The 72,089-nt window shown below is 41.4% G+C and overlaps 2 protein-coding genes and 1 pseudogene across 2 annotated transcripts in view; 1 reads left to right on the top strand and 2 right to left on the bottom strand.

Annotated features, from left to right (window-relative positions):
- Positions 1-20,458: 20,458 nt before the first annotated feature.
- LOC125342815 (vomeronasal type-2 receptor 116-like) lies at positions 20,459-52,438 on the bottom strand. The gene is made up of 4 exons (XM_048335121.1): positions 52,304-52,438; positions 23,274-23,468; positions 22,277-22,400; positions 20,459-21,381 (listed from the first exon to the last, which is right to left on the bottom strand). The coding sequence occupies exons 1-4, from the start codon at positions 52,436-52,438 to the stop codon at positions 20,459-20,461; spliced, it is 1,377 nt and encodes a 458-aa protein (XP_048191078.1).
- Positions 52,439-56,884: 4,446 nt separating this feature from the next.
- LOC125342814 lies at positions 56,885-57,780 on the bottom strand (annotated as a pseudogene).
- Positions 57,781-67,193: 9,413 nt separating this feature from the next.
- LOC125342813 (vomeronasal type-2 receptor 116-like) overlaps positions 67,194-72,089 on the top strand; it is a gene marked incomplete at its 5' end in the record, with an annotated part of 6,139 nt that continues 1,243 nt past the window's right edge. Inside the window, 4 exons of the mRNA XM_048335119.1 lie at positions 67,194-67,463; positions 68,634-69,434; positions 70,268-70,501; positions 71,362-71,514. Coding sequence (XP_048191076.1) covers positions 67,194-67,463; positions 68,634-69,434; positions 70,268-70,501; positions 71,362-71,514 — 1,458 coding nt within the window. The remainder of the gene's footprint in view (positions 67,464-68,633; positions 69,435-70,267; positions 70,502-71,361; positions 71,515-72,089) is intronic.

Here is a 72,089-nt window from a genome sequence, read left to right as displayed (position 1 = left end):
ACAGGTCATGTGTAATGAACTTTCTAACATAGATCAAGTTATTCCCCTGATATTTTTGTCTAAAAACCTGTAGTGAATGATGAAATTCCTCTTTATCATAAGGCTTAATCCATATTGAAACCAAGTCTATGTTTTCTGCTTGTTAATATATATGAGACCCAAATTCCATGTATACTTTAGTGACCCTGGAGAAGACAGCTACCTGAGGGCAGTGAACACACTCTGCATGCCTGCAGTGTTAGGTGTGTATTATGGTACACTTGTCTATTGTCATGCAGTGCCTATCACAAAATCCTTATCACAGTATACAGGAAGGACTTGACAGTATAAGAAATTTTAAAATGAAGGAGAAAAAAAACACCTTTCTAATGAGGTTGATAGTTATTTATTATACCTGACTATTCATTACATTATAAAGCATTTTATCACTGAATTAATAGATTATTGGTATCAAATCTATATCTATATCTATCTATCTATCTATCTATCTCTCTATCTATCTATCTATCTATCTATCTATCTATCTATCTATCTATCTATCTATTTATCAATCTATCTATCTATAGAGAGAGGACTTCTTGAGATCTGAACATGTATTCATTCAATGAGCCTGAGCATCACAATGTAATAGTTGTGAATATATATGTCTTGTGGAACAGACATACAGATTTCCCTAATGTGTCCATGAAATTAAATTCCTGTGATTTCTGTGTAAGTGCTCTTTGTCTTCATTCTTGGCAGTGTTTGTTATTAGTTTTCTTGAGGATAGATACTGTCATTGAAGTGAGATAAAATTCAGTGTCATTTGGCTTTGCATTTTCTTTCTGCCAATGATGTTTAGTATATCTTTGTATACTTTTTTGAAATCTTGGTATACTTTTGTGAGCCATGTATGCTCCTGGTTTTGTTCTATTTCCAGAAGTTATTTTGATACTTATTATTTTGTATGATTAGATGTGCATAGGCATTGCACCTAGGTTTTTTTAACTAACACTCTTTTTTTTCCCAACTTTCTTCAAAGTCAGAGTGAGATCGCAGCCCCTGTCAGCTTCACAAAATGATAATTCCCTCTTCAGTGAGGGAGATTAACAATCACTACTGGTAGAAGTGATGGAAAAAATTATTACTGCCCTTGGCTTCACAGCTTGGACCACAATTTAAGAAGCACTTCTTTTCATTTGGGAAATCATGGTAGTCTGCACAGACATTTGTAGGTGTATGCTCCATGGACTAAGGATAGATCTTACATTGGTTTTATTTTTTGTTTCATTTACTTATATTTTTGTACTGGTCTAGGGCTTGAATTCAAGGCTTGGGCACGGTCCCTGAGATTTCAAAAAAAAAATTTATTGATTAAATTTTGTTGACAAGGTGTTGTACAAAAAGGGTACAGTTACATAATGGGGCAGTGTGTACATTTCTTGTGATATCTTACACCCTTTTTTTCTTTCCCTTCTCTAGTTCAGGTAGACATATATTCCATACCCAGTGTACCAAAAACATATACAGTAGCCATGTGGATTACGGCAAAGGAAATTCACCTAGAACTTTAAATATAACGTCAACAATAGAGTTTGCTTATCCTTGTCTTATATGATCATACATACATAGCTTTTGAGCTATTGTGATCCACTTAGAGTTCTATTTTAGTCCTTTTTATGTTAAGTAGTTGATTGGTTTTAGTTACATAATGTGAGTTCCCTGACCCAAACCTGTAGGAAATACCATTTGACAAGAAGTTTTCTGTGAGATTTCTTGACATATGTAGGGCCTCTTTTGTTCGGTGAGTATACATTTATCACCGTGATGTCTTTTTTTTTTTTTTTCTCAAATTTTTATTATCAAACTGACATACAGAGAGGTTACAGTATCATACGTTGGGGATTGGATACATTTCTTGTACTGTTTGTTGCCTTGTCCCTCATGCCCCCCTCCCTCCCCCCCTTTCCCTCCCCCCCCAGGTGTTCAGTTCACTTACACCAAACAGTTTTGGGAGTATTGCTTTTGTAGTTATTTCTCTTTTTTTACCCTGTGTCTCTCGAATTTGGTATTCCCTTTGAATTTCCTACTTCCAATACCAGTAAACACGGTTTCCAATATACTCAGATAAGATTACAGAGATAGTGTAGGTACAAACATAGGAAGGTGATACAAAACATTATCAATAATAGAAACTACACATACACATAGGACGTTGAAAGTAGTTACAACTGTGATATATCACTTGTTTCCATAACATGGAGTTCATTTCAATTAGCATCATCTTATGTGTTTCTAAGGGTATAGCTATTGGGCCTTGTGATGCTCTGCTATGGCTTGCCTAAACCTGTACTAATTATTCCCAATAAGGGAGGCCATAGAGTCCATGTTTCTTTGGGTCTGGCTCACTTCACTTAGTATAACTTTTTCCAAGTCCTTCTATTTCCTTACAAATGGAACAATGTCATTCTTTCTGATAGAGGCATAAAATTCCATTGTGTAAATGTACCACATTTTCCTGATCCATTCATCTATGGAGGGGCATCTGGGTTGGTTCCAGCTTCTCGCTATGACAAATTGTGCTGCGATGAACATTGATGTGGGGTATTAAGGTCACCCAATATGATTGTGTTTGCGTCTATCTTGTTCTGTAATTCTGTGAGAATTTGCTTGACATATGTAGGGCCTCTTTTGTTCGGTGAGTATACATTTATCACCGTGATGTCTTGATTCTGGATTTTTTCTGGTATTAATATGTAGTGTCCTTCTTTGTCTTTTTGAGTTGACTTTAATGAAAAGTCCAGCTTCTCTGAGATCAGGATGGCTACACCTGCTGTTTTGGTAGGTGCATTTGCTTGGTAGGTCTTGCTCCATCCTTTCATTCGGAGCCTGTTTTTGTTTTTTGCTGTAAGGTGGGTCTCTTGTAGGCAGCAGATGTCAACTTTTTGTTTGCCGATCCATCCTGCCAGTCTGCTCCTCTTTATTGGAGAGTTTAAAATATGTATATTTAAAGAGATCAAGGATAAGGGTTTTTTTTCTCCTTGCATTTTCTTATTGGGCTGTTTTTTCCTGTTTTTTTTTTTTCTTGTGTTTAGTGATCTGTTCTTTCTGTTGGACTTTGTCTATTGTAGTTACTTTCTGTTTCTGACTGTGTGTCTTGTACTATCTCAGTTGGGTGGGGCTCCCCTCTTAGAATTCGCTGTAGGGCTGGTTATTTATTCACATACTCCTTTAGCTCCTCTTTGGTGTGGAAAGATCTGGTTTTCCCTTCGAATGTGAACTCCAGTTTCACTGGATATTTGATCCGACGTTGCATATTTTTAGCCTGAAGTACTTGGATAGTTTTCTTCCACTCACTTCGTGCTTGGTAAGTTTGTGTGAATAGGTCAGCTGTTATATGAATCCTCTTCCCATTTTAGGAAATTTCCTTCTTTGCTTTGGCTGAATTCAGAATTTGCTCTTTAATCTTGAGGTCTGAAGTCTTGAATATTATGTGCCTTGGGGTGGCTTTTCTGGGGTCTGGCCTGCCAGGTGTCCTATAGGCTTCGGTTACCTGGATGGGGTCTCCTGTGAGATTGGGATGTTTTCTGCAATAACTTTATTGAGAACATGTTTAAGCCCTCTGCTCTGGTATTCGGCTCCTTCTTCTATTCCAATTATGCGTAGATCATATCTCTTGTCTTTGTCCATTAGTTCCTGGATTAGTCTGCCCTGAAGCTTCACCATTTCTTGGAGTGTGGTCATTTTCAGGTTGTTGTCGGCTGCTTCATCATCCGGGCGAGAGATTCTGGATTCCATATGGTCAACTCTTTGTGTTATGGTTTCAATTGCGGAGTTTATGGATGTCGGATCAGCTCTGATCATGGAAATTTCTTCCTTTAAAGAGTTGTATTTTAAATGTATTTTTTCATGCATTTCAATTCTCAGGATGTTAAGGTTTTCTTTAAAGGAGGCTTGCAATGTATCCATTTTTGCTTCCATTTCTTTGTTGGCTTCCTGAGTGTCCTTCAAGATTTCCGCTCTAAACTCCTGGAATTGTTTTCTGATTTCATTTCTGATGCTATCCATCATTCCTGTTAACATGGCCTTGTTTGCTTTTTTATTCTCCATCTCCTCTTCAGTCGTGCTTCTTTTTGGAGCTGGCGAGTTGGCTTGCTCTTTGATGAACTGTGTTACGTTTGTGATTTGTGCATCTGGAGATCTGTGGGTGGCTTCTCAGGTTTGGTTTATAGCTCTGCCCTCCCTCTTGTGTAGGTGCGTCTACCAGAGCAGGTGCTGCCGCTGTGACCCCACACTCCTGTGCGGGGTACGCCTACCAGAGAGGGCGCTCTCACCGGGGGTCCAGCCCACTTGTGCGCTGTGCGCCTGCTACAACAGGTGCTGGAGCTGTGGCCCCATCCACTTTAGCGGGGTACGCCTCACAGAGCGAGCCCCGGGTTGTTGGGTTGTGTTTGCGCCCTCCCGCGAGTCCGTTGTGGGGGTCCGTATGTGTGGGGCCCAGTGAGATCAACTGTCCGGGTGTGGGATAGCACCCTCAGACCTTGCCTCCTCTGCGGGGGGGGTGGGGGGTGGGCGTGATCAGGCCCAGGTGTCTCTGCTGTGCTGGTATTGCCCACCAGTGCCTGTGATTTTAGTTGTAAGAGTCCGCGACGTCCAGGTAATGGGGGACTCACTGTCCTGGATTGTGTGTGTGTCCTGCCCAGCCGTTGGTCCTTCAGGGGGTCGCGAAGTGTCGTGGTGGCGTTCCCGGTTCCCCCCTTCTGCCGCTTTCCGTCCGAACCCGGTGTGGACCCGAACTTCTCGTCACCGCCATCGCAAGTCTTGGTCCGCATCCTCCCTAGTAACCGTGGAGTCTCCCGCTGTCTGGATTCTGCGCTTCCTGTAGCCTGTCTGACGATTGCTGGGTTCTCCTTTCCCAGCTTGGCCCTGTTTGGGCCAGGGTCGGCTGGTGGGGGGAGGGTGCCCCGGAGATTCTCCGACTCCGTGTAGGGTTTTGGCTCTTCTGTTTTACTCCTTTGTGTTTTCCTGAGTATTTCCACTGCTTCTGGCTGCTGGTTGTGCTGGGTTCCTGATGGGGTGTTGGGTGTTGGAGTTCCCAGCTCTCCATTCAATTGGAGCGAGTCTGGGTGCCTCCCTACTGTGTCGGCGCCATCTTTCTCCTCCCACTCCAGATTCGTGATGGTGTGTGCACAGGGCACATGTACCCCCAAAAGTGCTCTGGATCTCCTGGAGTTTCAGAGCTACAACTGAATGCAATAGATGAATTTTCTGTATGCATATCTTGAAGAATACACTTCTGTCCGGGTTTTCTTCTTCCTTCCTTCCTTCCATCGTTGAATCCTTCTTTTTCTTTCCTTAACTTTCTTCCTTCATGCCGACTTTTATTCCTTCCTTCCTTTCGTTAGTGCTTATTCCTTTGTTTTCCTTCCTTTCTTCCCTATCTGTCTGCCATCCTTCAAGCTTGCCTTCTTTCCTTCCTTACTTCACTCCCTTCCCAGCTTCTTTATTTCCTCCCATTCTTCCTTCTTTCTTGTCTGCCTTCCTTCCTTTCTCTGTTCCCACCTTGATTTCTTCCTCTCTCCCTCCCTGCCTCTTCCCATGCTCCTTTGTCACACTCTACCTTTCTCTATTTTTTCTTTCTCTTTTCTTTATTACTTTATTCCTGTGTTCAACCCGTTCTTCCTTCTGTCCTTCCTTCCTTCTTTCCTTGCCTCCTGTCTTCATTCCTTTCTTTTCTCTGTGGGCATGAGTGAGAATGTCTTTCGTGGAGTACGCCCACTTTCTCTGTGGTTTAGGAACGTCTGTGCTCAGCTTGGGATCCAAATGTGTCTGCCGCCGCCAGGAGGATTTCTCCCTGTTCTACGCTGTGTGCTTTAGCCGTGTAGAGTGTTGGTCGCTGTGCTGGGCACTGTGCCGGCCCCAGCACTGGCGTGGCAGGTGGAAGCGGCCTGGAGCTCTAATCTGTGTTTTCAGACCAGCAAATCGATTTTTTCTTCCAGGCCAGAATCCCTGTACTGTTATAACTTACTTTGGCTGTCTTTCTAGGAATAAGAGTTTCTATGGTGTGGGAAAACTGCGATGTCAGATGGAGCTCAGCTAGGGCTCTGCTGCTCCTCCGTCGTCTTCTCAGAATCCAAGTCTAATGCTCTTCCACTTGAGCCACAAAACAAAAGGGAAAATGGTATGAGGGGAAATTCAACATCAAATAACTAATGACCTCCCATGAAATCCAAAGGAAACCTTTCTACTTCTGCAACAAACTGCACGATGAGAATTTTGAGTAATTGAAGCTGTAGTGGTTGAGTGTTGATCAAATGTGCCTTCAACATACAAACCACAGTCCATTTGTTCTTCCCTTATGGGTCTTCACTTGTGCCCACCTGGAACAACAAAAATAAAATAATAAATCTAAAACAAAAAGCAAGAAAGAAATATTCATACTGGATTCCAATATCTCACGCATGTAATTTGACTCAGGAGGCTGAGATCTGAGGACCCCATTTAGAAGCCTGCAAGCTAGGAATGTGTGTCACAGTATTATCCCCAAGAATTTCCTCACAAAAAATTCTAGTAGTCTTGAATTTGTAGGTACTGAAGAAGTCTGAGAACCGTAGGTCACAATTCAAACCAAAACTGGGCCAAAAGTCTTTGAGATATTCTTGGATTTGATCATTAGTGTAAGTGATAATGCATTCGCTTTGACAAAAAGTGGCTTATGTACAGCTCCCAGGCCCTGAGTTCAAGACCCCGTTCAGCACAAAATTAAAAGAAAGGAAGAAAGGAAAGAAGGGAGAACGCTAGTCAGGAATTTCTGGAGGGAGGCAGGGACCAAGAGATATAGAGAAAGAAGGAGACAGGAAGCAAGCAAGGAAGGAAAGAACAAAAAATGGGAGGAAAGAAGCTATGAAGGAAGGTAGGAACAAGGGAAGGAACCACGGAAGGGAGAGAGGGAGGGAGGGAAAGGAAGACACAAAGTCCACATTTCTTGGTGGAAGGTATAAATTGGGCTGTCTGCTCTCCTATTGGTCCTCTGCAGGCTCACGGTACTGGGCCATCTGTGGGAATGCCTTGAGGAATGAGGCTATAAGCTTGGGACATCTTCCGTGTTCAGTATATTATGCATTTGAAGGACAAAACAGGGCCGGGTGGTGTCCCTGAGCTTTGATACTCCGTGCTAGCCCTCTATCAACTGTACAACAACACCGTTTCTGGCTAATTGCTGGGTCATTTGAGATGAGTCTCAGGGACATTCAGGGCCAGGCTGGCTTCGAACTGGGTTCCTCAGATCTCTCCTCCTGACAAGCTGGGTGTAATAGTGTGAGCCTTGAGGGCTGGCTCACTGAGTTTTTGCTATTGCATTATTTTGATGATTGTTTTATGAGTATGAATCAGTGGTGGGGTGCATTCTTTGTGATACAAACACTTAGTTTCCCGATTTGTAGTCATGTTTTCTGCAGTTCCCTATCAGGAGAAGCCATCGTTATTGCTATCAATTGTACATACCTGATCTAGGAAGATCTGAGATTCCACCCTGATTCAGGTTCTTATTTACCAAGTACCTTGGATGAGCAGCATCTTTGTTCTATGTTTGATTGATCATCAAATATAGTTTGTGAGCATTGACTGGTTTTTCATCCTCTTATTTCCTTTACATTTTACCAGTGTTTGAAGTCTCAAACACTTGCTTAGCCTATTCTTCTCAAGGGTAGTGCTCTATCACCCTGTCTAGGTTTGCTGAGTGTGTCTCAATAATCCCAACTAAAGCTGCTCTGTAATTGGTAGACATGAACTCCTGAAGGCAGGGCTTGAGGGTATAAAGGGGGCCAGGGATCAGAGAACAGCAGCAGAGTCCCAGAGTCTGCAGTCAGTGCGTGGCCCTGCTGGGATTCAGAGAGCCCTGCACAGCGGACCCACATCTCATCCAGCAAGATGAGCAATAGGACCCCACCCCTTCTCCAGTGTCTTGCCATGCAGAGTCTGCTGAGCCACCTGGCCCTGGCCAGCTTCCGTAGATGATCTACCGGTGTTGCTGTTCCCTTCGCTGTTTATGGAGGCCTATACTGGGGGCCACCGAGAGGTGCTGAAGGCCATGGTGCAGGCTTGGCCCTTCCCCTGCCTCCCACTGGGGGACCTTGAAGAGTCCTTAGACCCCTGATATCCTGAGACATGTTATTTTGGATAGATGCCTAGGATTGCTATGGCTGGGTCATAGGGTAGGTCTATGTTGAGCTTTTTGAGGAACCTCCGTACTGTTCTCCAAAGTGGTTGTACTAATTTTCACTCCCACCAACAATGGAGAAGGGTTCCTCTTTCCCCACATTCCCTCCAGCATTTGTTGTTGCCTGAGTTCAGAGTATAGGCCATTGTAACTGGAGTGAGGTGGTATCTCAGGGTTGTTTTCATTTGCATTTCCTTTACTACCAGGGATGTTGTACATTTCCTCATATGTTTCTTTGCCATTTTTATATCTTCTCTTGTGAAGTCTCTCCTTAGGTCCTTTGCCCATTTTATAATTAGTTTACTGCGCTTTAGGGGGTTAGTTTTTGGTTTTATTTTTGAGTTCTCTGTAGATGATGGATATTAGGCCTTTGTCTGTTGCTGTGCTGGTAAAGAGCCTTTCCCATATGGTTGGCTGTCTTTCTAGTTTGGTGGCTATATCTTTAGCTGTGCAGAAACTTTTTGTTTTGTAGTAGTCCCATTTGTTGTGTCTCTCCCCTATCTGTTGTGCCCCTGCGACTCTATTCAGGAAGTTCCTTCCTGTGCGTATAAGTTCTTGCGTTTTTCCTACTCTGTCCTTCAGTAGGTTCAAGGATTCCAGTCTGATGTTGAGGTCCTTGATCCATGTTCAGTTGATCTTGGTGCATAGTAATAGGCTAGGGTCTACTTTGAGTTTTCTGCATATGGCTGCCCAGTTTTCCCAGCACCAGTAGTTGAAGAGGCTATGTTTATTCCATTGTATGTCCTTAGCTCCTTTGTCAAATATCAGCTGACTGTAAGAGTGCGGTTTTATTTCTGGTTCTTCTGTCCTATTCCATTGGTCGTCAGGTCTGTTTTTATACCAATACCAGGGTGTTTTCTTTTGATGGCTCTATAATAGAGCTTGAAATCTGGTATTGTGATACCTCCTGCACTGCTTTCTTTTTTTGCCTAGAATTGTTTTGGCTATTTTATGTCTTTTGCTGTTCCATATGAATTTATGTGTTGCTTTCTTTATTTCAGTGATGAATGTAGTTGGGATCTTGATGGGGAATGCATTGAATTTTTTTTAACAATTTGGGCAATATGGCCATTTTCACAATATTGATTCTGCCTACCCATGAGCATGGGAGGTGTTTCTATCTCCTTGTGTCCTCTTTGATTTCCCTTTTTAGATTTTTATAGTTCTCATTAAATAGGTCATTCATATCTTTAGTTTGGTTGATCCCTATGTAATTTATTCTTTTTTTAGCTCTTGTAAATGGTATTATTTCCATAATTTCCTTTTCTGCTTGTACATTGCTGGTGTACAGAAAAGCTTCTGACTTATATGGATTGATTTTGTATGCCTCTACTTTGCCAAAATGGTTTATTAGGTGTAGGAGTTTGGGGACTGAGTTTTTTGGGTCCTTCAGATATACAATCATGGCATCTGAAAATAGGGATAGTTTGATTTCTTTTTTGCCAGTGTGGATCCCTTTGATGTCCACCTCTTGCCTTATTGCTATGGCTAGGGATTCCAGCACTATGTTGAAAAGAAGTGGGGAGAGTGGGCATTCTTGTCTTGTTCCTGAGTTTAGGGGGAATGGTTTTAGTTTCTCCCCATTTAGTATGATACTATCGGTTGGTCTGTTGTATATGGGTTTAATTGATTTAAGGAATGTTCCATGTATTCCTGTTCTCTCCAGAGCTTTTATCAAGTATGGATGTTGTATTTTGTCATAGGCTTTTTGGGCATTGATTGAAATAATAATGTGATTCTTGGTTTTAGCTCTGTTTATGTGGTGAATTACATTAATTGATTTACAGATGTTGAACCATCCTTGTGTCTGTGGGATGAAGCCTACATGGTCATGATGTATAATTTTCTTGGTCAGCTTCTGGATCCTGTTAGCTAATATTTTATTGAGGAGCTTTGCGTCTTTGTTCATTAGTGATATCGGTCTCTAGTTCCCTTTTATTTTGTCTGGGTCTCTTCCTGGTTTGATGGTGAGAGTAATATTAGCTTCACAGAATGAGTTTGGGGTTTTGCCTTCCGTTTCTATTTCGCATAAGAGTTTGAGGAATATTGCTCTTAGCTCCTCACTAAAGGTTTTATAGAATTTATTGGGGAATCCATCCGGGCCTGGGCTTTTCTTTGTTGAGAGGCTCTTGATTACCCCCGGGATCTCGCTGTAAGTTATTGGCTTATTTCGTTGATTTATTTCTTCTTGATTCAGTGTGGGCAGTATATTTCTCTAAGAATTGATCCATTTCTGTAAAATTATTGTTTTTTAGTGAGTAGATGTTCTGGAAATAGTTCTTTACGATTGTTAGAATATCGTGTGTATTTGTTGTAATTTTTCCGGTGAAGTCCCTGATTTTACAGATATGAGTCTCTTGTCTTATTTTATTTTTGTAAGTCTTGCAGGAGGTCTGTCAATTTTATTTATTTTCTCAAAGAACCAGCTTTCAATTTTATTTATTTGTTGAATGGTCTTTCTATTTTCAATCAGAGTTATCTCTTCTATAATCTTTGTGAGCTCTCTCCTCCTAGTCATTTTAGATTCGATTATTTCTTGTTTCTCCAGGTGTTTTAGTTTCATGGTGAGGTTATTCACCTCCTCTGCTTCCTTTCTTTTAATGTGAGTACTGAGGGCAATGGTCTTTCCACTCAGCACCGCCTTAGCTGTATCCCATAGGTTTCCTTGTGCTGTATTTTCAGTGTCCTTGTGGCTTATGAATTCATTAATTTCATCCTTAATTTGGTCTGTGACCCAAGCGTTAGATAACAGTGAGGGGTTTAGTCTCGAAGTAATTGTATAGCCTCTGTGGTATCCTTTGTTATTGAGGGTTACCTTTATTCCACTGTGTTCAGAGGAAATACATGGGATGACATCGATACTGTGGTATTTGCTGAGGTTCTTTGTGCGGGCTATGACATGATCCATCCATTTGGAATGTGGTGTTACTTAGGTCTTCAGTTCCCTTGCTAATCCTCTGGGTGTTGGATCTGTCTCTTGGAGAGAGTGGAGTTTTAAATTCTCCCACTAGATTGTGTTTGGGTCTATCTTGTTGTGTAGTTCTGTGAGAATTGGTTTGACATATGTACGGTCTCTTTTGTTAGGTGATTATAAATTTATCACCATGATGTCTTGATTCTGGATTTTTCCTTGTATTAAAATGTAGTGTCGAAAGATGATTCCGGGAAGACAGCGGAGGAGCAGCAGAGCCCTAGCTGAGCTCCCTCCATCATTGCAGTTTTCCCACCCCAGAGACTTTTACTCCTAGAAAGACAGCCAATGTAAGTTGTAACAGTACAGGGATTCTGGCTAGGAAGGAAAAATCAACTTTTCTGGTCTGAAAACACAGATTTGAGCTCCAGACTGGATCCCACTGCCAAGCCTGTGCTGGCGCCCAGAACAGCGCCCCTCACTCTGTGCAGCTAAAGCACACAGCGGGGACGAGGGAGAAATCCTCCAGATGGCGGTGTACAGACTCGTATCGCAGGCTGAGCATGGATGTGCCAAAATCGCAGAGAAAGCATGAGTACCTCCACGAAAGACATTTTCACTCGTGCCCACAGAGCAGCTTCTGGGAGGTAGCCCTTTCCCCACTGCCAGAGCAAAGTGCCATCTTTGACACTGGCATAGGGTCAGACCAGATTGGAACTAAAGAGGGCCTGGGGAAAGCTAGGACAAAGGAGCCATCTTTGAGAAGGGCAAGAGGGACTGAACAGTGAAAGCCAGCTCCGCCCATGAGAATGACCCCTGCCCAGGAGGTAGCCCGCCCTGCCCACCAGAATTAATAAATTGAAACCAAAAGCGGTGAGCAGCTACCGGCGGCATGGAACAGCCAGAAGGGAGAACAGTTCCTGAGACAGATAAATGGTCCCATCACAGTGTAAGCCCAATTCCCAGCCAGAAACAGCTGAATTCCATACCCAGCTCTGTCCAGGGGCCACCCGCCCATGAGGGAGGAAGCTCCCCCAGGCAAGCGACTCTCAGCCGGGTAAACCAGGCCAGAGGCGCCCCGCCCTGCTGTGTCCACAGCCTATTCAGAGCCATTCGTTAAAGGCAGGGGCCCCACAGCAGACGGAGGAGCTACGGTTCCCGAGACTGCTCACGTTCCCATCTACAGAAGACAACCAAGGCCTACCTGCAAGCTGTGCAAACGACAGAGCTCCAGGATTTCACTAACAGGAGAGGAGGGTCAGAGCAGATCCACCCCCTGCAAACTAAAAGCAAGTCAAACCAGCCAATCAGGAAAATAGACTGCAGACAATCACAAGGAAACCAGAGACTGTAGAAAGCCCACCCAAATGAGGAAGACTCCATTTTTTCCTCAAACATTTTATAAGCTTTCTTTTTTTATTTTTATTTTTATGTAAGAAGCAAGGCCTGTGAGCCTCATCTTTCCAGTTCAATTGTAGCTCTAGAACCCCAAGATCTTTTGTGCCCTTTGTGAGTACAGGTGTTCCGAGATGACCCCATCACAAGTGCCCTTCCTGTGGTTGTTCGTGCACTATCTGTATCTTATCTGAGTACATTGGAAACGGTGCATACAGGTATTAGAATTAGGAAACTGAAAGGGAATACCAAAATCGAGAGACAGGAGGCAAGGAAAGAAGGAAGGAAAGACAGAATGAAGAATGGATGGAACACAGGAAGAAAGAAATAGAGAAAAGTGAAAGAAAGAAAAATAGAGAAAGGTAGAGAGAGACAAAGGAGCATGGGAAGAGGCAGGGAGGGAGGGAGGAAGAAATCAAGGTGGGAATGGAAAAAGGAAGGAAGGCAGACAAGAAAGAAGGAAGAATGGGAGGAAACAAAGAAGCTAGGAAGGGAGTGAAGTAAGGAAGGAAAGAAGGCAAGCTTGAAGGATGGCAGACAGGTAGGGAAGAAAGGAAGGAAAACAAAGGAATAAGCACTAACGAAAGGAAGGAAGGAATAAAAGTTGGCATAAAGGAAGAAAGATTAGGAAAGAAAAGGATGAAATGATGGAAGAAAGGAATGAAGAAGCAAGACGAGACAGAAGTGTGTTCTTCGAGATATGCATACTGTAAATTCAGTTATTGCATTCAATTGTAGCTCTGAAACCCCAGGAGATCCAGAGCGCTTTTGGGGGTACATGTGTCCTGTGCACACACCATCAAGAATCTGGAGTGAATTGAGCCTGGAAAGAACTGGGACATGACCTCGTTTTTCTGAATGGTTGCAACGAAACTGCTAGGTTGTGCACTAATAGATTACTAATTGTAATTACTGTATGCATCAAATGAAAATAAAAGTGGAAAAGCGAGCATGAGTAGAAGGTATCGTATCAGGGTACCATAGCGGGAGATAGTGGGAAGTGGGCTTGTGTGTAGGTTTTCAGTGTTCATTCATTCAGAGATGTTAGTGTGCAAGGATTTGACGGGTGAGCCATTGGACCCTGGCTGTGTATGAATCTGGATGAGAGGTGCGCCCAACATCATGGAAATGTCAACAAAGACACATTTTATTTATGTCTTCATATACTTTCCTTAATAGAAAAGAAATAATCACGAGTTTGTCGAAGGCTATCAGACGGTACAGAATAACTCTTTATTCTGTGCAGTCCCAGTGTAGAAAATAACTATACGATGTACTCAAACTGATAAAACGAACATTGTCTACACACCTGCAAATGAGATGTGAGGACCGGGATTCAAAGGAAGCCCAGGCAGGAAAGTCCATGAGACTCGTGTCTCTAGTGGGAGATCAGAACCTTCCTGACCTCCAGCAGCCTTTCTCCTGAGCTTAGTTCTGCAGGAAGTCCCTCCATCACTCTGGGCACTATGGCTGAGGAGCAGAAAGAGTTCTGTTGCTCTCATGGGATGTCTCTGGCACTTGATTTTGAAATTCTGCCCTCACCCCCCCCCCCTGCCCCAGCTTTTCTACAACTTTCGAGCTATCCACGTTTGGCCTTGGTTATGAGTTTTGGTTGTTTGTTTGAAGTTTTCTGAGACATCAAAATTTGATCAAAGTGGCACGAGAATGCTGAAAATTCTTCATTCGCACTTCAGATATCTTACAGATATATTGAATTCATGTCTACCTAGGTACATCAAAAGAAAGAAGTAGAAAGCAGCAATGGAATGATGGAAGGGAGGAAGGAAGGAAGGAAGGAAGGAAGGAAGGAAGGAAGGAAAGATGGAAGGAAAGATGGAAGGAAAGAGGAAAAGAGGGAAAGAGGGAGGGAATGGCGGAAGGAAGGAAGAAAAGAGAAAGAAACTCAGAAAAAGAATGAGTAGGAACAGGGCAAAGAGACAAAGGAGGATAGGAAGAGGCAGGGAGTGAGGGACGAAGAGTGCCAGGAGGGAACGGGGAAAGTAAGGAAGTCTGACAAGAAAGAAGGAAGAATGGGAGGAAAGGATGAAACAAGCAGGGAAAGGAGGGAAGTAAGGAAGGAAGCAAGGAAAACTTGGAGGCTCGCAGACAAGTCGGGAAGAAAGAAAGGAAAACAATGAAAAAAGTGTAAGAAAAGGCAGGAAAGAATTAGTGAAGTATGAAATGAAGGAAGAAACAAAAGGAAAGAAAAGAAAGGAAAAAAGATAGAAGGCAGAAATGAAGGAACAAGGCAGGAGAAAAAGAACATACTAAGACAGAATGTCCAGTAGGCTGTGTGGATGCTATAGTGATGGGCTGGGGCTGCCCCAGGGCAGTAGAGTAGCATGGGAATGTCTGGAGGGGTTAAAGAAGAAGGGTAGGAATCCAAGCCCTCCTGCTCCAGTGGACCATGAGAGGAAAGGACGAGTCCAGCTAGGGTTGAGGAAACTGCAGATTCTGTCTGACTCATTCTCTGAACTCCAGAAACTTCTGCACATGCTGAGGCTGGATTCTGTCCAGGAACTGGTGGTGTGGGAACTCTAGAGTCATGCCTGGAGGGCCTCAGGCCTGAGGCCCTCAGAGACCTGCTGGGGTTCCTGGCCCGCACCCTGGAGACCCTGGCCCTGGACCTCTGTGACCTGATTGATATCCAGCTCTCTGCCACCCTATCGCGCTCCACTTCATCAGTTTCTATGGCAACCATATCTCCTTGGCCGCCCTGCAGGAGCTCCAGAGCCTCTCAGCCAGAATGGGCCACATGAAAAGGGGGTTCTAGGTTCTATCCTGCCCCTCTGGAGAGCTACGAAATCCCAGACTATGGCGACCCAGGGGATACTGACCCTGAGAGTATCCAAGAAGTTGTGGCTGAGTTGGCACTGGCATTGAGAGAAATGACGCCAACCCACAAGGTCCATATTGCTATGGAGTATTTTGCTGAGAAGAGTAAGTACCGATTCTATTGCCTGGAGCCTGATGGATCTTGGCTGGCCATGGAGGAGAGCCTCATTGGCCTTTCTGATCAGCCTGTGCAGTCAGCCATCTCTTTCCTGGAATCCCTTCTCAGCATCAAAAATGAAAGCCGGGACAGAAGTATGTTCCTCGAGATACGCCTACTGCAAATTCAGTGTGGGTAAAAGAGGCAGGGCCTCTGATTCTGAGCTACTCCACTCGATCTGAGCTCTGGAACCCCAGGAGACTCTGAGCTTATTTGGGGGTACATGTGTCCTGTGCACACACCATCAGGAATCTCGAGTGAATTGAGCATGGAAAGAACTGGAACTTGATCTTCTTCTTTATCTGAATGGTTGTAAGAAAACCTCAAGGTTGAGACACAGTCGATTCCTGTGTGTCATTTACTGTATCCATGAAACAAATAAATAAAATGGAAAAGGAAGCATGAGTAGATGGTATCAATTCAGGGCACCATTGTGTGAGAGAGTTGGGAGTGGGGTTGTGTGAATGTTTTCAGTGTTCATTGGTTCAGAGATGTTAGGGTGCATGGGTCTTTAATTCACAAGCAGTGGGGGCCATAGCAAGGGTCCCACTCTGAGAAGGTTGTCTGTGTCTCATGGCTCTGATGTACCCCGGACTCCATCTGCTGTGCCCCTCTGTTGGGGTTCAGCTTTGGCCTTGAGGGGGAAGGGCATTGGAGAGCGCACCTGAGACACCGCCTTTCCTCCAGCCCTGGGGAATGTGGAAGCAGGCCACAATTCTCTGGGTCTGGAACCAGACGGACTGGCTTTGCGAACAGCCCCCAAACTTTCTTGCCAGCCCATGTGCCCCCCAGTCTCGCAGGTTTTCGCCCCTGGCGTGGCGGTATCCAAGTGACGTTAGCTCATGAAGGGGTCCTATGACAAGCTCGCCAGCCTATCGCCAGCTCTCTCGACGATGACCCCTTCTATCATCACCTTCTACCATATCAGCCTTAGCCCCTCCCTTATTAAATCAGAGTTGCTCTTGAAGCGTTACCGAGATACGCGTATGCCTGGCTATCTTCACGGGTAAGGAGGGGGATAAAGCGATCTCGTATGGCCCCGTGCACCTGAGGTCTTTCCTGAGCCCCCCACTCCACTCTGGCTTTACCTGCGGGTCGGGTGACCAGGGGAGAGGGTGAGAAAGGGAGCTGTTAGAGGACAGTAGAGCCTGAATCCCCGCCCCAGGGGAGGCAACCCGAGCCTGGCACGCCTCACCCTAGAAGAATAGGGACCTCCTTTCTCCTGTCCCTTTGTCAGACTTGTGTGTGTATGTGTGTGCTTATGTTCAAGTCTGGGGAAGAAACACAGAGTTTTGTCTCTGTCCCTTGTGTTTTTGTGCTCCTTATTTGAGGATTCTATCTACTTCCACCTTTGTGTTGGTGTATTGGAGAGAAGAGTCTCATGGCCTTTCCAGATCTTGCTGGGTTTGAACCACAATCCTCAGATCTCAGCCTCCTACCACCGGGCCGAATTTTGTTTTGTTGTTGTTGTTACCCAGGCTGACCTGGAGACATAGTTCTCTACATATTAGCCATTTTGTATCGGAGATGACAAGAACATACCACCCCACAAAGATGTTGTTGAGATGGGGTTTCCTCATGAGGTTTTTGCTCTGGCTAGCCTTGAACTGATCTCTTCCCAGCCTCTGCTTCCTAAGTGAAAAGTGTTACATGAGTGAGCCATTGAAACATGGTTGTGTACGACTCTGGATGACAGCTGTGTCCCAACATCATGGAAATGTCAACGAAGACACATTTTATTTATGTTTTGTTAACATAATAGTTGCGCTAATAGAAAAAAATATTCACGAGTTACTGAAGGCTATCAGAAGATAGAAAATAACTCTTTATTCTGTGCAGTCCCAGTATAAGAAATAACTATACGGTGTATTCAAAGTGACTAAACGAACATTGCCTATACCCCAGAAAATGAAATGTGAGGACTGGGATTCAAAGGCAGCCCAGGCAGGAAAGTCCATGAGACTCGTGTCTCTAGTGGGAGATCAGAGCCTGCCTGACCTCCAGCAGCCGTTCTCCTGAGTTCAGTTCTGCAAGAAGTCCCTCCATCACTCTGGGAAGTATGGCTGAGGAGCAGAAAGAGTTCTTTGTTCTCATGGGATGTCTCTGACACTTGATTTTGAAATTCTGACACCCTCCCCCACCGCCCCAGCTTTTCTTATTAGAATCCCTTTATAGATGAGGAAACAAAAGTTCAGAAAGCTTCGTCATCCACAAAATGGTATGTGAGGCTTTATACCACTTTATACCATTTCAATTCAAAAAGAAAGACCACAAACAATAAATAGCAAAATGCCTTTTTTCAGAACTGCACATCATAAGTAATGTTCCTGCCTAGAATCTTAGCTACTCAACAAATTAAAGATGTGAGAATCATGGTTCAAAATCAGCCAAGTTTTGAAAGTCTATGAGATTTTCATCTGAACTGAACCACTGCAAAACTAGTAGAGGAACTGTGGGTTAACACGCTAGAGCATTAGCCTTGAGCAAAAGAGCTTAGGGACAGCGCTCTAGCTCTGAATACAATCTGGGAACCACCAACAAAAAAAAAGAAAGAAACAAAATTGTCATTCAGACTAAGGCTGCTTCTTCTCACCTGTAATTGTAACTACTCGGGAAGCTGATATCTGAGGATCACAGTTCGAGGCCAGCCTCAGACAAACATCTGAGATTTTGATCTCCAATTAACCTGAAAACAACCCGGAAGTGGAGTTTTTAGTCACTTGGTAGAGGGCCACCCTTGAACTGAGAAAGCTGAGTAAGAGTGCTTGGGCCATGATTCCATTTCAAAGTACTCTCCCGCAAAGAAACAAAAAAAGAAAAACAGGAGAACGTGGCTTATCATTGTTGTTATTTTCTATATACCATGTGAAATTACGTGCTTTTTTGGTTTTGTCTTTATTTCCCCTGGTTTTAACCTTGTTGTCTGGTTAACTGATTTTAATACCCTGAATATTTTGTATGCATCTAACTAAACTATAGAAGGGAAAGGGAATACCAAAGTGGAGAGACAAAGGAGAAAAAGACAAACCAATGCAACAGCAATACGTACAAAACTATATGGTGAGAACCAACTGTACAATTTGTGGGCTGGGGATGGAAATGGGGTGGAGGGAGGTAAATAATTAAAAAACAATAAAGAAAAAAAGAATAAATAATCTGTCCTTCTTGGAGATGGAAATCCTTTATTGAATAAATAAAATAATTGAATTAATGAATTCCTGGATTGTGTTGTGTGAACATGATTTATAGGAGCTAAACTTATGTTGGCAGAACACACGGATAAGAAAGTGGATTGAAGCCTCACATCCCATTGAGTGGATGATAAAGTTCAAAAGAACTTTAGTTTTCTCATCTATAAAGGGATTCTAATAAGAAAAGCTGGGGCAGTGGGGGGGGGTCAAAATTTCAAAATCAGGAGGCAGAGACATCCCATGAGAGCAACCGAACTCTTTCTGCTCCTCAGCCATACTGCCCAGGATGATGGAGGGACTATCAGATTGCAGAACAAATTTCCCCACAACACCTAACACTACCTTCAGCTTCATTTTTGTCCCCAGACCAGAGATAAAGGAAAATGGAATGATCTCAGGAATGTTCCCAACACAACAACAAATGCCAGAATTTCCCAGTTGAGTCCTATTGACCTGAGAAAGGAATCTCTGCTCTTTTGCATTTTATGTCTATGTCAAGTGTAGTCCAGTCGACTTAACATATGGCTTTTCTTGGTGCCCCAAATCTGTGTTGCTGAGGAGGGATAAGATACAGAGGGGTGGGGCACAGTTAGTTCTGGTTCAGGGTTTTGCCACATGAATCAGCCTCATAAGGAAGGCAATCTCAAAACACCCAGCTGACCAAAGACAGGCAAAGGTGGTGGTCCCAGGAGGGAGCGGGATCTTGCCATACTACATGAAAAAAAATGCTGGGCACGAGTAGCGCACAGTTGTCTTCCTAGCTACTCAGGAGAGTAACATCGAAGATCAAGTTCAAAGCCATCCCAGGCAGAAACGTTCTACTCAGACAAAGCTGGAAGTGGTGCTGTTGGTCAAGTGGTAGAGACCTAGGCTTGAACAAGAGAAACTCAGGGACATCACTCAGGCCCAGAGTGCCAGCCTCAGAACTGGAACACACACACACACACATACACATACACACACACACACACACACACACACACACACACACCTAGAGAAATCCTGCAATTTACTATGTCACCTTGTGAGTGCAAGGTGTCTTGATCCATGACACCACTTCCCTCTTTCTCCCACATCTCTCCCAAACTACCCTCTCATGTGTGCTAGTTTCATTTCCACATATAGGCATCAAATAATAGGAATTCTTTTGTCCACATTCCCTCTGTCCATTCATTTACCCTGATTCCCCTTGACCTCTTTCCTCTCCCCCACAACACAAGTCCTGGTATTCTGGGTGTGTGTGTGAGAGAGAGTGTGTGTGTGAGTGTGTGTGTTTGTGTGTTTGTGTGTGTGTGCTTCTCCTGGGGCTGGAACACAAGGCCTGTGCCTTATCATTAAGCAATTATGCTTAAGAATATTGTTCTTCCACTTGAGACACAGCTCCACTTCCAGATTTTTGCTGGGGGTTTACTGGACATGGATTCTCAGAGACTTTTCCTGCTGGGGCTGGCTAAGAACCATGGTCCTCAAACTCAGTCGGCCACCTGATCATCAAGGATTTGATGAGTGACAGTGTGCCAAAGGCTGATACACTTTGTTTTTCTTCAAATATCTCTGAAACAACAGAAAACTGGAACAAAGTGCTTAGTAAAAGCAAAGAACAAAAATATATGAAATGAAACTCAAATTGACCTGTCTCTATCTACAACTGATGATTGTGCCATTACTATAAAAATGAGTAAAAGCAGCTTATTTATTGAAATGATTCCAAGTATATAAATTAATATCTAATGGCAAAAGAAACCCGCATGAAAAGATATGTAACTTTCTTCTTAGGAGGGCTTAATGTGCCCAGGGCATTTTCTGTCCCTAAAGCCATGCACAAAATTTATATCAGGCCTTATCAAGATGATGTAGCACTTGGGGACAAAGATGCAGCCCAGAAGCCCTGCACTGGAGGCCAAGATGGAGAAGACCTCCACAGCCACCATGATCTTGCCCTTGGCACTGTGGTAGACAGGCAGGAAGGTGAGCCACACACTGCAGAACACCAGCATGCTGAAGGTCAGGAACTTGGCTTCATTGAAGGTGTCAGGCAGGTTCCTGGCCAGGAAAGCCACAGTGAAGCTGGCCAGGGCCAGGGAGTCCAGGTATCCCAAGACAGAGTAGAAGGCCATGAAGGAGCCCTTGTTACACAGGATGATGATGTGGCTATGTTCAGAGTGTATGTCTGTTTCAATAAAAGGTGGGGAGGTTCCCAGCCAGATCCCACAGAGAGTCACCTGAATCAGGGTGCAGAGGGGAATGATGAAGTTAGGAGCCCCTGACACCAGCAGCCACCTGATACTTCTCCCTGGAGTAGTGACTTTGAAGGCCAGAACCACAGTTAGAGTTTTGGCCAAAACAGCAGAAACAGCGACAGTGAATACAACTCCAAATGTGGTTTGCTGTAGAATACATGTGACTGTGTTGGGACGGCCAATAAAGAGCAAGGAACAGAGGAAACAGAAGATGAGGGAGAGGAGCATGGTGTAGCTGAGAGCCTGGTTATTCGCCTTGACAATGGGGGTGTTGTGATGTTTCACAAAGACCCCAAGAACAGCTGCAGTGACTGTAGATAAACCAAGAGCCATGCAGGCCAAGGCCATCCCCAATGGCTCCCCATAAGCCAGGAAGCTTGCAGATCTTAGGAGGCACTGGTTTCTCTGTGTGTTGGCATACTGGTGATCTGGACACTTCACACACTGCTCCATGTCTGGTGAGGAAGACAAAAAGCCATAATTCCTTTCCAGTGCTTAAAATGAAATTAGGAAATCCCTATCTAGAAAAAATTCTGACATATTGATAATTACTAGCATCAAATTCATAGGACCAAGTATTACTAGGCTTATTTAGTATTATTTTTATAATTTCATTATGTTCCTACACTTAGCTCTAAATTCTAGTTGGAACTATTACTATGAAAATCATTCATTTTCTTGTCTGCCATTCCTAATGTCCTAACAATAATTTTAGACATCTCTTCATTCTTCCATACTATTTTTCAGCCATTTTGGACACAATTCAATATCCTTATTTAAAATGAAGACTAAAAGATGTTGAATTTTTACTGTCTCTGTTTCATGTAGATAGGAGCACTGTGGTCCTTCCTTGTAATTGTAATATAGCTCTTCCTACTCACCTGTAAAGCACTAGAGAACAGTGATTATAATTATTCTTTGAAGCTATACAGTCAGGCCATGCAGAAGAGTTGAACCAAACAAGAGCATTTTCTCTGCTTTAATAACAGTTCTGGACAACTAGGAAATAAAGATCTGTGTTTCCTGTATAATGTAAAAAAAATGCTAAACATGGAGTCCTCATTATTAACAGGATTTTGTATTCTATATGATAGAAAATATTCTAAAATGACTCAGTATTTAAATAAACATACAGACATTATACTAGAAAAAGTTAATCCTATATACAATTCAGAACCCATGATTTTTTTTTCTTTTCAAGAAGCAGTATCATCCATTGTTTTAATTCAACTACTAAGTGAATGATGGAAGACTTTTTCTGCAATTCCAGTACATGACATTCGTAGTCCTGTGCATTGTATGTGTGGCACCTGGAGAGAACCTGTATTTCGCCTTCTGCGGTGAACTTACCTGTCCCATTAGCCATCTCATTCTCTGTGCAAGGGGTACAATCAAAGCAACAGGCAGCCTTTCCCTCCTGCAGGGATTTCCTGAATCCAGGACCACAACTCTCACTGCAGACAGAAAGAACAGGCTGAAGAACATAAGATATGTGTCAGAAACTTTTAGGCTTTTCCTAACATTCCCAAAGTTTCCTTATTTGAAGGACTAATTCACTGACTGGATTTATGTGTTGATATACTACACTAAGGAAACAAAGTCGTTCAAATTCTTTAGAGTAGTATATCAATACACATAAATCCAGTCAGTGAATTGAATGCTGCTATGGATTCCACATTCTGTCACCACAATAGCTTTAAGTGCTACCTCATTCAATGATTCCTCTCATGAAAGAGATCTAAGTAGCAGCTCAAGTAATTATTAAATGAAATCACCAGAAAAGGGAACAAAATAAACCTTTCAAATACATAAAGCAATTCCTTGGTACTTCATTGGTGTTAGAACCTTGCTAAGAAACATGCAATTTGTATTTTATGAAAATATTCAAAAATCACATTTAGAAACAAACTGAATTTTTCTTGGAGGGTGCTGATCCTGAAGCTTGAAATCAGTGTCCAAGCAATGTCCTTGAGCTATTTTGTTTTCAAGATTAATGATCGGCTGCTTGGTCTACAGCTCTAGCTTAGTTTTGAGGTGTTTTAGTGACATAGATTCTCACATATTCTTTTGTTCTGGTGGAGCTCTAAAAAGAGTTATAATCTGAGATTTGAGGATGTCAACCTCCCAAAGAGAGAGGATTAGAAACCTCAGCCAGCACCCAGGAACACTTTTGTGGTGGTTAAATGAAAATAAGACTGTCACAGGTATTCCTGCTGGGCCTGAATTCAAACCATGACATTCAGAACTGAATAGCAACTATTACAGGAGTCAGTGCTGGCATTCAATCAAGTATACATTTGACTTACTTATATGCTCTTAAAATCATTACGATTAAATAACAACTCACCTCTGTAGTTTCTACGGCCCACTCTACCAAATCTTCAGATAAAGATAGTTGATGATCATGTAGAGCAAATGGAGAAAACTGTCCTATTTTCACCTTAAGATCAAGGCCTTGTGGAATATTCCAAGTGTTCACAATGTCATAATCGGCCTCCAATTTTCTTCTGTCATCTAAAATCACCTGGTCTCCAGCAGGATTCTGAAATTGGGTGTTCTTCAGAAAAGGGTGCAGCTACAAGAGATACATCATCTTATGTTGAAGTATATACCAGTGGTTAGACAGAAGAGCTGAATTAAGAAAAGCTCCCGAGGGGGTTGGGACTCTAGATTCAGACCTGCTGCATCAGTGATGAGCGTGAACCCAGGCTTGAGCTTGCAATAAAGACTCTCATGTGATTACAAAAAGAAAGAAAAGAAATAGAAAAACTCCGGATTGTTTTTTTATCTCTGATTCAGAACTCAAGAAAAGCCCAGACACCTGACAAAACACTGCAGAAGAAAGTCTTTGGAGAAATAAGAATAATTTTCCTGAAAGCTGGTCACACAGCAAAGTGCTAGAAGGGCTCTTTTCAAGAGGAAACTTTTTCATTTAAATAATCATAAATGCAGCAATTCTCAGGTGGCTAGAGTTTTCCACAACAACTAATTCTGTGGGTGTCAATAGTTGTACCTAGAGCTTGTTCACGTTTTAATTCCTAAAGGAGAATGAATCCATATTACTTATGAGAAATAGAGATACTTGTGCTCAGCAGTCCATCCTTAGAAACTCATTGGGAAAAGGTGATTATACTCTTTTCACAACATTACCTATGTGTATGTGGAAGTTATTAGTTACTAGAAGAAAGAATAGAATCATGGAATTTCTTTCTTTCTTGCTACTGGCCTGTTCTCCATAAGAGCACAGGAGCACAAGTCCAGAACCTCACAGACATTTATAGAAATTTAATTTCTTTAGTTTGGGGAACACAACTAAAATATTTAATTTCATGTGGTAACAAAGTCCTCTAGGAATTGAGTGTGATTATTGTGCGTGACATTCGAAATAGAAGGCCTTACCTGTGCAGGGGAAGGCACTGTCTCTTTTCTGTTTTCTATTGTCTGCACTTCTGTTTGATGGAGCAGCATCTCATGGAGAGCCTGGGCCACAGCATACACAGCATTGTATATATTGTAACTGTTTGCAGACATAGTCATGTCAAAAATGTGCCCAGGTAACCAATCCAAGGAGGCATCACGAGGACAGTTCTGCCATGTGACACAGTCAGACTCAGAATCTGTACAATTGAAAGAGAGAAACCACAGCCGAGCAAGGAAAATGTCTTCTGGGTATTTGGAAGGGTTCACTGCCTTGACAAAATCTGTGAATCCAGAAACATCTGGGTGATGGTGTGAAAAAGTGAGAGGGACATGGAATGAACCTCGTGTTAAAGATCTCCTCATTATGGGGGACTCCCACTGTGAGTTCAGGATACAAACTTTACCTTTTATTAAATACTGTTCAATAATAGCCAGGAAATCTACGGAGTCTTCCTTACCACCGTATATGATGAGGACATTTGCTGAAGATTTGTTAATATGGTTACGCAGTGATATGCTTTCAAATGATAGGCCATAGTTTGGGATTGCTAGCTCGAAGGCTACACAAACCCTGTTCTTGTCCATCTCTTCTTTCAGTAGAGGAAGAATCCACAAGCCATTCTCATCTAGAAAGGTTAACAGTCCCACCCAGTTCCATCTGAAGTAAACCAGTAAGGAGACCATGCCAGTGGCTATTGACGTGTCCTTTGAGGCCATCTGATAGAGAGCAGGGAACTTCCTGTGGTCATTCAGGGCCTGATCAAAAGGCCCAATGGTGAGCTAAAAGGCATGAAAATTGGATGCTCTATGAATGAGAAGATTTCTATTCATTACAATCTCAGACATGATGTATATTAAACAGTCTGTCGAACTACATGTCAGGATTATCTTTTACTTATTGAAATAACATTAAAAATTTTGGGGCTGGGGATTTGGCCTAGTGGCAAGAGTGCTTGCCTCGTATACATGATGCCCTGGGTTCGATTCCTCAGCACCACTTACACAGAAAATGGCCAGAAGTGGCGCTGTGGCTCAAGTAGCAGAGTGCTAGCCTTGAGCAAAAAGAAGCCAGGGACAGTGATCATGCCCTGAGTTCACGGCCTAGGACTGGCAAAAAATAAAAAAATTTAATATATGTGCAACATGCCAATTTGTTATTAAATTGTCTCTTTATCTTTGTCACTACTTCCAATAAATCCTCCTTTCTATTACACTTCCAGCCACATATTCCTAGCTCCACTTTCCCATATGTATCTTGAATAGTACTTTGTATTTTCCCACCCATTTATTTCCTATTCATTTGTTCCTTTGCACATTTCCTTAACACCCGCACCCTTCAGGCAACATATACTGTATTTGTCTGGTGTTCATTTGCATATTGTTTGTTATTTGATTAGAGAGATTGGAGCATGGAATTTCACATTTATGTTTAACCTACTTTATAGATTAATCATATATATTTATATAGATATATATAACTGATATGTGTTCTTCCCTTATCTCATATTTCATATTCATATGTTAGATTAATATTTATATATGACAAAACAATTGCCTCCTTTGTCTTCCAGAGCCTGCCTTACTCGTTTCAACATAATGTCTTTCACTTTCTGGTGGGAAGGGGTGTGTGTGTTTGTGTGATTGCACAGGATTATTTACTGCCAGAGCCCCATGCCCTTTCTTGCATTTTTTCCCCAGACTTGAACCACATGTTACTTTCTGGTTTTTGCAGGTAATTAGATATATGTTTCATAAGTAGCTGGGTTTACAAGTGTGAGACACCAACACCCAGCTCAGCATAAATTTACACTTTAAAACCATTTTCCATTTCCTGAATTTAAAAAAATTATTGATAATTTTTAAAACTCCAAATAGTCCCATTTTATGCTTTAAATTTTTAATTCTTTTCCAAATTATGGGAGCATAGATAGCCCATTTTCCTGATTCTTTGATATCACAAAATGTGATAGAATCATGAATGCAGTCACTAATTCTCATTCTCTTCTAAGCACCTGAAATGGCACCAAATTAGACATTCCTCCCATCCTCACCTGTGGAAACCTGTAGAGGTCCAGCAATGGGCCTATCTGGGCAGATGATACTCCTGATGGTCCTGTAAGTGCTCCTATAGACTTGCTGCCACGTATACACGAGTAGTTAGGAACCGTGTAGTTTCCAAAAAAGCAAATGAAGGAATTTTTAAATGCTGTTGGCAATCCATCTTCAACATTACAGATATCAAATCCCAGAGTCAAGTTATGTAAAAGAGCAGGAGTTTTGTTGATCTCTTCCATAGCAAAAGTCAAGGCCAAAACAAACTGATAGTTCTTGAAGGTGAGCCTGTGTAATTAGCATAGAAATTTCAGAGTAGTTGAAACATTATTTTGATGGACTGAATCCTTGCTTTTCTGCTAAAGAATATGTTAAAACATCACCCATAATGGAGATGGAATGTGTATATAGTGTCTAATGCTTGCATATAAGATGACATAAGGATATGCAGGTAACTTGTACTGAATGAGATTCAGAAAGTTATTTATGCCAAGAATAAGAGTTCATTTGTTCTCTGCTACTTCATGCACCACAGTGAAAACCTCTTGGACACTACAGATGGAATAGGCTATTTTGAGAAACCAAATATTCATTTTTTACTCAGCAGACAATATATTTTTATTAATTTAGTGATTTACTTTTCATTATTACTGTAGAGGTGATATAAAGAGGGATTACAGTTACATAGTTCACGTAATGAATAAAGAGTACATTCTTTTTTGAACCATGTCTCAAGTTTGGCTTTTTCTCCTGGTATTTATCCTCTGTTCCTACCCACAAGATATACACTTCATTTTCCATCTACTGTCTAGTGGGCAACACTGTTGTACTTGTTCACCTTTCTTCAACCTATTAGGCACACTGCATTATCCACTCAAATACAAACAGGACAAAAGGAAAAGAAAACAAAAACAGCAAAAATGGTAACTGAAAATGTCTAATTTCCTTGGAGTTCATTTCATAGAGTATTATTTTCTATGACCATCTGCACATAGCTAATAAGGATTTGTCAACCACTCCTATGCCTATACTCTTTTGGCCTCAGTGTGTGAATGCCTAGAGTCCTATAAAATTAGCAGAGACACCAAATACTCTGCTGTCTTTCCCTTGGAGTAACCACCTCCACCTGTGGCAGGGCCAGACCAACTAACAAATCCTCAGTTGAAGAGCATTTTTCAGAAGCAAAGTGGCATTTAAGATTCCATAGCAATCTCTGCTCACAGACCCAAAGTATTGAACAGCTTCCTGTGACATTAACCAGGACAAAAGACTTCAAATATCAGATGAGGGAATTTTATTTTCTCTTTTCTAACAAAACAAAAGGGATGCATCCAAATCTGATGACCTAATATTGGCGAGAGGAGCCTCCAACATGGGGGATGAGGAGAGAATTGTAAGCAAGCTTTATATTGAAATGCCAGTTGTAATGCCACCATTGCAAAGTGCAATGATCACTACTCTCTTCGTAATATAGTTAGATTGAGAAACTGGAAAGCAAAAATACAGGGGAGTAAAAATGACCAAATAACTTTCTATCTGAGATGTCTGTGAGTATAAACGTGTGTGTGGGTAAGCACATACATTCTTATGAAATTAAAAAAATGTTGTTTTCTGAAGGAAACAATAGAGGAAGGATGGAAATCCAAAAGATAGGATAAAGTGATTAGAAGGAAGTGTTTGTATATGTGAAATTTCATAATGGAACCCTATCATGTTAGTTATGTCATCTCAGGGTGAGAAAATAGAGACCTTGAAGAAAATCTAATTGAACATACACATATGGAGGATATGTTGATAAAGTTTTGTGAAAAGTTGACAACAGTATTACAAAAAGCAATTAATACGGTTTGGGGGGTTCAGTTGTGCTGATAGGTATAAGAGGCCAGAGGAGAGGAAAAAGAAAGCATTAATCTAGTGTGCATCTAGAGTTCCCTTAGTGGTTTAAAATCGAGAGAACAAAAGAGTGCATGGAAATAATATGAGGTGTTACTTACGGCTTGTCTTCATACTTGTGAGCACCACTGTTACTGAGGTCTGATCCCAAAGTGTAGAGAGGAAAAAACGCAACAATCATCACATCTCCATCCATGTGTGCTCGCTGCTTCATGGTGGAAAAGCAGCTAGTGCCAGCCAAGGAATTTACAGGGAGGGGAAACTGGAGAAAAAAGTGTATAAAAATCATAGGGCACATCCCTGAAGCATCTGCCTAGCTGAAATTCTGGCTGGAAGCGAGACCCACAGTGTCCGGTATGTATAGTCATATATCTTTGTACAGGTGCACATGTTTCTTTTTATTGATTGAGAGATACACTGTTGTCCATCTTTCCTTGTAGCCTCTTGTGAATCCCCAGGGACAATGTGGAAAACCCTTCTCTGAGGCTCTGCATCTGAGGCCTTGCATCCAGGAGAAAAATATTATTTGGAAAATGTGTTTGCCATTCTCCTTCTTTATCGCAGGTGCTGTGATTTCTCTCAGATCACAGATAGTGAGGCCCCAGGGATGAAGTTATTTTTGATGTATATGGTTTTACATCTGTGTCCAGAAACTTTTTGCATGAAAGCAATTTGGGTTGAAGCAACTGGATTGCATCAGAGTCTGCATGGTAATGCCCAGAAAACAAACTATGTCAGTGAACTATCAAACAAATTCTTATTTCATTGTATCCACAGGGTCAGTTCACACACGCAACGTCCATTACAGCCACCAGATATTACTAGTGGATTCAAGCTGGTTTCAATAAGAATTCCATGTGCACAGTCTGCCACAAATGCACCCATTTACTAATAATGCCCAAGGAAGCAGCAAAGCCGCTAAAACCTACAATTTCACTTCAAAAATTCAAGGTCCATGCCAAAATTGAGTTTCACATTTCCATTCTGCAGTTTTATCTTCGAAAAGGTCATGTGTACTGAACTTTCTAACATAGATCAAGTTATTCCCTGATTTACTTGTCTAAAAACATGTAGTGCATGATGAAATTCCTCTTTATCATAGGCTTAATCCATATTGAAACCAAGCCTATGTTTTCTGCTTGTTAAAATCTATTTAACCAAAATTCCATGCAGACGTTAGTGACCCTGGAGAAGACAGCTACCTCAGGGCAGTGAACACATTCTGCATGCCTGCAGTGTTAGGTGTGTATTATGGTACACTTGTCTGTTGACATGCAGTGCCTATCACAAAATACTTATCACAGTATACAGGAAGGACTTGGCATTATAAGAAATTTAAAAATGAAGGTGGAGGGGATGGCTATGCCTTTAAGACCTGGGACTGCAGGATGCTTGCCAACTCCCATCTCCTTAAGTGTTCTATCGGAAGACATGCCAAAGCAGCCCCACCCTCTCATCTGTGAGCACATTTCTCCTAATGGCGCTGGAGACCCTAGAGTCCTGGTCCTTAGGGGGGCTGTGGTCTTCGCCCATAGAGGAAGTGTCGTGACATCACCGTGAGGGACTGTTCATTAGCCAATCGTTAATACCCAGTTAGTGCCTCATCTTCCTGCAGCCATTACTGTTATATAAACCCCTCCCCTGAATAAAACCCTTTAGAAGCTGGCAGACCATTGGGCGGCTCCCCCAGAATCTCCATGTTAAGTGTCTTCCCTTAAATGTAATGGGGGCTGGGGACACGTGGCGATTTCAGCAGCCCTATCCCAGCTCAGCTTAGCCCGACTGGGACACTCCCTGCTCTCCCGCTGGCCAGAGCAGTGCGCAGAGCAGAGTGTCCCCCACAATTACAGGCTTGCATCTCCCCATGGGGGATGTGGAGGCATAGCCCGACAGAAGAAGAAGAAGAAAAAACCTTTCTAATGAGGTTGATAGTGGTCTATTATACCTGACTATTCATTACATTATATGGCATTTTGTCACTGAATTTATAGATTCTTGGAAGCATATAGAGAGGTGTCCTTGAAATGTGAACATGTATGCATGCAATGAGCCTCAGCCTCACAATGTAATAGTTGTGAATAATACCACAAATATATGTCTTGTGGAACAGACATACAGATTTCCCTAATGTGTCCATGAAATTAAATTCCTGTGATTTCTGTGTAAGTGCTCTTTTTCTTTATTCTTGGCAGTGTTTATTAGTCTTCTTGATGATAGATACTGTCACTGAAGTGAGATAAAATTCAGTGTCATTTGGTTTTGCATTTTCATTCTGCCAAAGATGTTTACAATATTTTTGTATACTTTTTTGAAATCTTTTTATACTTTTGTGACCCATGTATACTAATGGTTTTTGTTCTATTTCCAGAAGTTATTTTGATAATTATTATTTTGTATTAGATGCACATAGGCATTGAACCTAGCTTTTTTTTTTTTAACCAAAACGCTTTATTTCCAACTTTCTTCAAAGTCGGAGTGAGATCACAGCCCCTGTCAGCTTCACAAAATGATCATTCCCTCTTCAGTGAGGGAGATAGACAATCACTATTGGTAGAAGTGATGGCAAAAATTATTTCCCTTGGCTTCACAGCTTAGACCACAATATGAGAAGCATTTCTTTTCCTTTTGAAAAGTATGATATTCTTCACAGATATTTGTAGGTGAATGCTCCATGGACTAAGGATAGATCTTACATAGATTTTATTTTTTGTTTCATTTACTTATATTTTTGCACTGGTCTAGGGCTTGAATTCAGGGCTTGGGCATGGTCCCTGAGGTTTTTTAAAAAAATTATTGATTGATTAAATTTTGTTGACAAGGTGTTGTGCAAAAGGGGTACAGTTACATAATAGGGCAGTGTGTACATTTATTCTGATATCTTACACCCTTTTTTTCTTTCCATTCTCTACATCAGGTAGACATATATACAATACCCAGTGTACCAAAAACATATACAGTAGCCACGTGGAATATGCCAAAGGAAATTCACCTAGAAGTTTAAATATAACGTCAACAATAGAGATTGCTTAACCTTGTCTTATATAATCATACTTACATAGCTTTTGAGCTATTGTGATCCACTGAGAGATCTATTTTAGACCTTTTTATGTTTAGTAGTTGATTGGTTTTAGTTACATAATGTGAGTGCGCTGACCCAAACCTGTAGGAAATACCATTTCAAAGAAGTTTTCTGTTTCGCAGACCTGGTCTCTACTGTCTCCCCCTCCACCTACCTAAACAGTCATATATCAAGGAGATCATGCCCCTTTGTTTTCTATGTTCTAGGTTTGTCTCGATCAACATTATTTGTTCAAGTTCTGACCATTTCCCAGAGAATACCAATATTTCATCATTTCTAATTGCTATGTAGTATTCCATTGTATATAGATACCACATTATTTGGATCAATTCATCTGTAGAGGGTCATTTGGGTTGTTTCCATATTTTGGCTATTATGAATTGTGCAGTGATAAACATGGACGTGCAAATGTCTTTTTGATATCCTGAGACCTGTTGTTCAGGATAGATGCCTAGGAGTGGTATGGCTGGGTCATAAGGAAGGTCTATGTTGAGCTTTTTGGTGAACTCCAAAGTGGTTGTACTAATTTTCACTCCCACCAACAATGGAGAAGGGTTCCTCTTTCCCCGCATTCCCTCCAGCATTTGTTGTTGCCTGAGTTCAGAGAATAGGCCATTCTTCTCCAGCACAACAATGTTCATTACAGCGCAATTTGTCATAGGGAGAATCTGGAACCGACCCAGATGCCCCTCCATAGACAAATGGATCAGGAAAATGTGGTACATATACACAATGTAATTTTATGCCTCTATCAGAAAGAATGACATTGCCCCATTTGTAAGGAAATGGAAGGACTTGGAAAAAATTATACTCAGTGAAGTGAGCCAGACCCAAAGAAACATGGACTCTATGGTCTCCCTTATTGGGAATAATTAGCACAGGTTTAGGCAAGTCACAGCAGAGGATCACAAGAGCCCAATAGCTATAACCTTATGATCACATAAGATGATGCTAAGTGAAATGAACTCCATTTAATGGAAATGATTGTTGTGTCACAGTTGTAACTACTTTCAACATCCCATGTGTATCTGTAGTTTCTACTATTGATGATATTCTTGTATCACCTTCTTGTGATTGTATCTACACTATCTCTATAATCTTATCTGAGTGCATTGGAAACTGTGTATACTGGTATTAGAATTGGGAAATTGAAAGGGAATACCAAAATTGAGAGACAAAGGGTAAAATAAGAGAAACAATAACACAAGCAATACTTGCAAAACTGTTTGGTGTAAGTGAACTGAACACCTGGGGGGGGGAAGAGGGAGGGGGAGGGGGGTATGAGGGACAAGGTAACAAACAGTACAAGAAATGTATCCAATGCCTTACGTATGAAACTGTAACCTCTCTGTATATAAGTTTGATAATAAAAACAAAAAAATAAAAAACAAAAAAAGAAGAGTATAGGCCATTCTAAATGTAGTGAGGTGGTAACTCAGGGTGGTTTTTATTTGCATTTCCTTTATTGCCGGAGATGTTGAACATTTCCTCATCTGTTTCTTTGCGAATTTTATTTCTTCTCTTGTGAAGTAGGGATAGCTTGATTTCTTCTTTGCCAGTGTGGATCCATTTGATGCCCTCCTGTTGCCTTATTGCTATGGCTAGTGATTCCAGCACTATTTTGAAAAGAAGTGGGGAGAGTGGACATCCTACCTGGCTTCATAGAATGAATTTGGGATTTCTCCCTGTTTCTATTTTGCAGAAGAGTTTGAGGAGTATTGATATTAGCTCCTCATTAAAGGTTTTATAGAATTCATTGGTGAATCCATCCAGGCCTGGGCTTTTCTTTGTTGGGAGGCTCTTGATTACCCCCTGTATCTCTCTGTAATGTATTGGTTTATTTAGTTGATTTATTTCTTCTTGATTAAGTTCGGGCTGTTTATACTTCTCTAAGAATTGATGCATTTCTGTGAAATTATTGGTTTTTAGTTAGTAGAGGTTCTGGAAATAGTTCTTTGTTTGAATATTGTCTGTATTTGTTGTAATTTTTCCAGTGGAGACCCTGATTTTACGGATATGAGTCTCTTCTTTTTTTTTTTGTAAGTCTTGCAAGGGGTCTGTCAATTTTATTCATTTTGTCAAAGAACAAGCTTTTTGTTTTCTTTATTTGTTGAATGGTCTTTCTATTTTTCAATCAGATTTATCTCTTCTTTAATGTTTGTGATCTCTCTTCTCCTACTCATTTTAGATTCGATTATTTCTTGTTTCTCCAGATGTTTTAGTGTCATCTTGAGGTTATTCACCTGCGTTGCTTCCATTGTTTTAATGTGAGTGCTGAGGGGCAAGATAATTGCCCCTCAGCACTGCCTTAGCTGTATCCCATGGGTTTCTTTGTGCTGTATTTTCATTGTCGTTGTGGCTCATGAATTTGTTAATTTCATCCTTAATTTGGTCTGTGATCCAAGAATTAGATAACAGTGAGGGGTTTAGTCTCCAAGTATTTGTATAGCCTCTGTGGTATCCTTTGTTATTGAGGGTTACCTTGCTTCCACTGTGATCAGATAAAATACATGGGATGATGTCGATACTCCTGTATTTGCTGAAGTTCTTGGTGTGTGGGCTATGACATGATCTATTTTGGAGTATGTTACATGGGCTGCTGAGAAGAATGTGTGTTGGGTGTCTATAGGGTGAAAGACTCTGTACAGATCTATCAGATCCATTTGGGAAATGGTGCTACTTAGGTCTTCAGCTCCCTTGCTAATTCTCTGTGCGTTGGATCTGTCTCTTGGAGAGAGGGGAGTTTTAAAGTCTCCCACTATGTTTGTTTTTGGGCCGATCTTGTTGTGTAGTTCCGCGAGAATTTGTTTGACATATTTATGGCCTCTTTTGTTCTGTGAGTATACGTTTATCATCGTGATGTCTTGATTCTGGATTTTTCTTTGTATTAAAATGTAGTGTCCTTCTTTGTCTTTGAGTTGATTTTAATGAGAAGTCTAGCTTGTTTGAAATCAGGATGGATACTCCTGCCATTTTGGTAGGTGCGTTTTCTTGCAAGGTCTTACTCCACTCTTTCATTCAGAGCATTTTTGTCCCTTGCTGTAAGATGGGTCTCTTGAAGACAACAGATAGCAACTTTTTGTTTACAGATCCACTCTGTCAGTCTGCTCCTCTTTATCGGAGGGTTTATACCATTTATATTCAAAGAGATCATGGATAAGTGTGTTTTTTCCCTTCCATTTTCCTCTTAGGCTCTTTTTCCTCTCCCTTTTTTCTTGTCTTTGTTGATCTGCTCTTCCTGTTGGCCTTTGGCTCTTGTAGTTTCTATCTGTTTCTTTCTGGGGGTCCTGTCCTGCCAGGGCCAGCCGGCAACGAAAGGGAATCCTGAATGGGGGAGGGGCAAGGATTAAAGAAAAGGAAAAATACAAGACAAGAGAAAAAAGACAAGAGACAAAGATGGGGTCTGGGAGGTCTGCAGCTCAAGATTGTGACTCAAGACTGTAGCCATGTTTTATTCTTTTTTGTTTCTTTTTCAGGCAGGAGAGAAAGTTTATTACCAAACTGCTGGCCTGTGGCCAAGATGATCCATGGCCGGAGAGAAGGGAGAGAGAGTTACCCCCACCCAACCCTGCCTTATATCTAGGGCTGGGGCAAGGTGTATGGCCAGGTGGATTAGGATGTGACCTCAGGGAAAGGGGAGGGAACTGCCTCCAGGTCTGCAGGTTACCCAGGTAACTGGGTGGAGACTTAATGAGATGGGGGCATCTACATGGAGCTCTCAGGGAGAGGACCTAACATTCCAGCCTTTTAATACTTATGAAAAAGGGCAAAGACTCTCTGGCTGCTTCCTGCTGGGAAGGAGAGTTGGCATTAGGGGTAAAAGGCAGAAATGTGGCCCCTCCTGGAGAAGGCGAGCAGCAGGGTCCCTTGGTGGTAGATGCCAGTCCTTGAATGAAGCCTGTAGAAGTCTCATGAGGCAGGGGCTGGGCAAAAAAAATATTAAGGCAAAAGGAAGGGCTTAGGGCACAAAATTAAAAATTGGGTGGCTTGGCTAGTTCTTATACTCAGGAATGGACATTAGATGGGCAAGATACTTTCTCTTGATCCCCTGGCTCTGATTAATTTTGAAAGAGTGAGACAAAGTGACTCGATTTTGGATGTGATCATTTTCCTCTTACTCTACTCCATGATACTTGCTCCTGGAACTGGCTGAGTCCCAGTGGTCTAGGTGTTTGTTGCTGGGATGGCTTGCCCTCATTGGCATTCACAGGATTTGAACTCAGGGCCTGGGCATTGTCCCTGAGCACTTCTGCTTGAGGGTAGTACTCTACCACTTGAGCTCCACTTCCAGCGTTTGGCTGGTAAAAGATAAATCTCTTCAGCCATGCTTCCAGCCTGGCTCTTTGCTGATTAATTGGGAGATGGAGTTAGAGAGAGGTTCTCAGCCCGGGCTGGCATCAAACTGCAATCCAAGGCATCTTTGCCACAAAAGCTCTTTTTGATTTCCAATTAAAACAACAAGGAGACCAAGGGGACTAGATCTTACATGTACCCTGTCAAGAATTGACCAAATACTTGCCCAAATTCTGCAATGACAAAACTCAGTAGATGTCATGAGTTTTAGCACAGACATATAGCTAGATGGACATACTAACAACATTTACACAGACATACACACTGTGCACATAGGCTTTACAGCATGCAAAAATGAATTTCAGCAGTAGACTCTTGGAATTCCAATAGTAAATGACATTTTTTTTGCCCAATATTTTAAAACCACAGGGTCAGTTAGAAAAACAATTTTGCTAGCAAACACCGATTTTCAGATTATAAAATGGAGAAACCATATTTTGATAAACTCCAGTGGGATGCCATGTTGAGGGGGGTGGCAGGAGGACACAAACACACTAACAGAGAACAGGTAGCATGGCATAATGGCGCCTGAGCTGGTGCCTGTTAAACCCAATATCCGCCACATGGTCAATGATAGAGAAAAGAACATTTAGATATCTTTGCTGACAAAGCACATTGGTGGTCACGCCTCAGTATCGAAGGTCTGTGAAAAGAGGCAGCTTTGTGACCAAGGCACATTATCAGGATGGTACGACTTGGAGTTTTTATAAAGTAAGCAAGTAAGCTGGCAGATGAGAGAGGGAGAAAAAGGAAGAGAAAGAGAAGAAAAGAGAGAAAGAGAGCCTGAATATAAGTGATTTCTGACCATTTACCACTGCAGTGGCAAAAACGGTATCTGAATATTTTGAGCCAGCCTCATTGCACTGTCAGGAGGTGTACTAGCAGTGTCCCGGGTCGGGTGTGACTATGATGCAAAACCCAAAAAGCACGGGAGGGAGGCGCAAGGCGAGTGGATGAGAGCTTACAGCAGCAGAAGCGGCGGACAGAGCAGCAGCGAACTGGAGCAGCAGCAGTTTCACTCACCAGGGTAGACAAGTGGTTTGGAGGTGGATGTGGATGTGGAGGCCAGCAATGTTATTAGTGAAAAGTGCCACATGGCATCTCGCAGCAGCTCAGTTCACAGAAAAAGGGCCGTCAGGAGTGGGGATACTCCCAGCAAAAGAAGAAAAATAGATGGGACCGCCTGTCCTGACTCTTAAGCCCCATCCGAGTCACGGCACCATATATGTTAGGTTTTTAAAATAGGTAGCCAGTAAAGGAGAACGCCATGCGGTATTCAGGCAGCAGAGAAAGTTTATTACCGAACTGCTGGCCTGTGGCCAAGATGATCCATGGCCGGAGAGAAGGGAGAGAGCATGTTTTATTCTTAACTTCCAGCTTATATGCAGTTTAGGATCCAGGGAATAGCATAAGATTAACTAAGGTTTAAGAAAACAGGAAGGCCCTGAAGTTGGTAAATGACCAGGGCAGTAAAACAAGATAAGGTTGAGTGGTTTACATGAAACAGACTCTTGTGGACATAATAAAACATCTAAGGATTAGTACTGTCCTTCAAGTAAACCATGTCCAGGATGAACTTCACTGTTGGCTCCCTACATCTCCCCCATCTTTGTTTAAAGAAGGAAACCCTCAAGTCTTAGGTTGGGTGGGACGCCTTGTCTGCCTTACCCGTCATGGGGAACTTCAGAGCAAAGCAGAAGGCCCTATCTTAGGGTGGTCAGATCAGGACCCCCTCTTACCCGTCTCTGGCTGTAATTCCTCTCAGGGGAAATTCATTTACTTGGAGGTTGATCTTATGCTACTGGCTGGCTAAACTCATAAAAGAGTTTTGCAATAAACATACAATGCAAGGAAGGCATAGGAAAAACATCAGCAAAATTATCCCTGGGATAAGCAATGTCATTAGCAGCCCCTTAACATACTCAAGGACGGGATATACTGTTGAAGTTGTTCAAACAGTTCTTTTGCTGTTTTTGCCACTTCAGAGTCCAGAGGCGGAGCTTGCTCTAGCCCACTTATTTGCCTATGGAGTTGAAAAAGATCTAAGGAGAATATTATTATGGTACCAAATACCATTAAAACATGCTACACCTTGTTCCCAAGGCTAGCTTGACCCATTATATTTATGGAGGGTCCCACAAATAAAGTCAAACCCAGCATGGCAGCGCACCCGTTGAAAAGTTTGTAAAGCACGAATTTGTTCTCCCAGAGACAATACAGACTCATAAAATGCTTCTCATTATTGTTCTACCTTATCATCAATCCTGTCTTGAAAGTGTAGGGCTTGGGTAGTATTATGAGCAAGCTGATTAACATAATGATGAGCTGTCTGCACACTTTGTGTTAAAGCCACAGTAGCTGCTGCAGCAGAGGTAGCCAAGGAAATAAAGGATGCAATGCCTGCTATCAATAGCACTATAATTCGTCTAGGGCACATTAGCTCTTTTTAGTGTTTTAACACTTGAATACCTGTTTCTTCATACCAAGCTTCAGATATGTTCACAGGAAGCATGAAATGGAGGCTGCTTAATAACAATTATAGAATCAGTAAGAACACTATACAAGCAATTTGTAAAAGAACAGTTAATACAAGTAACATTGAAATACATGGTCCTATAGAAATATTAAAAGGTCTATACATAATGGCATAAGGAGGTGTTACACAACTCATAATATATTTTAAAGAAGATGTGGGCCAGGAGATATTAGGTAGTGCAGCCACAAACATCCAGACATGAAGTTGAGGGTGTCCATTCATCCACCACAGACCTAGGTTGTACTTGTTGGTGAGATTGGCTCCCAACCAGTCCAAAATTGAGAATTAGTTCCTGAAATATTGGTTTTAAAAGGATGTTCATGTCTACACTTTATGGGGGGCAGTTCTCCTGTGAATACCAGAACTTGGAAAGTATTGATGCAGCGAGGTATGAAGAAGGACGATGTAGAATTAGCCTGTACAGGGAACCCAGTAGGCAATGAAGTCATTCATATATTATACACTTGAGTGTTATCAGGAACCCAAATTCAATGATTCATGGCTTGGATTACAGTGCGGCCTGGAATATGACTTTTGTAGCCAGTTGTAAAACATAAAGGGGTTCCAATGCCAGAAGCTGCAAAGTCTCCCATTTTAACGTGTTGGACAAAAGGATCTGGAGCTGTAGTGTATGCTGATCTGTTCACATGGACGCATACCTCAGCTCCTTCCCAAGTTGCAGGGTGTAAAATCGGTGGATCTGGCATGTAAGCCCAGTGGGTCAGCACTTGTACCATTCTTTTTTTTTTTTTTTTTGGCCAGTCCTGTTCCTTGCACTCAGGGCCTGAGCACTGTCCCTGGCTACTTCCCGCTGAAGGCTAGCACTCTGCCACTTGAGCCACAGGGCCCCTTCTGGCCGTTTTCTGTATATGTGGTGCTGGGGAATTGAACCTAGGGCCTTGTGTATCCGAGGCAGGCACTCTTGCCACTAGGCTATATCCCCAGCCCACTTGTACCATTCTTTTGAACTTCCACAATCCGAACGCAAGGCTCAGTTAGCCAGCAAGCATCATTTTCATCCTGTGAAAAAACACAAACATGTCCTCTACCCCATGTCAATATTGGATACGGACTGTGCCAAGCAGCTGTTAAAGGATCTTTCCACTTAACTTGGGCAAAAGCTCTTTGCTCTCTCTTTTCCCAGAACCGCTGTGCTGTGAAAATGCCATTACAGTACAGATTTTAAAAATTTCGTATGAATAAAGCATGAGAAAGAATATTAACAGGAGAGAGGGGGTATAATTCCAAACCCCTTTTAATTTAGAAATTTGGTGTTTTAACAAACCGTTGGCCCATTCAACAATTCCTTGACCTTGAGGATTATAGGGAATTCCTTTAGAGTGAACAATTTGGTAAGATTTGCAAAAGGTTTGAAAAGCTCATCTGACATATCCTAGAACATTATCAGTTTTAATATGTTTAGGAAGTCCCATAGTGGCAAAGCAGCATAAGGCATGGGAAATACAATGTTTGCTATCTTCCCTGATAAGAGGAGTAGCCATAATAAAATTAGAGTAGGTGTCTATGGTAATATGGTCAAAGCGGAGCCGTCCAAAAGAGGGAATGTGGGTAACATCCATTTACCAAACATGGTTGGCCATTAAGCCTCCAGGGTTAATGCCATTGGATGGCACAGGTAGAAAGGTAGTATAGTTGGTACAAGTTTTGACAATTTGACAAGCCGCCTCACGTGTGATATGAAAATGCCGACATAAGGCACGACTGTTTTGATGGTGGGCAGCATGTGTTTGCTTTGCTAAGTCAATTTGAGTGAGAAAAATTTGAGTAGCCTCATCCGTAATAGCACTGCCCTTACTTAATGGTCCAGGAAGCTTAGTATGAGCACGTATAAATCCAAAAAAGCACGGACAGGTGCAAGAGGGAAGATGAAGTTGTATCTGGAGAAAAAGACTTTGGATAGTGGAATTAGCTGTTCCAAGAAAAGGGATAGTTTCCATGACCTGAAGGGCTCGAATAACATAATGACTATCCGAATGCAAATGAAAAGCTTTAGTAGGTAAAAGTGTAAAGGCCTGTAAAACTGCTTGAAGTTCAACTTCCTGGGCTGAAGAAAGACCAATGTCCCAAGATTTAGGTTCACCATCAATAGTAAGAGAAGCTGTTCCGTTAGACCATCCGACTGTAAACACCAAGGCAGCCATAGAAAGAGGTGATAGAGATACAACCTGAGGAAATATAAAGTTGCAAGAAGAGGCAAGTGAAGTAGTTTTTTGGAGGGATAATGATGTGAAATTGTGCCCATAAAATTGTTCCAGGCAATGACCCAGGAATCACAATGACTATAAAGCCATTCTTGCTATGGTAAAGTATAGGGGATATAAATAACCTGTGGATCTCATCCAAGATACTTATAAGATTGCAGACAGCACATATGGACTAAGGTGGCCACCAATTCATAATAGGGAGTTAACACTTTTGAGGGAGTAGCAGGCAAGGAAAGCCATAGAAGGGGTCCCTTCTGCCAGAGGACCACTGTTGGAGAATGAGTTGTAGTTAAACTATATGCTTCTCAAGGGGCTGAGTAATCAACATAATTTACATGTTGGGAAGAGATGGCAGAATTTACTATGCTTAAGGCTTCAGCTACTTAGTTGTCATTTGTCTGGGAGATGTAGTGTCAGGGTCCCCCTTTAATAGATCAAATAAGGGTTTTAATTCAGCTGTGGATAATTTAAGATAAGGGCGAAGCCAAGGGACGCTGTGGCTCAAGTGGAAGAGTGCTACCTTGAGCAAGAATAAGCCAGGGTCACTGCTCAGGCCCTGAGTCCAAGCCCCAGGACTGGCCCCTCCCCCCCCAAATTCCCATCTCCCATATATTTTCTCGAGAAAGTGGATATGGGTATATTTGTCTTTCAAAATGCATCATTGATGGGTTTGTTTGTGTGTCTGTTTGTGTGGCAGTTCTCGGCTTGGAACTCAGGGCTTGGGTGCCACCCATGAGCTTTTGTGAGCAATGACAGCACCATTTGTTGATAGGACTCTCGTTGAGTCCAATCTTCACTTCTGGAGGGAAAACAAACAAACAAACAACGAAAGAAAGGACAAAGAGAAATAAAGGAGGGGAAGAAGAAAGGAAGGAAGGAGGGGCAGATGGAGGGAGAGAAAGGAAGGAAAGATGGAAGGAAGAAATTCAGACAGGAAGAAAAGAAAGAAGAAAGGTATGAAAGAAGTGAAGAAAGGAAGGAAAATATGGAGGCTGCCAAGCAGGAAGGGAACTAAATAGGAAAGAAAAGAAAGGATAAAACTGTAGTAAAGAAGGAAAGGTATGAAAGAAGGGGAGAAGAAAGCAAGAGAAGAAAAGACAAAGGAGGGAAAAGAAAAGGAGAAGATACAAAGAATGAAGGAAAAAGGAAAGGAAGAATGAAAAAGAAATGCATGTGGGGTATGGGAGGAATGAAGGAACAAAGAAATAAAGGAAAAGGACGCAGAGAAGAATGTCCAGTGGTCTCTGTGGATGCTATGGAGCTGGGCTGGTGGCTCTCCTGGGATGCTTCCTGGCCCCAGGGCAGTGGAGCATCTTGGGAATTCCTGGAGAGATTGAGGGATAAGGGTGGAAATTGTTTTTGCCTGGGTGTGATTTACATTTCAAAGAATAGGAAGCTCAGTTTGAATTAATCTGGAGAGTGACACCCTGTCTAGGTTTGCTGAGTGTGGCTCAATAATCCCAACAAAAGCTGCTCCGTAATTGGTTGACATGAACTCCTGAAGGCGGGGCTTGAGGGTATAAAGGGGGCCAGGGATCAGAGAACAGCAGCAGAGTCCCAGAGTCTGCAGTCAGTGCGTGGCCCTGCTGGGATTCAGAGATCCCTGCACAGCGGACCCACATCTCATCCAGCAAGATGAGCAATAGGACCCCACCCTCTCTCCAGTGTCTCGCCATGCAGAGTCTGCTGAGCCACCTGGCCCTGGCCAGCTTCCGTAGATGATCTACCGGTGTTGCTGTTCCCTTCGCTCTTTATGGAGGCCTATACTGGGGGCCACCGTGAGGTGCTGAAGGCCATGGTGCAGGCTTGGCCCTTCCCCTCCCTCCCACTGGGGGACCTGGAAGAGTCCTTAGACCCAGAAACATTTAAGGCTGTCCTGGATGGGCTAGATTTGCTACTGAACAACAAGGACCGTGCAAATTGGTGGAAATTAGAAGTCATTGATCTGCTGGTTGAGCACCCAGGCATTTGGACGCTGGGTGCTGAAGGCCATGCTATGGAGTCCATATTCACAACTTGCAGAGCTTTCTGGGTTTCTGAACTGGAGAAGACAGAATCTCCAGGAACCTGGGCACAACCAGACCCATTCTCTCCTCTCCCAGGTACACTGAAGCAGCGAGACTTGGAGATCGCCCTTAGGGCGATCCTGGATGCTCAGGTAAATTGCGATCATCAAGGATTGCTCTTCAGCCATCCCTCTCCAGAGGCTTGCTCTTAACTCACCTGTCGGGAACCCTGGATAGTAGAAGTGAGCCATGGCAGGGTACCCCAGCGTGCAAATGCATGGGTACTCACGGGCACATTAACCAGTTGTAATTTCCACCAATTTGGGTGCTCCTTCGTGTTTAGTAGCAAACCGAGCCCATCCATGACAGCCTTGAAGGTTTCCAAGTCTACGGACTATTTCAGGTCCCCCAGCGGAAGGGAAGGGACAGGCCTGCACCATTGCCTTCAGCACTTCTCTGTGGCCCCCAGTATAGGCCACCATAAACAGCAAAGGGAAAAGCAGCATTGGCAGATCATCTAGGGCAGAGCTGGCCAGGGGCAGGTGGCTCAGCAGACTCTACATGGCGAGACGCTGGAGCAAGGGTGGGGGGCTCTTGATCATCTTGCTGGATGAGATGTGGGTCCACTGTGCAGGGCTCCCTGAAGCCCAGCAGGGCCAGGCACTGACTGCAGGCTGAGGGACTCTGCTGCTGTTCTCTGATGCCTCGCCCCCTTTGTACCCTTGAGCCCTGCCTTTAGAAGTGCATGTCAACCAATCACAGAGCAGCTTTGGTTGGGATCATTGAGGCACACCCAGCAAACCTAGACAGGTGTCACTCTCCAGATTAAATCAAACGGAGCTTCCTATTCTTTGAAATATAAATCACACCCGAGCAAAAACAATTCCCACCCCTATCCCTCAATCTCTCCAGGAATTCCCAAGATGCTCCACTGCCCTGGGGCCTGGAAGGATCCCAGGAGAGCCACCAGCCCAGCTCTATAGCATCCAAAGAGACCACTAGACATTCTGCTCTGCATCCTTTTCCTTTATTTCTTTGTTCCTTCATTCCTTCCATACCCCACATGCATTTCTTTTTCATTCTTCCTTTCCTTTTTCCTTCATTCTTTCTCTGTCTCTTCTCCTTTTCCTTACTGTCCTTTGTCTTCTCTTCCCTTCCTTTGTTCTCTCCTTTCATTCCTTTCCTTCTTTTCTACAAGTTTATTCTTTCTTTTCCTTCCTATTTAGTTCCTTTCCTGCTTGACAGCCTCCATATTTTCCATCCTTTCTTCACTTCTTTCATACCTTTCTTCTTTCTTTTCTTCTTGCCTGAATTTCTTCCTTCCACCTTCCCTCCTTTCTCCCTCCATCTGCCCCTCCCTCCCTTCTTTTCTCTTCCCCTCCTTCTTTTCTCTTTGTCCTTTCTTTCTTTCTTTGATTTTCTTTTTCCCTCTGGAAGTGAAGATTGGACTCAACTAGATTCCTATCAACAAAAGTTGCTGTCATTGGTCACAACAGCTGATGTGTGGCACCCAAGCCCTGAGTTCCAAGCCCAGAACTGCCACACAAACAGACACACAAACAAACCCATCAATGATGCATTTTGAAAGACAAGAATACCCAGATCCCCTTTTTGAAGAAAATATAGGTTCATGTGAATTAATATCAAATATGGAAAGACGTCCCATGACAACAAGGGAACTATTTCTTCATCTCCCACCCATTTTGGGATGAGACTCCTCCAGAGGTAATGCAGTTGTTGTCGAGATTTGAAGAAAATGGCATGAGAATTCAGGCACTAATCTTTCATCATATAGATACCTTTACTTCATGTCTTCCCAGGTCCACCCAAAGAAAGAAAAGTAGAAAGATAGGAAGCAAGGAAGGAAGGTAAGAAAGGAAGGAAGCAAAGAGGGAGGGAAGAGGGAGGGAAGGAAGGATGGAAGGAAAGAAGAAAGGAAGGAAAGAAGGAAGAAAGGAAAGATGGAAGGAAGGAGCAATGGGTAATTACTGTTGGGGCTCAAGTCATAGGTAGACCACTAGCTTTGACATAAACAGCTAAGAGAGAACAACCAGGTTCTGAGTGCTAGTTCACACTTTAGCCCAAATAATGAAGAAAGGGAGAGAGGTGGAAGGGAGGGAGGGAAAGAGGGAAGGAAGAAGGCAGGGACAATGCAAAAGTAATACAGATAAGTTGGTGGATGCTATACATTGGGCTGTTTGCCCTTGGTTTCCTTTTTGTTTTTGTTTTTTACAATATTTGGATCTCTAAGAAATCTCCATTTCTCTGCCAATATCCAGACACTTATATCCAATAAACTCAAGAACAACTCTGAACTCTTGTTTTGGCTCGAGTGGTAGACACTTGGGAAGTTGGGCTGTGTGAGTCACACCATTAACCGCATCCCATTTTAGTTTCAACCACTATCTGCATTAACTGAAAATTCATTACTCATCCAGTGTTCTGTGTGTGACTCAGAAATCCCATCATAAAGTGCTCGTTGGTTGAGATGGGATAGTGAAGGCAGGGTTGTGGGGTATAAAGATGTCTAGGGATCAGGTAACAGCCACAGAGTCCTAGAGTCTGAAGGCAGTGCCTGGTCATGCTGGGGTTCAGAGAGCCCTGCACACCTGACCCACATCTCATCCACCAAGAGGACCAAGGAGACCCCAACCTCACCAGAATTAGAGGTGTGGCCCATGCGATAGAGCACTGCACTTGAGCAGAAAAGGCTAAGCAAGTATTTGATACTTGAAACACTGGTACAAACCAAAAGGAAATTAAGAGGATGATAAACTAGTGAATGCTCACGAACTATATTTGATGATCACTCAAACATAGAAAAAGATGTTGCTCATTCAAGGTACCTGGTAAATAAGAACCTGAATCAGGGTGGAATCTCAGATCTTTCTAGAGCGAATATGTAGGATTGATAGAAGGACGACCAGTGAGAGCCAGTTGGCCAGAGAATGCCCACTGCCCAGGCGGGAGGCTCCTCCTGGGCCGCAGCATAGCCAGAGGTGCCCTGCCCTCCCCGCCAGAATTTCTAAATTTAAAGCAAAAGCAGCAAGCAGCTACCGGCAGCATGGAAACACCAGACAGGGGATCAAACAGTGCCTGAGACAGATAAATGGTCCTGTCACAGAGGAAGCCCAATTCCCAGCCTGAAACAGAGCTGAATTCCATAGCCACCTCAGCCAAGGAGGTTGTTCCGCCCAGGAGGAAGGAACCTCCCACAGGCAAGCAACAGTGTGCCGGGTAAAACAGGCCAGAGTCGCCCCGCCCTGCTGAGTTCACAGCCTATTCAAAGACAGGCGTTAAAGGCAGTGGCCCCTCAGCAGATGGAGGAGCCATGGTTCCGGAGAATGCTCACATCGCCATCTACAGAGCATGCCCAAAGCCCACCTGCAAGCTGTGTGAACCAGAGAGACTCTGGATTTCACTAACAGGGGAGAAGGGTCAGAGCAGATCCACCGCCTGCAAACTGAAAGCAAGTCAAACCAGCCAATCAGGAAAATAGACTGCAGACCATCGCAAGGAAACCAGGGACTGTAGAAAGCCCACCCAAACAAGGAAGACTCCATTATTTTTTTTCTTCTCAAACATTTATATATATATATATATATGTATGTATATATATACATACATATATATATGTATATGTATATATATATATATATATATATAATGTTTCACTTTGGAAAAGTCGTTGATTTTTTTGTTTTCCATTTTTACCTGTTTGTTTTATCAAATTTGTTTTCTGGTTGTTCGTTTTTCTGTTTTCTTTTTTCCTTTTTATTTTTTAAATAATTTTTTTTTCTGTTTTGTGCATCTGTTTCCAGTATTTTTTCTTGATTTTTCTCTTTGCATTCCCTTTCTTTGAAAATTACTTTCCTATGAATAACACTTCCACTCTTTTCTGCTAACTCCATTGTCTATCATTTTAACCTTGTTCTTTCCACTGACTCTTCTCCAAATTTCCACGTCACTGAAACTAAACTAAAACCATCAGCCCCATACATTTTACTCTATTCTGTTTACTACATGTAACTTACCCTCCTGACTTATTTCCAGGACCTCCAGATTCTATTGACTCCTGGTTATTGGATAGAGGGTATCCCTGCTTAAGCTGAGTGAATCATAGGGGTTCATAGAGAAAGCCAGTCTTAAAAGGACTTAATATAAGAACAAGAATTGCTCATAGGGTTGTAACAGTAAATAAGTAACTACTGAATACAGGGCTCAGGATCGGTTGTTATATTGAAGTTGTATTCTTTAGGAACACCAAATCTAATTTTATAGACAGGTACACAAGGTATCTATATAATTGTGAACTTCTAAGATTTACACAACAGTGCTTGGGAAGGGCTGCTTTGGGTCTTAAATGGTGCTCACAGGTGCCTGTAGATTGGCATTCCCAATCCAAATGGGCAGAAGAAACACAAGACAGAAGAAACTATGGAGTCTTATCTCCCACTCAAAACAAGCAGGAAGCAGGGCAGTCAACCAAAGATATAGAAGAGAACCCTCAAAATGCTCTACAAAGTCTACTGATTAACATGATAAATGAAAAGCTTGAATCAATACAGCAAGTCTTCTATAAAGTAATAGACGACTTCATGTTCTCAACAAATAGAAATATAAATAAAATTCAAGAGTCAAATGGATAGACAGCTACCCAGCTAAAAGATTTGAGAGACAGCACTCAAAACCAAATTAATGAAGTTAATGAAGAAAAGAAGTCCATGCAGGACCTAAGAAATGACATGGAAATAATCAGGAAAGACCAGTCAGAAGGAAAAGAGATTCGAAATCAAGTAGCTAGCCTACAGTCCCGTCTAACTGCAGCAGATGATTGAATCTCAGGAGCTGAAGATTCCCTAGAATCTATGGGGAAAGGTCAAAAATCAATACAAAACTAACGCATTTGACAAAAGAGATCACTCCTCGATTTCCAAGACACAATCAGGAAAACCAATTTAAGAATAATAGGTATTGAGGAAAGCCTGGAGAAAGAAGTTAATGGAATAGGAAACGTATTTAACAGAATATTAGTGGAGAACTTCCCAAATATCCAGAAAGATCACCCTATGCACTTAGAACCCCAAACCGACCAGACCAGAACAGAACATCCCACCAACACATTGTGATCAAAACAGGATCAATAGAGTCCAAGGAAAGAATTCGTAAAGCTGTTAGGGAGAAGAAAACAATAACATATAAAGGAAAAGCAATCAGAATTACCCCAGACTTCTCAGCAGAGACCATGAAAGCAAGGAGAGCCTGGAATGAGAAATGCCAAACCCTAAATAAAAAATAACTACCAACCAAGAATAGTGTACCCAGCTAAACTCTCATTCATAGCCAAAGGTCAAATAAAAGTCATCCACAGTAAGGAAAAACAGAAACAATATATCTCCACCAAATCAGCTTTACAGAAAATCCTCAAAGGTGTACTATACAGGGAAAATAATCAAGATCCCAATACAGACAGAGAATGAACCCTAAATAGTAAACCAGAATATCAGATCAAGAAATGGGACGACACAGCTTTTAACAAGATAGTGATAATGAAAGAAACAAATGATCACCTCTCAATCCTAACTCTCACCATTAATGGTCTTTATTCTCCAATGAAATGACATGGGCTCATAAGTTGGATCAAATATCACGATCCATCTTTCTGCTGTCTCCAAGAGATACATCTATCCAGCAAAAGTAAATATCTTCTAAAAGTGAAAGGCTGGAATCAAATCTAACAAGCAAATGACCCCCATACGCAGGCCGGAGTTGCAATCCTAGTATCAGACACAATTGACTTCAAGTTAAAAAAAGGTAAGAAGGACAAAGATGGTTACTACATACTAATAAAGGGATTTCTCCTACAGGAAGATATAACCATCCTAAATACAGGAACACCCAACTTCATCAAACAAACACTATTGGCTCTCAAAACACTCATAGACACAAACACATTGATAGTTGGGGACTTTAACACTCTACTGTCACCTGTGGACAGATCAACACGCCAAAAACTGAAAAAAGAAACCACAGAACTAAACAACTGCATAGACCATCTTGAATTAATCGACATCTACAGAATATTCCACCCAGTAACAACAGAATATACATTCTTCTCAGTAGCATATGGAACATTCTCCAAAATAGATCACATCTTAGGGCACAAAGAAAATATGTACAAATTCAGAAGTATCAAAATCATTCCCTGCATTCTCTCATACCACAATGGAATAACATTAGAGCTCAATCAAACAGCCACCACAGAAAATCCTACAATTCATGGAGACTAAACAACACAGTGCTGAACCATCAGTGGGTCATTGAAGAAATTAAAACGGAAATTCAAATGGTTACAGAATTCAACCAAGATGAGGACACAAAGTTCCAGCTCCTTTGGGACACAGCAAAGGAAGTACTCAGAGGAAAATTTATATCTCTGAGTGCATACACCAACAAACTAGAGAAACAGCAACTCAGTAATTTAAGGAGGCACCTTAATATCCTTGAAAGAGAACAACAAGCCAAACCCCAAGTCAATAGATGGAAGCAAATGATTTAAATCAAATCAGAATTAAATCTATTAAAGACAAAAAAAAAAAACCATCGAAAGAATCAACAAAACAGAGTTGGTTCTTTGAAAAAATCAACAAGATAGACAGACCCCTAGCAAACCTGACCAAAAAAAGAAGACAGCACACTCAAATAAACAAGAAAAGAGATGAAAATGATAAAATCACCAGAGAAACAATCGAAATTCAAAACACAATAAGGGGTAATTTTGCAAACCTTTATGCCAACAAATTTGAGAACTTGGAAGAAATGGATTATTTCCTAGAAAAAAATTATATCCCCAAACTTAGCCATGATGATATAAACCTTCTGAACAGACCCATGTTCAGCATTGAAATAGAAACGACAATAAGTGATCTCCCATCCAAGAAAAGCCCAGGTCAAGACAGATTCACAGCAGAATTCTACAAGGCCTTCAAAACATAACTCACACCAATATTTCTCAAACTCTTCAATGAAATTGAAAGAGAAGGTTCACTACCAGATACATTCTGCGAAGATAGTATAACACTCATCCCAAGACCAGGCAGGGACTCATCACGGAAAGAGGACTATAGCCGATTTCCCTGATGAACATAGATGCAAAAATTCTCAACAAAATTCTGGCCAATCGACTTCAACAGGTCATCAAAAAAATCATAAACCACGATCAAACTGGATTCATCCCAGGGATGCAAAGTTGGTTCAATATACCTAAGTCAATTAATGTAATCCACCACATCTACCAAAGCAAGGTAAAGACCCACATGGTTATATCACTGGATGACGAAAAAGCATTCAATAAAATCCAGCACCCAACTATGCTAAAAGCCCTGGAAAAACTGGGATTTCAGGGAACATTCCTGAATATAATCAAGGCAGTTTATCACAAACTAACAGCAAGCCTAACTCTAAATGGTGAAAAACTAAAGCCATGTCCTTTAAAATAAGGAGCAAGACAAGGATGTCTACTTTCTCCCCTTCTCTTCAACATAGTACTACAATTCTGAGCCAGAGCAATTAGTCAAAAAGAAAACATAAAGGGGATCCAAATAGGAAAAGATGAAGTTAAACATTCTCTCTTTGCAGATGACATGATCCTATACCTAAAGAACCCCATAGACTCTACTCCCAAGCTACTCGAGCTGATCCAAAATTTTGGGAAAGTTGCAGGATATAAAATAAACCCTCAAAAATCAAGGGCATTTCTATATGCAAATGACCCAAATGCTGAGGCTGAAATCAGGAAAGCAACTCCATTTGCAATAGCCTCAAAAAACATAAAATAACTAGGAATAACCTTAACCAAACAAGTGAAAGACCTCTATGATGAGCACTTTAAAAACCTGAAAAATGCAATAAAGGCAGAATTAAGGAAAGCTATACTAACAAAAACAGCTTGGTATTGGCACCAGAACGGGCCTGAAGACCAATAGAACAGAATTGAAGACCCAGAAATAAACCCACAGAACTATGCCTACTTGAGCTTTGATAAAGGAGCTAAAAAAGTAAGATGGAAGAAAGATAGCCTCTAACAAATAGTGCTGGCAAAACTGGTTCAACACATGCAACAAACTAAAACTAGATCTTTATATATTACCCTGCACCAAAATCAATTCCAAATGGATTAATAACCTCGAAATCAAAACAGATACCCTGAAAACACTAAAGGTAGGAGTAGGAGAAACACTTGGGCTCCTTGGCACAGGACGGAACTTCCTTAACAAAGACCCTGAAAGGCCACAAATCAAAGAAAGGTTGGACAAATGGGACTGCATCAAACTGTAGAGCTTCTGCAGTGCAAAGGACATATCTCACAAGATAAACAGAAAGCCCACAGATTGGGAGAAGATCTTTACAGGCCATACAACGGACAAAGGCTTCATATCTAAAATATATGCAGAACTAAAAAAATTACATTCCTCCCAAACAAAGCCTCAAGGAACCAATAGCCCCCTCATCAAGTGGGCGAAAGACTTAAAAAGAGACTTCTCTGATGAGGAAATGAGAATGGCCAAGAGACATATTAAAAAGTGCTCTATATCATTGGCCATAAAAGAAATGCAAATAAAAACAACATTGAGATTCCATCTCATCCCAGTAAGAATGTTCTATATCTAGAAAACCAACAATAACAATTGTTGGAGGGGATTGTTGGTGGGAATGTAAACTGGTTCAGCCACTCTGGCAAGCCATATGGAGATTCCTTAGAAGGCTAAACATAGAGCTCCTCTATGACCCAGCAGCCCCACCTTTGGGTATCTATCCAAAATACCATGAACAAAATTACACTAAAGCCACCAGCACAACAATGTTCATCACAGCACAATTTGTCATAGCTAGAATATGGAACCAACCCAGATGCCCATCAGTAGACAAATGGATCAGGAAAATGTGGTACATATACACAATGGAATTTTATGCCTCTATCAGAAAGAATGACATTGCCCCATTTGTAAGGAAATGGAAGGACTTGGAAAAACTTATACTAAGTGAAGTGAGCCAGACCCAAAGAAACATGGACTCTATGGTCTCCCTTATAGGGAATAATTAGCACAGGTTTAGACAAGTCACATCAGAAGATCACAAGAGCCCAATAGCTAAACCCTTATGAACACCTAAGATGAGGCTGAGTGAAATGAACTTCATGTTATGGAAATGATGGTTATATCACTTTTGTAACTACTGTCAACATGCTATGTGTAACTGTAGCTTCTATTATTGATGGTCCTCTTGTATCCCCTTCCTGTGGTTGTACCTACACTATCTCTGTTTCTTATCTGCGTATATTGGAAACCATGTATACTGGTAAACAGTGGTATATAGGGTTAAAAAATACTAACAACTACAAAAGCAACACTTGCAAAACTGTTTGTTGTAAATGAACTGAACAACTCATGGGGGGGAAGGGAAAGGGGGAAGGGGGGAATGAGGGATGAGGTAACAAACAGTACAAGAAATGTATCCAATGCCTAACGTATGAAACTGTAAACTCTCTGTACATCAGTTTGATAATAAAAATTTGAGAAAAAAAAGAAAAGTAAAGAAAGAAATAGAATTTTCGAGAGTCTTTGTGTGTGCCATAAAGTTGGGCTAGGAGCTCTTCCTGTGTCTTTTGTACTCAGGGCAGTGGAATAATTGTGCGAATTCTGAAGGGTTTAAGATAGAAGACAGTTAAGTCTTCGTGTCTATTTTGTTTTACGTTTGTGGGTCTAGCCTTTCATCCTGTGACCTGATGGACCTGCTGCAGTTCCTAGCCCTCACCCTGGAGACCCAGGCCTGGAACTCTGTGACCTGACTGATGCCCAGCTCTTTGCCATCCTGCCTGTCCTGAGCCAGTGCTCCCTGCTCCGCTTCGTCAGTTTCTATGGAAACCCCATCTACTCGGCCGCCCTCCATGAGCTCCTGCCAGGATGGGCCGTTTGAGACAAGGGCTCTATCCTGCTCCCCCTGGAGAGCTATGAAGACCAAGACGATGGCGAAGATATTGACCAGAGGATATTGACCCCGAGAGATTCGAAGAAGTTATGGCTAAGTTGGCACTGGCATTGAGAGAAATGGCGCCAACCCACAAGGTCCACATTGGTACCGAGTATTTTCGTGAATGGAGGAAGTAGCGATTCTATCTCATGTAGCCTGATAGATCCTGGCTGGCCACCAAGGAGAGCCTAATTGTCCTTTCTGATCTGTTTATGTCGTCAGCCATCTCTCCCCTGGAATCCCTTCTCAGCATCAGAAATGAAAGCCGGGACACAATTGCACCCTTCAGGACACCCGAACTTGCAAATTCAGCTATTGCTTTCAATGGTAGCTCTGAAAGCCCAGGTAATCCAGGGCTCTTTTGGGGGGTACGTGTGTCTTGTGCACACAGCATCCAGAATCTGGAGTGAATTGAGTCTGGAAAGAACTGGGACATGATCTGTTTTGCTGAATGGTTGTAATGAAACCCCTACGTTGTGGACTAATAGATTACTAAGTGTAATTACTATATGCATCAAATGAAAATTAAAGAAGTGAAAAACCAGTAGAAGTTATCATATCAGGGTACCAAAGCATGAGAGAGTTGGGAGTGGGATTGTGTGTAGGTTTTCAGTGTTCATTTGTTCAGAGATGTTAGTGTGCATGGTCTTCACGGGTGAGCCATTGGAACCTGGCTGTGTTCGACTCTGGATGACAGCTGTGTCCCAACATCATGGAAATATGAACAAAGCCACATTTTATTCATGTCTTGATAGACGTCTCAATAGAAAAAAATAATCACAACTTGATTGAAGACTATCAGAAGGTACAGAATAACTATTTATTCTGCACAGTCCCAGTATAGGAAATATCTATACTGTGTATTCAAAGTGATTAAACAAACATCGCCTATGCCCCAGAAAATGAGATGTGAGGACCGGGATTCAAAGCAGCCCAGGCAGGAAAGTGTATGAGACTCGTGTCTCTAGTGGGAGATCAGAGCCTGCCTGACCTCCAGCAGCCTTTCTCCTGAGTTCATCCTACAGAAAGTCCCTCCATCTCTCTGGGCAGTATGGCAGATGAGCAGAAAGAGTTACGTTGTTCTCATGGGATGTCTCTGGCACTTGATTTTGAAATTCTGATATCCTCCCCCACTGCCCCAGCTTTTCTTATTAGCATCCCTTTATAGATGTGGAAAGTAAAGTTCAGAAAGCTTCACCACCCACAAAATGGGACGTGAGGCTTCATACCACTTTCTTATTACTGTGTACAGCCAACATAAGTTTAGCTCCTTATTCATCATGTTCACACAACATAATGTGCCACATTACCATATAGTGTTATACATTTTGCTATAGCATTGGTCTGTCTTTTTATCCTTTGTCTCTCCATTTTCGTATTCCCTTTCCCTTCCATAGTTCAGTTACGTGAATACATAATATTCACGGTACTAAAATCAGTTACCATGATAACAGGTGTAAAACCAGGTGAAATAAAGACAGAACCAAAAGGGGCATAATTTCACATGGTATGTTGAAAATAACAACAATGATAAGCCACATTCTTTCTGTTTTTCTTTGCTCCTTTGTGTGAGAGCATTTTGAAATGGAATCATGGCCCAATCACTGAGCTTTCTCAGTTCAAGGGTGGGCCTCTACCATATGACTCAGAAACTCCACTTCCAGGTTTCTGGGTTTTTTTTGTGGTTTGCTGGAGATCAAAATCTCAGATGTTTTTGCTCAGGCTGGCCTTGAACTGTGATCCTCAGATCTCAGCCTCCCAAGTAGTTATAATTACAAGTGAGAAGAAGCAGCTTTGGTCTGAATGACAATTTTATTTCTTTCTTTTCTATCTTTTTTGTTGTTGGTGATGGTTCCCAGATTGTATTCAGAGCTAGAGCGCTGTACCTAAGCTCTTTTGATCAAAGCTATCCCTCTACCATGTTGACCCACAGTTCCACTTCTAGTTTCCTGTTGGTTCAGTTTAGATGAGATCTCATACTTTCAAAACTCGGCTGATTTTGTTTTTTTTTTTTAAGTTTATTTGTACATAGCAGCTTTATTCATAACACAGAAGACTCCAAGGCAACCTAGATGTTGACTAATAGGAATAGCTAAACAAATATGGCATTTTCTTATAATAGAATTATATATCAGAAAGTACATAAATGAATCCAATTTTTGGAAAGCTAACGTCTCAAAGCAACTGAAAAAAATCTCAAAATGCAAACTATTTAGTCACAAATTTCACAACAAAGAAACACTCATTACACAAAAGAACATACCAAACGTTAAGTACTCACTTCTCAAGATACCTGACTGCCTTTTGAGAATATTTATTATTTAATAAAATAATTATGTGATCATTCTAAAGCTGACCACTCTAACCCAGGCTCTTTCTAGTGGTTTATCCTATGGGAAAAATATAATACTTTTTAAGGCAAGTGCTGACATCAACGCTGTAAAGAAAGAGACAGGCATTACACTAAAACAATTTTTTAAACCATCCCCACAAAAATGTAGGCCTTGACTTACAAGCTCTAACAGTGTTAGGTAAGATTCCTTAACATACAGTAGCTATCTTTTATCTCTAACAGCTAAAAACTAATTAGGCCAATGATTCCATCCTGTGCGGCAGAAATAGTAAGACCTAAAAGTTCTAAATGATTGTACTACAAAGTATAGTGTGAAAGTAACAATCCATGTTAGCAATGATAGTTTGTGAATATGATTGTAGCCTTTTAATAAACTATTTTTATGTTCTGTTTATAATTTCATTTATAATTTATTTTTAATATTTATTTTCTTTTATTTTTGAGACAGAGTCTTGCTATTTAGCCCAGGCTGACCTCAAACTTACAATCCTCTTGCCTCAGCCTCACAAGTGTTGGAACACAACCAGGCCTGGCCATAAACTACTTTTTTCAACATATCTTTCTCATACTCATGGGATTAGATTACAAATAGCATTCCAGTTTCTCTGTATTTTTGTTTAAGTTATTAGATTATGATATCCCTACATTTTACTTTTAGAAGAATCTTATTTAGTTACTTAAATTTTAATTATTTTTTCATTTCATTGACTAGATCAACAAAAAATAATCTAGAAAAGTAACTTTAAATCACCATCTGGAAAGTTACAAGCAAACAAGTGTTTTCAGGGTTTTCTATGCTTCTAAATGTAATGAAAATAAACAGTGATTGTGAGTGGGATAATGTAGTACAATTTGTTGGCATGACTGTAACTGCCATCATTTAAAAAATTACTACTTGGGCTGGGAATGTAGCTTAGTGGCAGAGTGCTTGCATAGCATGCATGAAGCCCTGGGTTTGATTCCTCAGTACCACAAAAACAGAAAAAGCCAGAAGTGGCACTGTAGTAGAGCACTAGCCTTGAGCAAAAGTAGCTTAGAGAAAGTGCCCAGGCCCTCAGTTCAAGCCCCAAAGATGGCAAGGAAAAAAAAAGACTATTAGTGGTGAGAACTACATTGCCATGTAAAAAGTTCATTTAACATTTATCAATATTTCACACATTGAACAAATACTAAAGAAGATGACTACTACTGTTACAAGTAATGTCAAGAGAAGCCAAGAGCAAGTGGCTCACTCCTGTAATCCTAGATACTCAGGATATTGAGATCTGAGATCTGAGGATGATGGTTCAAAGCAAGCCTGGGTAAAAAGTCCATGAGATTCTTATCTCAAATGAAGCACCAAAGAACTAGAAGTGGAGCTGTGGCTCAAGTAGTAGAATGTCAGCCTAGGGCAAGAAAACACTAGAAGCCAGCATCCACATCTTTACTTCAAGCCTCAGCTACTAGCAAAAAAAACAAACAAAATCCAGAAGCACAAATCAGAATGGAAAGAAATATCAAGGAAAGAAGACGTACACATTTGCATGCGTTTTCAGGCAACCGTTCAAAGATTCTATATAGAACAAAATGATAACTTTGAATCATAAGGGAGGGTAAAATTGTTCAAGTTTTGTGAAGCCTTAATTCAATAAAGGTGGAAGAGTAATAACGGCAACATTTTTCTAGAAGAAATCATACATTCTTTCACTATAAAATAAATGTTAATGGGTCAATACGTTAATAACATTGGTTATCAAATTATTCACTATCCATGAATATACTTTCCAAGTCACACCTTTAAGTGTAACCACTAACATATCCAAATTAAACGAAGTTTATCAACCCAAACACATTTTTCTCAGGAGTTTAGACTCAAGTAGAAGTCACAACTTAAAAAGCACAGTCCAACACTACATAGTGATTCTACTACAGCATTTTTATATACCTCATGAGAAGCAAATGTATTTTATGGACAGCAGTCTCATCCCTGTCTCAGAGTATGTGTGTGTCTCTGTCTAACTGTGAAGCAGTAATCAGACAGACTCAAATAATTTGGGGGGCGTGTGCAACACAGAGTTGTCTGGTGGTGGAGCGCCCTCTTCCTTCTCTGTTACAGTCTCCACTGTCCCTGAAGCGGACACAATCACCGCGGTTTTATTTGCCGCTGCTGTCTTCTGTTTCTCAGCAATAGCGGCACACACAGCCACAATCTCATCACTCTCCAAATCATAGGCAGGGATAGACTTAGGGGAGAAAGGTATCGCTCCAGACGGTGCTTTTTCGCTCTTCTTAACCCTTTGTGCTACCTTCTGCTGCTCCTGGAGGGTTCTTGCCTAAGAAAGGTCTTCTTGCCATATTTCAGGGTTCATTGGATAGATGTGAAAGGCTATTTGAAAACTTCGAATTGCCAGTACTATCTCTCCTAACCCAAGCTGAGCACGACCCAAAGTTTGCCAAGACTCCCATGAATGTGGGGTTTGCAGGACAGCCATTTCTGCTGCATGCACTGCTGGAAACATTTCATGAAGAGGCATTAGGACCTGTGATTTCATCTCATAGAGGGTAGCATCATTTGGAGTTAACTGTAGTGCTTCATCCCACTTCTGAATTGCTTCCTAATATCTTTTACTTTCTGCCAAATTGGCTCCTTCCTCCTTCAGCTGTTTACTTTTCTCAGCATAGTCTTCCTGGAGAATTTCTTTCCTACGTTTAGTGGCATGAAGTCAGTTCCCTTCATCATTCTCAAGCCCCTCCTTCTCATCAACAGCCTCAGCTTCAAACTGCTGGGATGTAGCCTTTGACACCTTCTCACCAATCTTCCTCTTCAACCCAAACGAAGCCATTCTGACACCGCTCCGTGGTCCGGTGTTTACATTCCGGTTGACCTTTGCCACCAGAAGAGGAAGTTGTGGCTTCCGAGTACCGCCTACTTCGTTGCATGCTTTGTACCATGGCCATGGCGCCAAGATCTTTTAAGAAATAGGCAAGAACAACTGGAGAGCGTCCCCGGTAGTCCAGAGAGGCAAAAACAGGAAAAACGATGAAGACTTCGGTGCACCGGTGTCTTCTCCAAGTCGGCTGATTTTGAACCATAATCCTCACATCTTTAATTTGTTGAGTAGCTAAGTTTCTAGGGAGGAACATGACTTATGTTGTGCAGTTCTGAGAAAAGACATCTTTCTAGTTATTGTTTGTGCTCCTTTCTTTTGGAAATGAAGTGGTAGATGGAAACAATGAACTGTAGGCCATCAGTGGGCTGCTGCTGGATGTAGAGGATCGATCACAAACATTTGTAGAACCAAGATCGTGTTCTAGTTCTCTGCAGAGAGGATACATTCTAGACTTGTGATGGGGTTTGCACGGGATACCTGTACCCGCAAAGGGCACAAAAGATCTTGGGGTTCTGGAGCTACAATTGAACTGGAAAGATCAGGCCCTCAGGCCTTCCTTCTTACACACACGCACACGATCACATTCTAATGCTGAGAAGAAACGACAGAGAGAGGGCCAATTACCCAGCCAGAGCCTCATGGTTATGGAACTCCTCATCTCTGAGCACCCAGGAACCATCTGGCCCCAGGAAGTAGTATAGGAAACAGTTACAGAAAGCACAGATACCTGGGCAGATCTGGATCTTATTAGGTGTTGTCCCCACATCTCCCAAATCCTGTGCCAACCCAGCCAGAACCTGAAAAAACCTGTCAGGGTCCAAGTTCCCTGTGGGTCCATAGCTCTCCACAGGGGGAGAATAGATGCTTTCATTCAAGTGGCCCAATCTAGCCATGAGCCCCAGGAGGCTCTGCAGGGTGTCCATGAAGACATGGTTTCCATAGAAACTAAAGGAGCTCAGCTTGGAGCACTGGCTCAGGGCTGGTAGGATGGCTGAGACCTGATCATCTGTGATTTCACATTTCTCCAGCACCAGGATCTGCAGGGTGCCGGCTACTTGTTCCAACAGGGCTCTCAGGAGTTCGGGCCTGAAGCTTTTCATAGACAAATTCTTCAGCCACAGGTTCTTGAGCTGCCTGGTGCAGGGACACCAGGACAGAAACCTCAGGTCAGCTTCCTGCAGGTTACACAAGCTCAGAAACAAGTCCTGGCATTCCCATGCTATTCTACTACCCTGGGGCTGAGAAGAATCCCAGGCAAGCTCCAGCCAAGCACTATAGCATCCACACATCCTACTGGACATTCTGTCTCTGTATTTTTTTTCCCTACTGCCTTGCTTCTTAATTCCTTCATAACATCCTTCATTTGTTTCCTCCTTTCTTCCTTTTCTTTTCCTTTCTTCTTTCCTGTGTTCTTTCCTTCCTTCCTTCCTTCCTTTCCTTACTGCTTATTCCTTTGTTTGCCTTCTTTCTTCCCTGCCTCTCTGCTGCCTTCAAGGTTGCCTTCTTTCCTTCCTTACTTCATTCCTTTCCTTGCTTCTTTCTTTCTTTCCTCCCATTCTTCTTTCTCTCTTGTCAGCCTTCCTTCCTTTCTCCAATCCCTCCTTGCACTCTTCCTCCCTCCTTCTGTGCTTCTTCACATCCTCCTTTGTCTTTTTGTCCATCTCTTTGATTCTTTTTCTTTCTCTCTTTTTCTCTCTGTCTCTTTTCTCTATTTCTTCCTTCGTCTGTTCCATCCCTTCCTCCCTCTGTGTGTCCTTCCTTCTTTCTTTCCTTCCTGCCTCCTGTCCCTCCTTCCTTCCTTCTTTCCTTCCTTCCTGTCTTTCTTCCCTTCTTTGGTACCTGGGTAAATATGAAGTAAGTATATCTATATGATATCAGAGGAACAAATGAAGTATTGCTAGCATTCTTGTGCCATTTTCCTCAAATCTCAACCATGACTGTTTCAAGTAAGTAGGGAACGCATCCCCAAATGTGTGGGAGATGAAGAATTAGTTCTCTTGCTCTCATGGGAGGTCCAGTCAATCAGAGAGAAGCTTCTGATTGGTTTTGTGAGCTACGCTTCCAGTACAACTAGAAAGGAATGTCACTCTCTGGTTCCTTCAAATCCTGCTTCCTGAACAAAAGTGAAAGGAGTAGGGGCTGTTTCCCACCTGCTCTTTCAAATGTAAATTACACTGAATAACTGAAAAAACAGATCCTACCTTTATTCTCTAACCCCAAAAATCATAACCAAGGCCAAACATTAATACATCAAGAATTGGAGAAAATCTGGGGCTGGAGCGGGAGTAATTTCAAAATCAAATGTTAGTGACATGTCATGAAAGTAACAGAACCCTTTCTGATTATCAGCCATAGTGCCAAGAGGATGGAGGGACTTCCCGCAGAACTGAATTCAGTAGAAAGGCTTCTGAAAGTCAGGCAGGCTCTTATCTCCCACTAGAGACACGAGTCTCATGGACTTTCCTGCCTGGGCTGCCTTTGAATCCCGGTCCTCACATCTCATTTTCTGGGGTATAGGCAATGTTCGTTTAATCACTTTGAATACACAGTATAGTTATTTCCTATACTGGGACTGCACAGAATAAAGAGTTATTCTCTATCTTCTGATAGCCTTCAGTAACTCGTGATTATTTCTTTTGTATTAGCGCAACTATTATGTTAAGAAGACATAAATAAAATGTGTCTTTCTTGACATTTCCATGATGTTGGAACACAGCTGTCATCCAGAGTCGTACAGAGCCAGGAAAACAAAGGAAGAAGCAGTAGGAAAGGAAGGAAGGAATGAAAGAAGACGGGAAGGAAGAAAGAAAATGGAAAGAAAAGGAAGGAAGGAAGGAGGAAGCAAATGAACCATGGAAAGAAGGAATGAAGAAACAAGACAGGAGGAAAAAGAAATACAAACGAGACAGAATGTTATGTTAACCAACCTCATCCTGTCTTAGCTATCGTCGGGTATTGCTAACTTCAAGCCTTTTTTTGTTGTGGAATTTTACCCCTAAGCTATTTCCTGGTTTTCAAACTGCATATAAGCTGTAAGTTAAGAATAAACATGGAGGCAGTCTTGAGGTGAATCTTGAGCTGCAGACCTCCCTGACCCCATCTTTTGTCTTTTTTCTCTTGGGTTGCATTTTTCTTTTTCTTTAATCCTCGCCCCCTCAATCAGGATTCCCTTTTGCTGCTTGCTTGCCCTGGCTAGTGGTGCCGAAACAGGGAACTGAACACCTGGGACGAAGGCAGAGGACCCTGCTGTAGTAAGGACGTGTTAACACTTGGGCAATAGATGGGGAGAGAGTACGGGAAAGTCTCATCGGGAGTGAAATATAATGGTACAAGGTAACAGCCCCAGGGTATATATGCAAGCCCTCAAAGGGACGCTACATGCCCGAGGTGTGAAAGTGGGGCAATGTCAGTTAGAATGTTTCTTTCACTTCATTGAGGAAATCTGTCCCTGGTTTCCAGAGGAAGGAACCATTAACTTAGAAGTTTGGCAAAAAAATAGGAAAAAGGATTCAAGGGCATTATGACACAAAAGAATCCATGAAATGATACCATTGCCTGATGTTGCCCCAAGGCATGGCAAATAGCCCCACCTTATGCCAAAGCTTCATAGCTCGGGCTCTCTCTTCTACTCGCAAAAATTTTTCTTCTGTTTATATTATTCATTATATGAATGATATTTTATTAGCTCATCTAAACCCTGCAGTAGTACACCAAGCTTTTGGACAATTAAAACAAGATCTCACCTCGTTTGGGTTAATAATAGCTACTGAAAGGTGGAACAGTATCCTTCGTATACTTATCTTGGTCATATTTTAGGTCCTTATTATTTTACTAGTGAGAAATTACAGATTAAGACTTCTCATTTGCATACTTTGCATGATTTTTCAAATTTCTGGGAGATATTGATTGGCCTCGTCCTTATCTTAAATTATCCACAGCTGAATTAAAACCCTTATTTGATCTATTAAAGGGGGACCCTGACACTACATCTCCTAGAAAAATGACAACTAAGCAGCTGAAGCCTTAAGCATAGTAAATTCTGCCATCTCTTCCCAACATGTAAATTATATTGATTACTCAGCCCCTTGGGAAGCATATAGTTTAACTACAACTCATTCTCCAACAGCGGTCCTCTGGCAGAAGGGACCCCTTCTACCGCTTTCCTTGCCTGCTACTCCCTCAAAAGTGTTAACCCCCTATTATGAATTGGTGGCCACCTTAGTCCATATGTGCTGTGTGGAATCTTGTAAGTATCTTGGACGAGATCCACAGGTTATTTATATCCCCTCTACTTTACAACAGCATGAATGGCTTTATATTCATTGTGATTCCTGGGTCATTGCCTGAGCCAATTTTATGGGCACAATTTCACATCATTATCCCTCCAACAAATTACTTCACTTGCCTCTTCTTACACCTTTATATTTCCTCGGTTGTATCTCTATCACCTCATTCTACGGCTGCCTTGGTGTTTACAGAAAGATCATGTAACCGAACAGCCGCTCTTACTATTGATGGTGAAAATAAATCTTGGGACACTGGTCTTTCTTCAGCCCAGGAAGTTGAACTTCAAGCAGTTTTACAGGCCCTTACACTTTTACCTACTAAAGCTTTTAATTTGTATTTGGATAGTCATTATGTTATTCAAGCCCTTCAGGTCATGGAAACTGTCCCTTTTCTTGGAACAGCTAGTTCTACTATCCAAAGTCTTTTTCTCCAGATACAACTTCTTCTTCCCTCTTGCACCTGTCCGTGCTTTTTTGGATTTATACATGCTCCTACTAAGCTTCCTGGACCATTAAGTAAGGACAGTGCTATTATGGATGAGGCTACTCAAATTTTTCTCACTCAAATTGACTTAGCAAAGCAAACACATGCTGCCCACCATCAAAACAGTTGTGCCTTATGTCAGCATTTTCATATCACATGTAAGGCGGCTCTTCAATTTGTAAAAACTTGTCCCAACTATACTACCTTCCTACCTGTGCCCTTCAATGGCATTAAGCCTGGAGGCTTAGTGGCCAACCATGTTTGGTAAATGGATGTTACCCACATTCTCTCTTTTGGACAGCTCTGCTTTGACCATGTTACCATAGACATCTACTCTAATTTTATTATGGCTACTCCTCTTATCAGGGGAGCTAGCAAACATTGCATTTCCCATGCCTTATGCTGCTGTGCCACTATGGGACTTCCTAAACATATTAAAACTGATAATGGTCTAGGATATGTCAGACGAGCTTTTCAAACCTTTTGCAAATCTTACCAAATTGTTCACTCTACAGGAATTCCCTATAATCCTCAAGGTCAAGGAATTGTTGAACGGGCCAACGGTTTGTTAAAACACCAAATTTCTAAATTAAAAGGGGTTTGGAATTATACCCCTTCTCTCCTGTTAATATTCTTTCTCATGCTTTATTCGTACTAAATTTTTTAAATCTGGACTGTAATGGCCTTTCTGCAGCACAGCGGTTCTGGGAAAAGAGAGAGCAAAGAGCTTTTGCCCAAGTTATGTGGAAAGATCCTTTAACAGTTGCTTGGAACAGGCCCGATCCAATATTGGGGTAGAGGACATGTTTGTGTTTTTTCACAGGATGAAAATGATGACCCCTGGCTAACTGAACGTTGCGTTCAGATTGTGGAAGCTCATCAAAACTGAATCAAGAAGAAATAAATCAACTAAATAAACCAGTACCTTACAGAGAGATACAGCAGACAATCACGAGCCTCCCAACAAAGAAAAGCCCAGGCCTGGATGTATTCACCAATGAATTCTATGAAACCTTTAGTGAGGAGCTAATATCAATACTCCTCAAACTCTTAGCAAAATAGAAACAGAGGGAGAAATCTCAAATTCATTCAATGAAGCCATGTAGGATGTACACTCTCCCCACTTCTTTTCAACATAGTGCTGGAATCCCTAGCCATAGCAATAAGGCAACAGGAGGGCATCAAATGGATCCACATTGGCAAAGAAGAAATCAAGCTATCCCTACTTCACAACAGAAGAAATAAAATTTGCAAAGAAACATGTGAGGAAATGTTCAAGTTCCCTGGCAATAAAGGAGGGCAGAGCATGTGGGTCCCACTCGTGCTAAGCTGAGCTGGGAAAGGGCTGCCAAAATCCCCACGCGTCCCCAACCTCCATTACATTTAAGAGAAGACACTTAACACGGAGATTCTAGGGGAGCCGCCCGATGGATTGCTGGCTTCCAAAGGGTTTTATTCAAGGGAGGAGTTTATATAACAGTAATGGCTGCAGGAAGAGGAGGGACTAACTGGGTATTAATGATTGGCTAATGAACTTTCCATCACAGTGATGTCATGGGACTTCCTCTATGGGTGGAGACCACAGCCCCACAAGGACCGGGCCTCTGGGGTTTCTGGTGCCATTAGGAGACATGTGCTTGCAGATGAGAGGGTGGGGCTGGTTTGGCATTTCTTCCAGTAGAACCCGGGAAGAGATGGGAGTTGGCTAGCAGCCAGACACCCCAGGTCTTAAAGGCATAGCCATCCCCTCCACCTTCATTTTTTTTAAATTTCTTATACTGCCAAGTCCTTCCTGAATACTGCGATAAGTATTTTGTGATAGTCACTGAATGTCAATAGACAAGTGTACCATAATACACACCTAACACTGCAGGCATGCAGAGTATGTTCAGTGCCCTGAGGTAGCTGTCTTCTCCAGGGTCAATAACATCTGCATGGAATTTGGGTCAACAGATTTTAATCCTATGATAAAGAGGAATTTCATCATTCACTACAGGTTTTTAGACAAGTATATCAGGGGAATAACTTGATCTATGTTAGAAAGTTCAGTACACATGACCTGTTCAAGGATAAAACTGCAGAATGGAAATGTACAACTTAATTTTGGCATGGACCTTGAATTTTTGAAGTGAAATTGCTGGTTTTGGAGGCTTCGTTGCTTACTTGGGCGTTAGTAAATGGGTTCGTTTGTGGCAGGCTGTGCACGTAGAATTCTTATTGAAACCTGCTTGAATCCACTACTAATATCTGGTGGCTGTAATGGACACTGGGTGTGTGAACAGACCCTGTGGATACAATGCAATAAGTATTTGTTTGATACTTCGCTGATATAGATTGTGTTCTGGCCATTTCCTTGCAGCCTTTGATGCAATCCAGTTGCATCATCCCAAATGACTTTCATGCAAAAAGTTTCTGGACACAGATGTGAAACCATATATATCAAAAATAACTTCATCCCCGGGGCCTCACTATCTGTGATCTGAGAGAAATCACACCTGTGACGAAGAAGGAGAATGGCAAACACATTTTCCAAATAATATTTTTCTCCTGGATGCAAGGCCTCAGATGCAGAGCCTCACAGAGGGGTTTTCCGCATTGTCCCTGGGGATTCAGAAGAGGCTACAAGGAAAGATGGACAACAGTGTATCTCTCAATCAATAAAAAGACACATGTGCACCTGTATAAAGATATATGTCTATACATACCAGACACTGTGGGTCTCGCTTCCAGCCAGAATTTCAGCTTGCAGATGCGTTAGGGATGTGCCCATTGATTTTCATACTCGTTTTTCTCCAGATTCCCCTCCCTGTCAATTCATTGGCCAGCACTAGCTGCTTTTCCACCATGAAAGAGCAGGCACACATGGATGGAGATGTGAGGATTGTTGCGTTTTTCCCTCTCTACACTTTGGGAACAGATCTCAGTAACAGCGATGCTCACAAGTATGAAGACAAGCCGTAAGTAACACCTCATCTTATTTCCATGCACTGTTTTGTTCTCAGGATTTTAAATCAGTAAGGGAACTCTAGATGCACACTAGATGAATGCTCTCTTTTTTCTCCCCTCCAGCCTCCAATCCCTTTTATCAGAAGAACTGAACCCCCCAAATGGTATTATTCGTTTTTGTAATACTGATGTCAACTTTTCACAAAACTTTATCAACATATCCTCCATATGTGTACGTTCAATTAGATTTTCTTCAAGGTCACTATTTTCTCATCCTGAGATGACATAACTAACATGATAGGCTTCCACTATGAAATTTCACATATACAAACTTCTTTTTAATCACTTTATCCTATCATTTGGATTTCCATCCTTCCTCTATTGTTTCCTTCTGAAAACAACATGGTTTTAATTTCATAAGAATGTATGTGCTTACCCACACACATTTATGCTCACAGAAATGTCAGATAGAAAGTTACTTTGGTCATTTTTATTGCCCTGTATTTTTGCTTTCCAGTTTCTCAATCTAACTATATTAGGAAGAGAGTAGTAAACATTGCATTTTACCATGGTGGCATTACAACTGGTATTTCAATATAAAGCTTGCTTACAATTCTCTCCTCATCCCCCATGTTGGAGGCTTCTCTCTACAAGATTAGGCCCTCAGAGTTGGATGCATCCCTTTTGTTTTGTTAGATAAGAGAAAATAAAATTCCTTGATCTGATATGTGAGGCCTTTTGTCCTGGTTATTGTCACAGGAAGCTGTTCAATACTTTGGTTCTGTGAGCAGAGCTTACTATGGAATCTTAAATGCCACTTTGGTTCTTAAAAATGCTCTTTAACTGAGGATTTATTAGTTGGCCTGGCCCTGCCACGGTTGGGGGTGGTTACTCCAAGAAATACATAGCAGAATATTTGGTGTATCTGTTAATGATATAGGACTCTAAGCATTCACACACTGAGGCCAAAAGAGTATAGGCATAGGAGTTGTTGACAAATCCTTAATAGCTATGTGCAGATGGTCATAGAAAATAATACTCTATGAAATGAACTCCAAGGAAAGGAGACATTTTCTGTTGCCATTGTTGCTGTTTTTGTTTTCTTTTCCTTTTGTCCTGTTTGTATTTGAGTGGATAATGCAGTGTACCTAATAGGTTGAAGAAAGGTGAAAAAGTACAATAGTGGTGCCCACTAGACAGTAGATGGAAAATGAAGTGTATATCTTGTGGGTAGGCACAGAAGGAAAATGCCAGAGAAAATGACAGAAGGGGAGACATGGTTCAAAAAAGAATGTACTCTTTATTCATTACTTGAACTATGTAACTGTAATCCCTCTTTATATCATCTCTACAATAAAAATGAAAAGTAAATCACTAAATTAATAAAAAACATTTGGACTGCTGAGCAAAAATGAATATTTGGTTTCTCACAATAGCCTATTCCATCTGTAGTGTGCAAGAGGTTTCCACTGTGGTGCATGAAGAAGCAGAGAACAAATAAACACTTATTCTTGGCATAAGTAACTTTCTGAATCTCATTCAGTACAAGTTACCTGCATATCCTTATGTGGTCTTATATGCAAGCATTAGACACTATATACACATTCCTTCTCCATTATGGGTAATGTTTTAACATATTCTTTAGCAGAAAAGCAAGGATTCAGTCCATCAAAATATTGTTTCAACTACTCTGAAATTTCTATGCTAATTACACAGGCTTACCTTCAAGAACTATCAGTTTGTTTTGGCCTTGACTTTTGCTATGGAAGAGATCAACAAAACTCCTGCTCTTTTACATAACTTGACTCTGGGATTTGATATCTGTAATGTTCAAGATGGATTGCCAACAGTATTCAAAAATCCCTTCATTTGCTTTTTTGGGAACAACACGGTTCCTAACTACTCATGTATAGGTGGCAGCAAGCCTATAGGAGCACTTACAGGACCATCAGGAGTATCATCTGCCCAGATAGGCCCATTGCTGGACCTCTACAGGTTTCCACAGGTGAGATTGGGAGGAGTGTCTAATTTGGTGCCATTTCAGGTGTTCAGAAGAGAATGAGAATTAGTGACTGCATTCATGATTCTATCACATTTTGTGATATCACAGAATAAGTATTCAGGAATATGGCTATCTATGCTCCCATAGTTTGGAAAAGGATTAAAAATTTAAAGCATAAAAAGGCACTATTTGGAGTTTTAAAGATTATCACTTTTTTAAATTCAGGAAATGGAAAATGACTTTAAAGTGTAAATTTATGCTGAGCTGGGTGTTGGTGTCTCACACTTGTAAACCTAGCTACTTACGAAACATATATCTAATTACCTGCAAAAACCAGAAAGTAACGTGTGGTTCAAGTCTGGAGGAAAAATCCAAGAAAGTGCATGGGGTCTGACAGTAAATATCCCGGTGCATTCATACAGACACAAACACACACACACACACACAGACACACACACACACACAACTTCCCACTAGAAAGTGAAAGACACTGTGTTGAAACGAGTAAGACAGGCTCTGGAACACAAACGAGCCAATTTTTTTCTCATATATAAGTATTAAATCTAACATATGAATATGAAATATGATATAAGGATAGAACACATATCATTTATATATTTTATAAATATATATGATTAACTTATAAAGTAGGTTAAACATAAATGTGAAATTCCATACTCCAATCTCTCTAATCAAATAACAAACAATATGCAAATGAACACCAGAAAAATTTGGCATATATTGCCTGAAGGGTGCGGGTGTTAAGGAAATGTGCAAAGGAACAAATGAATAGGAAATAAACGGGTGGGAAAATGCAACGTACTATTCAAGATACATATGGGAAAATGGAGCTAGGAATATATGGGTGGGATTGTAATAGAAAAGAGGATTTATTGGAAGTAGTTACAAAGATAGACATTTAATAACAAATTGACATGTTGTACACATATCACAATTTTAAATTTTATTTCAGTAAGTAAAAGATAATCCTTTCACATAGTTTGACAGGTTATTTATTTATTTATTTTACAGTTGAAGGAATTTATTTCTTTTTTTCAAATTTTTATTATCAAACTGATATACTTGACAGATTATTTAATATACATCATAGCTGGTATTGCGATGGATAGAAATCTTCTCATTCATGGAGCATCCAATTTTCATTCCCTTTAGCTCGCCATTGGGCCTTTTGATCAGGCCCTGAATGACCACAGGAAGTTCCCTGGTCTCTATCAGATGGCCTCCAAGGACACGTCCATAGCCACTGCCATGGTCTCCTTACTGGTTTACTTCGGATGGAACTGGGTGGGACTGTTAACCTTTCTAGATGAGAATAGCTTGTGGATTCTTCCTCTACTGAAAGAAGAGATGGACAAGAACAGGGTTTGTGTGGCCTTCGAGCTAGCACTCCCAAAATATGGCCTATCATTAGAAAGCATAGCACTGTATAACCAGATTAACAAATCTTCAGCAAATGTCCTCATCATATACGGTGGTAAGGAAGACACACTAGATTTCATGGAGTTTATTGAGCAGTATTTAATAAAAGGTAAAGTTTGTATCCTGAACTCACAGTGGGAGTCCCCCATGAGGAGGAGATCTTTAATGCGAGGTTCATTCCATGTCCATCTTGCTTTTTCACACCATCACCCAGATGTTTCTGGATTCACAGATTTTGTCAAGACAGTGAACCCTTCCAAATACCCAGAAGACTTTTTCCTTGCTCGGCTGTGGTTTCTCTCTTTCAATTGCTCAGTTTCTGAGTCTGACTGTGTCACATGGCAGAACTGTCCTTGTGATGCCTCCTTGGATTGGTTGCCTGGGCCCATTTTTGACATAACTATGTCTGGAGAAAGTTACAATATATACAATGCTGTGTATGCTGTGGCCCAGGCTCTCCATGGGATGCTACTACATCAAACAGAAGTACAGACAATAGAAAACAGGAAAGAGACAGTGCCTTCCCCTGCACAGGTAAGGTCTTCTATTTCAAATGGCATGCACAATTAGCCCAGTCAATTCCTAGAGGACTTTGTTACCACATGAAATTAAATATTTTAGTTGTGTTCCCCAAACTAAAGACATTAAATTTCTATAAATGTCTGTGAGGTTTTCTAGCTGTATGCGTCTGTGCTCTTATAGAGAACAGGCCATTACCAAGAAAGGAATCAATTCCATGCTTCTATTCTTTCTTCTAGTAACTAATAACTTCCACATGCACATGGGTAATGTTGTGAAATAGTATAATCACCTTTTCCCTATGAGTTTCTACAGATAACCTGCTGAGCACAAGTATTTCTATTTTTCATAAGTAATCTAGATTCATTCTGCTTTAGGTATTAAAACTTGAACAAGCTCTAGCTATAATTGTTGACACCTATAGAATTAGTTGTTGTGGAAAACTCTAGCCACCAGAGAATGGCTGCATTTATGCTTATGTAAAAGAAATAGTATTCTCTTGAAAAGAGGCCTTCTAGCACTTTGCTGTGTGACCAGCTTTCAGGAAAATTATTCTTATTTCTCCAAAGATTTTCTTCTGGAGTGCTTTGTCAAGTGTCTCTGCTTTTCTTGAATTCTGAATCAGAGATGAAAGACACTCAAGAGCTTTTCTATTTCTTTTCTTTTTTTCTTTTTTTTTTGTAATCACGTAAGAGCCTTTATTGGAAGCTCAACCCTGGGCTCACGCTCGTCACTGATGCAGCGGGTCTGAATCTAGTGTCCCAACCCTCTGAGGAGCTATTCTTAATTCAGCTTTTATTTCTAACCACTGGGATATAGTTCAATTTACGATAATGTATCTCTTGCAGCTGCACCCTTTTCTAAAGAACACCCAATTTCAGAATCCTGCTGGAGACCAGGTGATTTTAGAAAACAAAAGAAAATTGGAGGCAGAGTATGACATTGTGAACACTTGGAATATTCCACAAGGTCTTGATCTTAAGGTGAAAATAGGACAGTTTTCTCCATTTGCTCTACATGATCATCAACTATCTTTATCTGAAGATTTGGTAGAGTGGGCCATGGAAACTACAGAGGTGAGTGTTATTTAATTGTAATTATTTTAAGAGCATATAAGCAAGTCAAATGTATACGTGATTGAATGCCAGCACTGACTCCTGTAATAGAAGCTATTCAGTTCTGAATGTCATGGTTTGAATTCAGGGTCAGCAGGAATACCTGTGAGACTCTTATCTTCATTTAACCACCACAAAAGAGGTCCTGGGTGCTGGCTGATGCTTCTAATCCTCTCTACTTGGAAGGTTGACATCCTCAGATCTCAGATTACAGCTCATTTTCCAGCCCCACGAGGCCAAAAAAAAAATCTGTGAGAATCTATGTCATTACAATACCTCAAAACTAAGCCAGAGCTGTAGATCAAGCAGCCAATCATTTATCTTGAAAACAAAATAGCTCAAGGACATTTCTGGGACACTGAGTTCAAGCTCTATGATCAGCACCCTCCAAGAAAAACTCACTTTGTTTCTAAATGTGAATTTTGAATATTGTCATAATATACAAATTACCTGTTTCTTAGTAGGGTTCTAAAACCAACGAAGTACCAAAGAAATTGCTTTATGTACTTGAAAGGCTTATTTTGTTCCCTTTTCTGGTGATTTTATTTAATGATTAGTTGCGCTGCTACTTAGATCTCTTTCATGAGAGGAATCATTGAATGAGGTAGCACATAAAGCTATTGTGGTGACAGGATGTGGAATCCATAGCATCATTCAATTATTGTGTATTGGTATGTTATAGTATGGAATTTAAACGACTTTGATTCCTTATTGTAGTATATCAATACACATAAATTCTGTCAGTGAATTAGTCGTTCAAATAAGGAAACCTTGGGAATATTAGGAAAAGCCTAAACAGATTCTGACACATATCTTATGTTCCTCAGCCTGTTCTCTCTGTCTGCAGTGAGAGTTGTGGTCCTGGATTCAGGAAATCCCTTCAGGAGGGAAAGGCTGCCTGTTGCTTTGATTGTACCCCTTGCACAGAGAATGAGATGGCTAATGGGACAGGTAAGTTCACAGCAGAGGGAGAAATACAGGTTCTCTCCTAGTGCCCCACAAACCATGAAAAGGACTACGAATCTTATGTATTAGAATTGCAGTCAAAGTCTTCCTTCATTCACTTAGTAGTTGAATTACAACAAGGCATGATACTGCTTCTTGAAAAGAAAAAATCATGATCTCTGAATTGTATATAGGATTAACTTTTTCTAGTAAAATGTATGTATGTTTATTTAAATACTGAGTAATGTTTGCATATTTTCTATCATATAGAATACAAAATCCTGTGAATAATGTCTCCATATTTTGCAAATATTTTTTGCAAATTTTATTTTGCAAATTTTTTTACATTATACCATAAACACAGATCTTTATTTCCTAGTTGTCCAGAACTGTTATCAAAGCAGACAAAATGCTCTTGTTTGGTTCAACTCTTCTGCATGGCCTGACTGTATAGCTTCAAAGAATAATTATAATCTCTGTTCTCTAGTGCTTTACAGGTGAGTAGGAAAAGCAAATATCACAATTACAAGGAAGGACGACAATGCTCCTATCTATATGAACAGAGACAAAAAAAATTCAACATCTTTTTGTCTTCATTTTAAATAAGGAT

This window comes from Perognathus longimembris, chromosome 27 (assembly GCF_023159225.1).
Source record: "Perognathus longimembris pacificus isolate PPM17 chromosome 27, ASM2315922v1, whole genome shotgun sequence".
Lineage (NCBI taxonomy): Eukaryota > Metazoa > Chordata > Mammalia > Rodentia > Heteromyidae > Perognathus > Perognathus longimembris.
Note: the sequence above shows the minus strand (reverse complement) of the source record. Positions and strands in the feature narration are given on the sequence as shown.

What these genes read in the sequence shown, in the direction of transcription:
- LOC125342815 (XM_048335121.1), bottom strand. Translation starts at nt 52,438, where the DNA reads ATGGAGGGCGGCCGAGTAGATGGGGTTTCCATAGAAACTGACGAAGCG. An exon ending in TCCAGGCCTGGGTCTCCAGG is followed by an intron (nt 23,469 to 52,303) that starts GTGAGGGCTAGG and finishes ACCCAATTTCAG; the next exon opens with AATCCTGCTGGAGACCAGGT. An exon ending in GGGCCGTAGAAACTACAGAG is followed by an intron (nt 22,401 to 23,273) that starts GTGAGTTGTTAT and finishes TATGTTCTTCAG; the next exon opens with CCTGTTCTTTCTGTCTGCAG.